Source organism: Dendrobates tinctorius, unplaced genomic scaffold, assembly GCF_039654945.1.
Source record: "Dendrobates tinctorius isolate UK_male_01 unplaced genomic scaffold, ASM3965494v1 ptg000060l, whole genome shotgun sequence".
Classification (NCBI taxonomy): domain Eukaryota; kingdom Metazoa; phylum Chordata; class Amphibia; order Anura; family Dendrobatidae; genus Dendrobates; species Dendrobates tinctorius.
Genome location: NW_027361728.1, coordinates 34,123,664 through 34,195,752, shown reverse-complemented (window position 1 = coordinate 34,195,752; position 72,089 = coordinate 34,123,664).

The window sequence follows — 72,089 nt, the reverse complement described above, 5'->3', positions numbered from 1 at the left end:
TTCTGTTCCAAGCTGGGAATTCAGTTGTCCTTCTCCTCTGCGTTTCACCCTCAGACCAATGGGCAGACGGAGAGAACAAACCAGACTTTAGAGTTGTATTTGAGATGTTTTATTTCTTCTGATCAGGATGATTGGGTTTCAGTTTTGCCCTTGGCCGAATTTGCTTTAAATAATAGAGCTAGTTCTGCCACTTTGATGTCACCTTTTTTTTGTAACTTTGGGTTTCATCCTCGATTCTCTTCAGGGCAGGTGGAGTCTTCTGCCTGTTTTTATCTGTCAAAGCATTTTACTTCTGTTTATAACAGGGATTTATCTGGTTTGAAGATTCATGCAGCGGAGAGGATTAGAAGAGATTTATGAGGTGGAGACATAGAAAAATACATATGTGGAGACATATGTTTGATACATGTGTTCCTCTGAGATTAAATTTAAAAAAAGGAATTTATGCTGTACTATTGAATTTTTATATACACTCACTGGCCACTTTATTAGGTACACCATGCTAGTAAGGGGTTGGACCCCCTTTTGCCTTCAGAACTGCCTCAATTCTTCGTGGCAGAGATTCAACAAGGTGCTGGAAGCATTCCTCAGAGATTTTGGACCATATTGACATGATGGCATCACACAGTTGGCGCAGATTTGTCGGCTGCACATCCCTGATGCGAATCTCCCGTTCCACCACATCCCAAAGATGCTCTATTGGATTGAGATCTGGTGACTGAGGAGGCCATTTGAGTACAGTGAACTCATTGTCATGTTCAAGAAACCAATCTGAGATGATTCGAGCTTTATGACATGGCGCATTATCCTGCTGAAAGTAGCCATCAGATGTTGGGTACATTGTGGTCATAAAGGGATGGACATGGTCAGCAACAATACTCAGGTAGGCTGTGGCGTTGCAACGATGCTCAATTGGTACCAAGGGGCCCAAAGAGTGCCCAGAAAAAATTCCCCACACCATGACACCACCACCACCAGCCTGAACCGTTGATACAAGGCAGGATGGATCCATGCTTTCATGTTGTTTACGCCAAATTCTGACCCTACCATCCGAATGTCGCAGCAGAAATCGAGACTCATCAGACCAGGCAACGTTTTTCCAATCTTCTACTGTCCAATTTCGATGAGCTTGTGCAAATTGTAGCCTCAGTTTCCTGTTCTTAGCTGAGAGGAGTGGTACCCAGTGTGGTCTTCTGCTGCTGTAGCCCATCTGCCTCAAAGTTCGACGCACTGTGCGTTCAGAGATGCTCTTCTGCCTACCTTGGTTGTAACGGGTGGCAATTTGAGTCACTGTTGCCTTTCTATCAGCTCGAACCAGTCTGCCCATTCTCCTCTGACCTCTGGCATCAACATGGCATTTCCGGCCACAGAACTGCCGCTCACTGGATTTTTTTTCTTTTTCGGACCATTCTCTGTAAACCCTAGAGATGGTTGTGCGTGAAAATCCCAGTAGATCAGCAGTTTCTGAAATTCTCAGACCAGCCCTTCTGGCACCAACAATCATGTCACGTTCAAAGGCACTCAAATCACCTTTCTTCCCCATACTGATGCTCGGTTTGAACTGCAGGAGATTGTCTTGACCATGTCTACATGCCTAAATGCACTGAGTTGCCGCCATGTGATTGGCTGATTAGAAATTAAGTCTTAACACACAGTTGGACAGGTGTACCTAATAAAGTGGCCAGTGAGTGTATATTTCTATTATGTTATGTATTAATGTGTTTTTGTGTTTTTTCCTTTTTTTTCCTCCTTTTTTTTTTCTCTTATTTTTCTGATTTTATTATTTTTGTACAAATTGTTCACTTCTGATTAGATCACCTGTGACAGAGTTTTATATGTGGTTCAGCTGATATTCCACAGCTACTCTGAGTCTAAGAGCACTTGTGCTCGAAACGCGTACAGAGACCTGGAGAATATCCCCATGCGGTGAACTTTGTTGCCGTTACTTGATCACAAGCAGCCATGAATGTATTTTAAATATGATACAATAAAAATCCTGGATTTTAAATTTCTGGAGCTGGACCTTTCTTCCTTTTCTTGGAGTCTTCTGCCTGCCCAGGTGTTGACACTGTGGTGGAGAGAATGCACCAGATCTGGGACCAAGTGGTGGATAGGTTGTCTCTCTCCCAGGAAAAGGCCCAGCGGTTTTCCAACCGTCATAGGACCATTGGTCCCCAGTTTAAGGTGGGTGATATGGTTTGGTTGTCATCAAAGAATATCTCTATGAAGGTGGCTTCTCCAAAGTTTAAACCTAGATTTATTAGACCTTACAAGATTTTGGAGATTCTTAATCCTGTCTCTTTTCGATTGGCTCTTCCTGTTACATTTAAGATCCATAATGTGTTTCATAAGTCTCTGTTAAAGAGGTTTGTTGAGCCAGTAGTTCCTGTGGTGGCACCTCCGGACCCTGTATTGGTGGAAGGTAATGTGGAATACGAGGTTGAGAAGATACTGGATTCTCGCCTGGCTAGACGGAGACTCCAGTATTTGGTTAAATGGAAGGGTTATGGCCAGGAGGATAATTCTTGGGTCCCTGCATCCGATATTCATGCCGAAAGATTGGTTCATGCTTTTCATCGGGCCCATCCTGATCATCCTGGTGGCGTGGATGAGGGTTCGGTGACCCCTCCTCAAGGGGAAGGTACTGTTGTGAGTTCATTTCCCCTTCACCGTTGATGTCTGATGAACTCCCTCTGCTGGTGAAGAGAGGTAGTGAAATTGATTGGGTTGGGAAGAACCTGTCATCTGAACAGGTGGAGCCTGATTGGACACCCGGAATCACTGAGTGGATATAAGGCAGCCCATGCCCTACTGGGGTGCTGGTGATCCCTTCTGCTCTGAGCTCTTGCAAACCAGTTCAGTACCTGTCTTCTGAAAGCTAAGTATTTGCTCTCTTATTTTTCCATGAGATATTGTCTGTTTACTTAGTGTTTGTGTTCTGCCTGCCCTTTTTGGTTCAGGCTGAGCTCCATTTTTGTCTCTGGTCAAGTTGATCTTTTGCTCAGTCTTCAGAATATACCTGAGTGCTGATACAGTGTTTTTGAAGTCTAGTGACTTCAGGGCCTTTTTTCTATCAGACGTGTTGGACATTATTTTGGCAGTATTTTTGCGGATTGCAGCCAGCATCTTTTCTGTCCTTTCCTATTTAGTTATTTGGGCCCCATCGTTTGCTCAACCTGTCTTTCTGTCTGTGTTTGTGTTTTCATCTGCTTTTCACCGACAATACATGTTGGGGGCTGTCTATTACTTTGGGGTCTGCTCTGGGGCAGTTTAGATTTCCCCTTTCTTTCTTTAGGCTTATTTAGTTCTCCGGCTGTGAATGAGGGGTCTAGGGCACCGTAGGAACCCCCCATGGCTACTGTTAGTTGTGTGAATAGGATCAGGGGTCTGCAATCCAATAGCTACCAACCTCTCCAGTTTTCTGGACTTAGCTTGTATTTTTGTTTTTTCCTCCTTCGGTGACTCATTCATAACAGGGAGACACGAAAGGTGGGTGGTAACAATTGCCCTGATTGTTTGGACCAGACATAATGTTAAGTGTGTAACAGTACAGACACAGAGGGCTAATGGATGCATAAAGCATGTGGGAACATGATGCGGGGAACCTGGTTATGGTAAAACTTTTGATTGTGCCACCCAGGTATAGATTAGGTTAATGTGTTGAGGTGGTAGGCCAGTCTAAATAAATCAGAACATGCATATGTTCTAATTATGTTGGGGGTTGCTCATTCCCTTCGTGGAATACGTAGGTTTTCTGTTACCCATTATGTCGGCTATATTAAACAGTCTGAATAAATGCATTTTCAGGGCACGCTTAAACTTGTGGGAATAGGGGAATAATCGTATTGACCTGGGAAGTGCATTCCAAAGAATTGGCGCAGCACATGTAAAGTCTTGGAGATGGGAGTGGGAGGTTCTGATTGAGGATGCTAACCTCAGGTCATCAGCAGAACAGAGGGCGTGGGTAGGGTGGTATACTGAAACAAGGAAGGTGATGTAGGGTGGTGCTGAGCCATGGAGAGCTTTGTGGGTGAGGGTAATAAGTTTGTACTGGATTCTGGAGTGGATGGGTAGCCAGTGTAATGACTGGCACAAGGTAGGCATCGGTGTAACGATTGGCGAGGAATATAATCCTGGCTGCAGCATTCAAGACAGATTGGAGAGGAGAGAGTTTGGTAAGAGGGAGACCGATTAGAAGAGAGTTACAATAGTCAAGACGAGAATGAATAAGAGAAGCAGTAAGCGTTTTTGCGGAGTCAAAAGTAAGAAAGGGTCGAATTCTAGAAATGTTTTTGAGGTGCAGACAATCGCCGGTGTTTTCTAGAAAGGCTGGTGTGATGTCAGGAGAAGAAGAGTATAATTGGGTGTCATCAGCATAGAGATGGTACAGGAAACCAAATCTACTGATTGTTTGACCAATAGGGGCAGTGTACAAGTAGAAGAGGAGGGGGCCTACAACCAATCCTTGAGGAACTCCAACAGTAAGGGGAAGGTGAGAGGAGGAGGAACCGGCAAAAGATACAGTAAAGGAGCGGTCAGAGAGATAGGAGGAGAACCAGGAGAGAACGGTGTCCTTGAGGCCAATGGAACGGAGCATAGTGAGGAGGAGCTGATGATCCACAGTGTCGAATGCTGCAGAGAGATCCAAGAGAATTAGCATCCAAGAGAATTAGCTGTTCGTAGATCATTAGAGACTTTAGTGAGGGCAGTTTCAGTAGAGTGTAAAGAGCGGAAACCGGATTGGAGAGGGTGGAGAAGAGAGTTATCAAAGAGATAGCGGATAAGACGGGTTTGGACCAGGCATTCCAGGAGTTTAGAGATGAAGGGAAGATTAGAGACAGGTCTATAGTTAGTGGCACAGTTTTGGTCGAGGGATGTTTTTTTAAGTAGTGGATGTATGATGGCATGCTTAAATGAGGAGGGAAAGATACCAGAAGAGAGAGAGAGGTTAAATATTTTAGTTAGGTGAGGGGTGACAGCAGGGGAAAGGGACTGGAGAAGATGTGACGGAAATGGGTCACGGGTGCAAGTGGTTGGGCGAGAAGATGCAAGGAGCCTGCTTACTTCCTTTGTGACTGGTTCAAAATCAGAGAGTGAACTAGATGCAGTGGGGGAGGGAGGACAGTGCATGGTATGAGGTGATTGGGAGATAATTTCTTGTCGGATCTGGTCAATTTTTTCTTTGAAGTAATTGGCCAGATCGTCAGCTCAGAGCTCCGTGGTTGGGGCCTGTACTCTTGGGTTGTGTAGAGAATGAAACGTGTCAAAGAGACGTTTAGGGTTATTGGACAGTGAGGTGATGAGGGTGTTGAAATAGGTTTGTTTGGAGAGGTGAAGGTCAGTGTTGTATGTTCTAAGCATAAACTTATAATGGATGAAATCTTTGTTTAGATTGGATTTTCTCCACAGACGTTCGGCACACCTGGAGCACCGCTGCAGGAAACGTGTTTGCAGGGTGTGCCAGGGTTGTCGCCGTCTATGTTGTGGTGTTCTATTTATAGGGGGTGCAAATTCATCCATGGCACTTTGAAGTGCTTCATTTTAATGCTTCAATGCAGAATCAGGACATGAGAGGGAGGAGATAGGGGCCAATGAAGACTGCAAGTTCTTCATAAGTTTCTGGGTGTTAATGGCCTGTATGTTTCTATAAGTATGGACAGTGGGGGTGACCTGAGCGGCCTGGCAGTTCTTGATAGAGAATGAAAGAAGATTGTGGTCAGAGAGCAGGAGAGGGGAGTTTGCAAAATCATCCACTGCACAAAGCCGAGAGAAGACCAAGTCGAGGGAGTTTCCGTCTTCATACGTTGGAGAATTAGTAAGGGTGGTTTCACATTAGCGCTTTTCAAGCGCACGCACGGCCGGGGGTAGCTCCGCCCCCGAGCCGGCTCTCTGCTCGGCGTGCCCGCCCCTTGCTTGTAGCGCCGCCTCCTAGAGCACAGCGGCGCCTGCGATCGGCGCACCCTATCTTTAGCATAGGGTGCGCAGATCGTGCGCAGGCCGTGCGCTAGTTGCGCTTTGACCTGCGCTGCGCACTTTTGACGGTGCGCCGTGCGCGCCAAAATCAAAAGTGCGAAGCGCAGGTCAAAGCGCAACTAGCGCACGGCCTGCGCACGATCTGCGCACCCTATGCTAAAGATAGGGTGCGCCGATCGCAGGCGCCGCTGTGCGCTAGGAGGCGGCGCTACAAGCAAGGGGCGGGCACGCCGGGCAGATAGCCAGCTCGGGGGCGGAGCGACCCCTGGCCGTGCGTGCGCTTAAAAAGCGCTAATGTGAAACCACCCTAAGCTGCGAAAGATGGGGTGAGGGGAAGAGCAATGGGGATGTTGAAATCTCCCATGATGAGGGTAGGGATGTCACAGGAGAGAAAATGTGGAAGCCAAGTGGCAAAATGATCCAGGAACTGTTGACAAGGGCCGGGAGGACGATACATCACCGCCACTCGCATGGAGAAGGGGGTGTAGAGTCTGACGGCATGGACCTCAAAAGAAGGGAAGTGTCATGATCATGTGTGTCTGGACGCAGCGAGTACAGCAAGGCGAACCCATATGACGCACGTGACCCTGGATACCCCGCCTCCAGTGGGGCGAATTTAAATAATAAACACGTGTAGCTGGATACACCGCCTCCAACTGGCGAATTTAGACATTACACGTATATACAAGTCTGGAAACCCCTCCTCCAATAAGGCGAATTTAAACAATAAGGGAAACCTGGGAAACATTAACAATGGTGGGCCCTGCGATAGGGAATAAGGAAGTGGAGACCTCCTGAGCTCCCCTGAGCCAGTGTCCCTGCACTCCTAACGTTCCCTATGCTGGTTCCGCACCGGGCACGCAACAGGAACCTAAAAACCCTAGCTCGCCCTGACCTAAACCCTCACTAGGGATTTGGTCGGTGTGGAAACTAATCCCACCACTGCACTAAAACAGAAATGAGGAAACATGACAAAACAGGGAAAACACCACTTAGCTTTGCTCTGTTGCGTACGCTCCTAGCAACAGAGCCCACCACCAGTGTGCATCTTCTCCTCCACCCGAATCCATCACCATAACTGGATCCTTCACCATAGTGAAGCCTTGGAGCAGAGTCCACCACCAGTTGCAGAAGTCCAGTAACAGAGTCCCAAAGATGAGTTCAGCTCCTGCCCAAAAAGTCAAGCATGCTTGAGTCCAGCTCTCAGCAACCAAGTCCCGCATGCTGAGTGCAACTCTCTCCATAGTTGCCACTCCACCAAGCCATGCAAGCACTTCCTGCCGACACCATAAACTGTGACTCCACCACGCCATGCCAGCCCTTCTTGCAGACCACATAGCTGCCAGTCGTCCCCTCTGGCTGAGCTGCGCAGGACTCATGTTCAGCTCCTTCCTCACCCAGGCTTGCTTCCCAAATGACGAACACAATATCACCAACAGTGATTGAACACACCTGGCTCTCTTTTAGAGAGCCTAACACCTGATTTGTAATTAAGTGCACATTAAACCAAAGAACCTAAAGTGCACTACCGCTACCCACCACCGGGCAACTTAGAATAAACGACACCACGTGTAATAATTCTAATGGCCACCGGGGGCAATCACATCACTTTGGCACCTAGCCAAAGGAAAAAAGTTTACTTATCCATTTAAACTGTCAGATCCACGCTGGATCATGACAGGAAGACTAGTGAGGGTAGTTGAGGGATAATCTGAAAGGTACATTTTGGTGATTGGAGCAGACCAACGCCTCCACCTGCTCTGTTGTCTGATCTTGGGGTATGAGAGAAGTGTAGTCCCCCGTATGAAAGAGCAGCAGCAGCAGCAGTAGTGTCTGACTGCTGGATCCAGGTTTCAGTAAGAAGGGGCACAGGATAGATGAAATTATACCAGAATGGGGTGATTACACAAGGAAGGGACCCATGGTGGGGGATATTATACCAGGTAGAGGGACATTAAACCGGGAAGGGGCCCAGTATGGGGAAGATTATTACAGGAAGAAGTCAAGATCATGTGATATTACAAAAGCAAAGGGCACAGAATGGGGTAATTATATCAGGAAAGGACCTAGGATGAGAGACATAATTACAGGAAGGGGTCCATGATGGGAGAGATTATTACAAGTAACAGTAAGGATGGAGGACATTATTATATGGAGGGTGAACATGCATGTCATTATAGGCTCTAGACTGCTATAAGGGCCCATACATCTGACCAGCAGGTGGGGTTCAGCTCAAAATTTTGCACTGGGCTCATCGAACTCTAGTTACGCCTCTGGTGAAAGTTCACCATACTATAAGTTTTGAGTATCAAGTGGCACCATACTATTTAATTAAATACCTCTATCAATTAACCAGATATTTTTTGCTATCAGCATGTAAATGGCAAACATTGTTGATTTTTCATGATTCGTAAAATTATATTGATTTTTAGTGCTGGGAAAACTCCTTTAAATTGAACAGAGGCACATATCTCTCTATGGCTCAGTAGTACATATTATAGCTTTACAGCACTGGAGTCCTGGGCTCAAATACCACCAAGAACAAAATCTGCAAGGAATTTGTATTTTCTTCCTGTATTTGTGTGAGGGTGCTGTGGTTTCTTTCCACACCTCAAATACATACTGATAGGGAATTTAGATTGTGAGTTCTAATGGAGACAGTGATTATGCTGTTTGTAAGTGTATGTTCCTATGGTCAGTAAACGCTGTAGGTTGGACTCTGCGTACATCCGCAGCGTCCAACCCACAGCGGCCAGATGAAACAGCATAATGGATGGGATTTCATGAAATCCCATGTCCACTATGTATGCAGGGACTCCTCTGGCATCCCTACGTACACGCACATGCGGCTCGTCTTTTCAGACTTCAGCATGTCTAATAATCTTGTGGAGACTTGCTTGATTCCACGTGGTTCAATGAACACATGCAAAATCATCCTAGGACCCCTACTATTCTCCATCTACACCTTTGGCTTGGGACAGCTCATAGAATCCTACGGTTTTCAGTATCACCTCTATGCCGATGACACGCAGATCTACCTATCTGGACCCAACCTCGCCTCCTTACTTACTGATATCCCACAATGTCTGTCTGCTATCTCAGCCTTCTTCTCTGCTCGTTTTCTCAAACTGAACATGGACAAAACAGAATTCATCATCTTTCCCCCATCTCACTCTACCCCTCCACCAGACCTATCCATCAATGTCAATGGCTGCTTTCTTTCCCCAGTCCCGCAAGCTCGGTGCCTTGGGGTGATCGTCGACTTTGCGCTCTCTTTCAAACCACATATCCAAGCCCTCGCCTCCTCCTGCCGCCTCAAACTTAAAAATATTTCCTGAATCCGCTCATTCCTCAACCATGAAACCACAAAAACACTAATGCATGGTCTTATCATCTCCCGCCTCGACTACTGCAACCTCCTACTCTTTGGCCTCCCCTCTAGCACTGTGGCTCTGCTCCAGTCCATCCCACACTCTGCTGCCCGACTAATCCACCTGTATCCCCGCTATTCCCCAGCCTCCCCCTATGCCAGGCCCTTCACTGGCTTTCTATTGCCCAGAGGCTCCAATTAAAAACCCTAACCATAACATACAAAGCCATCCACAACCTGTCTCCTCCATACATCTGTGACATGGTCTCTAGGTACCTACCTGCACGCAACCTTCGATAATCTCAAGATCTCCTTCTCTACTCCTCCCTTATCTCTTCTTCCCACAACCACATACAAGACTTCTCCCGTGCTTCCCCCATACTCTGGAACTCTCTGCCGCAACACATCAGACTCTCACCATCAATGGAAACCTTCAAGAAGAACCTGAAGACCCACCTGTTCCGACAAGCCTACAGCCTGCAATGATCCTCAGTCTACTGAACCACCGCATGACCTGCTCTACCCTCTCCTACTGTATCCTCACCCATCCCTGTAGACTGTGAGCCCTCGAGGGCAGGGTCCCCTCTCCTTATGTACTTGTGTGCCCCTTGTCTTACACATGTTTATTATACTTGTCTATATTTCCCCTTTTCTCATGTAAAGCGCCATGGAATAAATGGCGCTATATAAATCCATAATAATAATAATCTGCGTTCTAAAGCCGACAGCGCTCCTGGACGTAGCGGGCATTTGCTGTGTCCAAGGTGCTGCTTAATACTAACCATAGGAACATACCCTAAAGCATTGTGGAAATTATGGTGCAAAATAAATGAGTAAAACCCCTATCTGTGGACGTCGGGCACTCAGACCATCCTCATGGAGTCGGTTTCTAACCATTTGCACATGCACATTTGTGGCCTGCTGGAGGTTGTTTTTCAGGACTCTGGCAGTGCTCCTCCTGTTCCTCCTTGCACAAAGCCTCAGGTAGTGGTCCTGCTGCTGGGTTGTTGCCCTCCTACGGCCCCCTCCATGTCTCCTGGTGTACTGGCCTGTCTCCTGGTAGCACTTCCAGCCTCTGGACACTACGCTGACAGACACAGCAAACGTTCTTGCCACAGCTCGCATTGATGTGCCATCCTGGATGAGCTGCACTACCTGAGGCACTTGTGTGAGTTTTGAGAGTCCATCTCATGCTACCACAAGTGTGAAAGCACAATCAACATTCAAAAGTGACCAAAACATCAGCCAGAAAGCATTGTTACTGAGATTTGGTCTGTGGTCCCCACCTGCAGAGACACTCCTTTATTGAGGGTGTCTTGATAATTGCCAATAATTTCCACCTGTTGTCTATTCCATTTGCACAACAGCATGTGAAATTGATTGTCAATCAGTGTTGCTTCCTAAGTGAATAGTTTGATTTCACAGAAATTTGATTTACTTGGAGTTATATTCTGTTGTTTAAGTATTTCTCTTTATTTTTCTTGAGCAGGATATCTACAGGATATTTATTTACAGTGGGTATGGAAATTACTCAGACTCCTTTAAATGTTTCACTCTTTGTTTCATTGCAACCATTTGGTAAATTCCAAAAAGTTCACTTTTTCTCTCATTAATGTACATTCTGCACCTAATCTTGACTGAACAAAACAGAACTGTAGAAAAAGTTTCCAAATTTATTAAAAAAGAAAAGCTAAAATATCACGTGGTCATAACTCATAAGTATTCAGACCCTTTGCTCAGTATTGAGTAGAAGCTCACTTTTGAGCTAGAACAGCCATGATTCTTCTTGGGAATGATGCAAGTTTTCACGCCTGGATTTGGGTATTCTCTGCCATTCTTCCTTGTAGATCCTCTCCAGTTCCATCAGTTTGGATGGTGAATGTTGGTGGACAGCCATTTTCAGGTCTCTCCACAGATGCTCAATTGGATTTAGGTCAGGGCTCTGGCTGGGCCAGTCAAGAATAGTCACAGAGCTGTTCTGAAGCCACTCCTTTGTTATTTTAGCTGTGTGCTTAGGGTCATTGTCTTGATGGAAGGTGAATCTTCAGCCAAATCTGAGGTCCAGAGCATTCTGAAAGAGTTTTTTGTTATGATTGAGTCACCGTAGGAGGCCAAAACAGAAATGCTAGCTAAGTCCAGAAAACCAGAGAGGTTGGCAGCTATCGGATTGCAGACCCCTGATCCTATCCACAACAACTAACAGTAGCTGTGGGGGGTTCCTACGATGCCCTAGACCCCTCGATCACAGCCGGAGAATTAAATAGGCCTAAAGAAAGAAAGGGGAAATCTAAACTGCCCCAGAGCAGACCCCAAAGCAATAGGCAGCTCCCAACATATAATGACGGTGAAGCAAGATGAAAACACCAACACAGACAGAAAGATAGACTGAGCAAAGACGGGGCCCAAGCTAACTAGATAGGAAAGGACAGGAAGGCTGCTGTCTGCAATCCGTGAAAAACTCTATGAAAATAAGAGCCAACAGACTGACAGTGAAAAAGACCCTGAAGACGCTAGGCTTCAAAAAAGCTATGTCAGTACTCAGGAATATTCTGAAGACAGAGCAACCGGCAAAAGGCGATTCAGCTCACCCCAGCAGGGAATGGCAGAATCCAGAAAAGCAAGGAAAACAAAAACAAAACACAAATGCGAACAGGCAAAGCAGAAAACTTAGCTTTAGAGGAGCAGGAATCAGACTGGTGTCCTAGAAGTCCACAGAGAAATCACCCACAGGGCAGAAGGGCGTCGGCAGCCTTATATCCAGTCCGTGACTCCACTCAGCCAGTCATCCTCATTAGGCTCAGGTGCCTGATAATCAGGCTCATTACCTTCCTTTACCAGAATAGGGAGTTCACCAGACCTCAGTGACGAAGGGGAAAATGAACTCACAACAGGTTTTCATCCAGGATTTCTCTGTACTTGGCCGCATTCATATTTCCTTCAATTGCAACCAGTCATCCTGTCCCTGCAGCTGAAAAATGATGCTGCCACCACCATGTTTCACTAATGGGATTGTATTGGGTAGGTGACGGGCAGTGCCTGGTTTTCTCCACACATACCGCTTAGAAATATCAACAAAAAGTTCTATCTTCGTCTCATCAGACCAGAGAATCTTATTTCTTATAGTTTGCGAGTCCTTCATGTGTTTTTGAGCAAACTCTATGCGGGCTTTCATATGATTTGCACTGAGGAGAGGCTTCCATTGGGCCAGTCTTCCATAAAGGCCTGACTAGTGGAGGGCTGCAGTGATAGTTGACTTTGTGGAACTTTCTCCCATCTCCCTACTGCATCTGTGGAGCTCAGCCACAATGATCTTGGGGTTCTTCTTTACCTCTCTCACCAAGGCTCTTCTTCCAAGATTTCTAAGTTTGGCAGGACAGACAGGTCTAGAAAGACTTTTGGTGGTCCCAAACTTCTTCCATTTAAGGATTATGGAGGCTACTGTGCTCTTAGGAACCTTGAGTACTGCAGAAATTCTTCTGTAACCTTGGCCAGATGTGTGCCTTGCCACAGTTTTGCCGATGAGCTCCTTAGCCAGTTCCTTTGACCTCACGATTCTCATTTGGTCTGACATGCACTGTGTGCTGTGAGGCCTTATATAGACAGGTGTGTGCCTTTACAAATCAAGTCCTATCAGTTAAATTCAACACAGCTGGACTACAATGAAGGAGTAGAACCATCTTAAGGAGGATCACAAGGAAATGTACAGCATGTGACTTAAATATGAGTGTCTGAGCAAAGGGTCTGAATGCTTATGACTGTGAGATATTTCAGTTTTTCTTTTTTAATGAATTTGCAAAAAGTTCTACATTTCTGTTTTTTTCAGTCAAGATGGGGTGCAGAGTGTACGTTAATGAGAAAAAAAATGAACTTTTTTTTACGTTACCAAATGGATGAAATTAAACAAAGAGTGAAAATTTTAAAGGGTTCTAAATACTTTCTGTACCCACTGTATTCTTTATATCTATCTATTCTATCTATCTCTCTATTCTGAGGGGTCTGGCTGTGAATTTACTGTACTTGGCTTATGAAATTTTGTGGTTCCTTTGACATATGTGCAGGGAAAATAATATGCCGTCCATTTTTTTCTCACACCCATTGACTTGCATTGTTGAGTCTTGTCCAATATACGCAGCCACTCGCAGTATGCTGCAAATTTTTACTTTGCCCAATTGCAGCAGAGGAAAAACTAGCAGATAAACACTGCCTCATTGAATAACATTGGTGCTAGTGCAATGCAATTTTTTTATCGCCAATTATATACGCAGATGTGAGTGAACTCTAAGGGTCCCGTTATATTTAGCGATGCACCAGCGATCCCGACAATGACAAGACTTGGTCAGGATCGTTGGTGCATCGCTAAATGGTCCCTAGTGAGCTTCCAAACAGGCAGATCTCATCAGCGACGCAGCAGCGATAAGCAATCCATTGGCAGTCGCTCTTACCTGTCACACGGCAGCGATGATGATGACCAGTGGGATGCCAAAGAGGGAAAAATGGCCCAGGACATTTGAGCAGCAATATCCAATGGGGGGGCCGGTCACAGGTACATGTCACATGTAGCGAGATCACTAGCGATTTCGCTATTGCGTCACAAAATCGGTGATGCTTTAGCGATATTGCTAGTGACCTCGCTATGTGAGAAGGGGACTTTAATGTGTGAACTGCACTGTCATGTTTTACTGCCTCCCATGTATTTGTGTGAATATTCTGAAATTGGAGACAACATGAGATACACATTTAAATGATATTGAAATGTTCCTGACCTATGTCATGCAAGATCTTTCAACATCAATGTTTTAATTAGTCTTGTTTCCAAACTAGTCCTCACAGATTGTGGTTTTAGCCCATGAAGTCATATGGTTTACAATGGTTCCCATGTGTGCTGCGTTTTACAGAATGTTGCTTGGATTTATTAAGGGCAAGATGAAAACAAACACAGAAAACCGTATGTTGCATTTACCCCTGCTAGGATGTTCTGTTTTGATTTTAGCTGTGATATTAAATATTATACCTCATATCTGGCTTTAGAACGTCCTACTGCCATGACAATTTTCTTTTGTCTATAAAAGCTACTGGCTCCTATTAAAGTTTCCCAAAGCCATTTGTCAGATTCATGAGGAAAGCTGGAATTATGAGCAGTCAGAAAAACCTTCTTTTTCTAAGGAACGTCATGTTGTTTGTGACCCAGAACATAAAAGACTCAATTACCTCACATGCAATGTAGTATTTAACAAAGGCTAACCAGCGATATAATTCCTAGATGCATATACTGCATGTAAAGGTAGAAGCTCTGCTTCTACACACTTATGTTGTCCAATTGCATGAACATTCACAATAGGTTTTCTATCTTTCTGCTGAAGGGTACAATATTTAATAACCTATTATGTAATACTAATCACCATTCTTGTTTTTTTTACCAGAAGTCTTAATATACTGTATTCTAGAGAGAAGTTAATCAGTGCAATGCAATGTGTCATATTGTATAAAATTTTCAAGTTGTGACAAATACAAACAATTTTCAATTTGATTGTGTGAATCACAAAAAAAAAGGCAACTGCTGATTCAAACATTGTAGAAAATTGCATCAGCCTTACAAAGCTAACATGATTTCAGGCGAGACCACGCTGGCTTCCAAATAATGCCCTGCAGGTATTACATCACATAGCATAGTGCAGTCAATCAGGATGGCCTATCATAGCCTGCATAAAAACCAAGGCAGGAAATGCAGCAACTATTTTAGGCTATGTGCACACGCTGCGGATTCTGCTGCGGATTTTTCCGTTCGGATACGCAGGTAAAACCGCAGGTAAAGTGACCTGCGGGTTTCCTGCAGATTGGCCAGCGGTTTTCCCCTGCGATTTGACACCTGGACAATGGAATAGGTGTCAAACCGCAGTGGAATCCGCAGAAAGAATCGGCATGCTGCGGATTTCAAACCACAGCTTTTCCGCAGGGAAAAAAACTGCAGCATGTGCACTGCAGATTTGATATATCATTGACTAACATGGTACTGTACACTGCGGAACTGCTGCAGATCCGCACAGGCCAATCCACAGCGAATCCGCAGCAGAATCAGCAGCATGTGCACATGCCCTTAAGGTGATTTAGGATAGTGAGAGGACTTCAGAGCTCAGATTTGCAACAGAAATAGTAGTAGAAAGTGTAGAAAAATATTCATTTTATAGGGGAGAGACATAACAGAGGTGCCAGCAGAGGTGTGAGTCTAAGTAATACTGTGTAGTGGGCATTTGTCCTGCTACATTTGATTTACAATTACACATTTGTTTTCTTTATGTTGTACACTAAAAAGCAGCAGCTAGATATCGGAAAGAAAAAAATCTGAAACAAGATGGTGTGCTTGCTAATCACATGCGACTTAAAAGGGTGTTTTGATCCTATAATGTCCTTTATAGATATCTATTTTTGCACCGTATCCACTTTGGTTATTAGCTTGTTTATAAAAACACCCTACACTTTGCCCCATACAGCTTATCCATAAATGTGTTTTTTTACTTCGCTTCCTGTAACATTCATTTGTAAGTGTTCTCAAACGAGCCAGTGATGGAGCTGCACCAACTTTCCAGTATTTCTATGACTCGGTCTGGAACAGCATATCATCATGCCTTTTGAAGATGTCATAAATCCATGGCACTGATAGAAGCTGGGTAAGTGACACGAGCACTGCTCCTAATCAGGATTCATTTCAGGGCAGTGCTAGACATTATCGGGCAATGCTGAGGTCACTTACCCTGCTTTTATAACCACCCCAGGATGAAAGTTTGTTTCTGACTGGTGATAGAAGCTGTGGGGCAGAATTGTTGTCACTCGCCCTGCTCTCATCACTGACACTGATGCCATCTCCTTTCACAGTAAGAAGCTCTGGGGCAGGGACAGTAGCAGCAGAGTATTGGCACATTGGTCAATTCCCACTTCTTCTGTCTTCTTCATGGTTTTAAGACATCTTTAGAGGCAGCAATGAAAGAGACTGTGGTACGTGACTTCAGTGTCAGCCTTTGTTGTCGTTTTTAGCAAGGATTGGATAATTGTAGTCAAAAAGATTGCCAAAATCATAGCGTTATGCAAAATGTACAGAAAAAGAAAAACTGGCAATGGCAATTGATGAACTGACATGGTTTTATAAAGAATTAAAAAGACATGGCTAGGAATCAGGGAGCTGCTAGTAGCAGCAAAGGCATGACCACTAGTGATGAGTAAATTTACTTGGTAAACGATTGCCAAACATAAATTCAGCACGAATATGGAACATTCGGATTCGTGATTGGAAACCCGAGCAAAATTTTATAAAATAGGTCAAAATTGGTAACATTCAGTAAAAATGTGGAAAAATATTTGCATTTCCACAAAAATATTTTCAGCACTTTAGCAATGATAATGGTGGTGTATCATGAGTGTTTGGCACGTGTTTAATGAGGGGAGGGGGTTCACAGAGCTCAGAGGCATGGCGTTCTTGTAAGCAGTCATTTTTTTCCCTATCTTTATGTGTGCACATTATGGCTAGCCAATCAAGGCACAGGAAACAATCACAATGTCCTGACACAACAGCTTGTGTCATTGGCTGCTCAAATCACATGTCCCTCTCCATATAAATAGCGGACATCTTGGTTTAGCGCCATAATGACACTGTAACTAACAGCACAGAGAGGCTGCTCCTGACGCTGGCATTGTTAGCAGCAAGATTTTAGCTAGTTAGTTAGGTGGTTGTATATCAGTTAGATAGTGTAACGTAGCTACTGTCCAGTGTGGCTGTAAAATTTACCTTGGCCACAGACAGAGCCAGCAAGGCACAAGTCTTTCAAATGTGTTGTGCACTGCTTCTATTGTGCTCCGTGCACGAGTATAGCATTATAATTAACATTTTTTCACTAGGTAAATGTGAAAATGTCTGCTGTATCCCACATTTTAGCTAGTTAGGTGGTTGTATATCAGTCAGATAGTGCAGTGAGCTACTGTCCAGTGTAGCTGTAATATTTACCTTCCAGCATTTTATTTTCTTTTTTTGGACATCACTGAGGTCCACAAAGAAAGCCAGCAGAGCACGTCTGAGAGGAGACTTAACAGCTGTCTACAAATATCTCAAGTGCTGTCACATTGTAGAAGGATCATCTTTATTTTCATTTGCACAAGGAGAGACTAGAAGCAATGGGATGAAACTGAATGGGAGGAGACACAGATTAGATATTAGAAAAAACTTTTTGACAGTTAGGGTGATGAATAAGTGGAGCAGGCTGCCACGGGAGGTGGTGAGTTCTCCTTCCATGGAAGTCCTCAAACAGAGGCTGGACAGACATTTGAGCAGGGGGTTGGACCAGATGACCCAGGAGGTCCCTTCCAACTCTACCATTCTATGATTCTAAGATTCTATTGTGCCCCATGCACAAATATAGTATTCTAATTAACATGTAGCTAGTGAAAAAAGATTAAACAGCCTGCTGTATCCCACCTTGGCATTTAGTGCTGTGGTGATATAAAACTGTCTGCAGACCTAAGGCACATTATAAAAAATTATAAATTTTGATGTTGCTAAATGTGAAACAGCCTGCAGTATCCCACATTGTCATTTTGTGGTGGTGATATGAACCTGTCTGCAGACCTAAGGCACATTAAAAAAAATCTAATTTTTCAGTTGCAACCCGCCATATCACACTTTGTCATTTGGTTGGGTTGAAATTAAGCTGTTGAGGCCTGATCCTTAGGCCACAAAAAAATCTTCTGTTATTAACGTCAAACAGTAAGGAACCTGACTTTAAAATAGTTTGTAGCATCTAGTGTACTATAAAGGGCTGATCCATAGGCCACCAAAAATTCTTTTTTTAACGGCATACTGTAGGGGACCTGACTTTAACCCCTTTCCGATGTCAGAAGTAATAGTACACCGACCCTGGACTCCCTCTCCGTCGCTGAGCCACATCTTTCCCTGGACATGTCTACTGTTTTGAACAGCTGACATGTGCCCGTAATAGCCGCGGGTGGAATCGCGATCCACTCGCGGCTATTAACCCATTAAATGCTGCCTTCAAATGCAGTATTTAACTCGCGTTTCTGGCCATTGTGCCGGAAATCTACCCTCCGGTGACCCCGTCACATGATCGCGGGTGACTGGTTCATTGGCATGACAGCCAGAGGTCTCCTGTAGACCTCTAAGGTTGTCAGTGCCGGCTTGCTGTGAGCACCACCCGATGGTCGGCGATGAAAGCAAGTGAGTAATTCTACTACATACAGGCGATCTGATCATAGCCTCTATGTAGCAGAGCCGATCGGGTTGTGGCTAGTGTTGAGCATTCCAATACTGCAAATATCGGGTATCGGCCGATATTCGCTGTATCGGAGTTCCGATACCGAGTACCGATATTTTTACAATATCGAATACCAGAATCGGAAGTTCCCATAATGCAATGAGCCAGTTGTGTTAGCCATGTTAACTAATGGCATGGCTGTGATTGGCTGCTGAAATGATGTCATAATGATGCGAGGTCTGTGCAGGCCTGCCAGGGATCTGTGCAGGCGGTAGACGGCATTCTTTTGGCATTAGTGTGTGAGAAAGTTCCCACACAGCTTTTACCATAAAGTGAGACTAGGGACTATTTTTTTACAGTGGCAGAGGAATACAGTGCGGAAGGATACCTACCTCCCGTCATTGGATTATTGAAGCCCCTAGAGAGCGGTCGCATCAGCTGATGCTGCTGTTCTCCACGGGAAATCGGTGTGGGACCCTCGTGGATTTCTGCAGATCAGGGAGCATATCACTTGTTTGTTATTTTCTAATTTTATATAGATGACACTGGCTTCGGGGATCAAAGTGACAAGTGATGGTGAGTATGTACTCTATATTATAAGTACTGTATGTGTTAGGCGTCGGATTCCTGGCACTGCACAGCGGGAATCCAGAGCCAGACATCCTGCAGTCTCCCATTCTCCTCCGACCGCTCGGACTCCTGCTCAGCAATCACGGCGAGCCAGGCATTCTCCTCAGACTCGTTCTGTGAGCCTGGATGTTGCTGCCACCTCCGGTGCAGCAATGGTAGCGCAACCTGCTTTGCAGGGAACCGCTCCAAAGGCTAAGTCCTCGTGCCGTGCTACTGGGCATGCCCGCAACGTGCCCTCTCAGTGGAGAGCAGGGGTCACATGGGCAGGTCCTGTGTCGGATCTGATTGGTCCTTCCCAAAGTATTGGAAGGTCCTGGAAGCGCATGGCTATAAAAGCCCCGCATGGCGGCTCGGCCATGCGCTAGTGTAGCATATTATTATTCTGTGTGTGTATGGTGATGGATGCATGGACTGGTGTCTGACTCATTATGAAACCCCTACCCTCTGATATTACGAGTGGTGACCGAGTGTGTATAGTCAGCTCCAGGGTTGTGGCAAGCTACACGCCACTTGCTCCACGCCTACACTAGCGTCCATTGGCGCCCGGTCCTCGGCGCCGACGCTTGCGGCTTTCTCTGCCGCTGCGCTGTAGTAACAGCAGCTATTGGTGTTCGCGGCTGCGACGCCACACGCAGGCCTCTGTGATGCTAACAGGCCCGCGCCTTTGCTTTAGTGTTCGCCAAGCGACTCTGTGTTTGTACGGAGCCGCCCTTAGCGTTCGGGTGACGTTAACTCGAGTGCAGTACCGCACCTACTAGGTGCATCTGCCATTGTTCAGCAGCGGTATTGTCACCTACCGCACGGTGGACCCCGGGCGGCGAACGCACCTACTATTATTTATATTTGGTGCGTTCCGCCGACCCTAACATTACACTAGCGCCAGGGTCTGGCTGGCAATGGCAGACGTGCAGCAGCTGCAGCGCTACATTCGGCAGCTGGAGAGCAGGTTGGCGGCTATTGAGAGCACCAACTCAGCTGCGAATGCTGCGCTAGCTGCTGCTCAGACAGTCGCCGAGGCTGTCTCACGTGCTCCCACACTTTTGCCCTCACCAACAATTTCTCGCCTCCCGCTCCCTGATAAGTTTTCGGGTGACAGCGCCACCTGTAGGGGATTCGTTAGCCAGTGCTCCATTCAGCTGGAGTTGCTGGCTGCACGGTTTACTACAGAGCGGGCTAGGGTGGGGTTTATTGTCTCCTTGTTGTCTGGCCGGGCATTACAGTGGGTCACACCATTGTGGGAACGTGATGATCCCGTGGTTCAGGGACCTGCTCAGTTCCTCGCGGCTCTGAAGCAAGTCTTCTTGGGACCACGGGTCACACACGATACGGCTCTCCAATTGTTATCCCTAACACAAGGCTCACACTCGGTTAGCCATTATGCTGTCCGGTTTCGGACACTGGCTTCCGAATTAGAGTGGCCGGACAAAGTCTTAGTCCCGGTGTTTTGGAGAGGCCTGGCTGAGCACGTCAAGGATGCTTTAGCCACTAGGGAGATTCCCACAAGTCTGGAGGAATTGATCGCCATTTCCACCCGCATCGATCTCCGCTACACGGATCGCGGGTTGGAACGAGCGCAATCCAGACGTAGGGTTAATTTGGCCCCCACCAATACCGTGCCGCTGGAGGACCCCGCACAAGAGCTCTCTTCCTATGAGCCTATGGATATGTCTCGCACCGGTACTAAGCCGCGTTATCAGTGTAAACAGTTTGGCCATTCGGCTGGCACATGTCCTCAGCGACCGAAAAGACGACCACGTCCAGTGGTCGTAGGTGGTGGTCAATCCAAAATGGGACCCTTTTCACCCAAACCGGTGTTCCGGGGTACTTTAGATAGTGGGTCCTCCACCTGGGAGGCAGAGGTCACACTGGATTCCGGGGCCGAGGGGAACTTTATGTCCTCGACTTTTGACCAGAGTCACACTATCCCTCTGGTGCTACTCTCGCAACCTCTGTCCATTAGGGTGGTAAATGGGGCACCGTTATCGTCTCAGGTGACCCATCAGACAGTCCCACTCGGACTCTCTATTTCACCCTCACATCAGGAGACTCTGTCCCTGCTTATCATGCCCAATGGCATCGATCAGGTGCTCCTCGGAGTTCCCTGGCTTCGTTGCCACTCCCCTCACGTTGACTGGGTTTCGGGGAGGATACTGGGCTGGGGCAAGGACTGTGAGGGAAGGTGTCTGAGGGGCAGTGTTCAGGTGGCTTCCACTGAAGTGCCTGCGGACCTCTCCGCGCTCCCCAGGTCCTACCACCAGTACGCGTACGTCTTCTCTAAGAAGTCTGCGGAGACGCTCCCACCACACCGTTCCTATGATTGCCCGATCGATCTCCTGCCAGGTACAGAGCCTCCCCGAGGCTGTGTTTATCCGTTATCACTCCCTGAGATGGAGGCTATGTCTCAATATATCCGGGAGAACCTGGCTAGGAGTTTTATCAGGAAATCTGTATCACCGGCTGGTGCAGGGTTCTTCTTCGTACAGAAGAAGAATGGAGAGTTACGTCCCTGCATTGACTACAGGGGTCTCAATGCTATCACGGTTATAAACAAATACCCCCTACCGTTGATCGCGGAGTTATTTGACAGGTTGCGGGGGGCCCGGATCTTTACTAAATTAGATCTGCGGGGGGCATACAACCTGATCCGCATTCGCGAAGGAGACGAATGGAAGACAGCTTTTAATACCAGGGATGGCCATTACGAATACCTGGTTATGCCCTTTGGCCTATGTAATGCGCCAGCTGTCTTCCAAGATTTTGTCAACGACGTCTTCTGCGACATGCTCTCTACCTCGGTGGTGGTCTATCTGGATGACATACTCATCTTTTCGCCAGATTTGACCACCCACCGGAGAGACATCTGCAGGGTCTTCGACCGTGCGGGCGAACTCGCTATTCGCCAAGCTGGAGAAGTGCCAGTTTGAGCAGGAGTCCTTGCCGTTCCTGGGCTATATCATCTCGGCCCAGGGGCTGGCCATGGATCCTGCCAAACTACAAGCGGTAATGGACTGGCAAGAAACCCATTCCCTCAAAGCGGTGCAGCGCTTTTTGGGGTTCGTGAATTACTACCGCCAGTTCATACCACACTTTTCCACACTGGTGGCTCCTTTGGTTGCTCTCACCAAGAAAGGAGCTAACCCCAATGCTTGGTCGGAACAGGTCTCCAAAGCCTTCTCGGCTATAAAATCGCATTTTATCCTTGAGGTAGACGCATCTTCTGTCGGTGCAGGAGCAGTCCTTTATCAAAAGGATGCTCAAGGTCGAAAGCATCCCTGCTTCTTCTATTCCAAGACCTTCTCACCGGCGGAGAAAAATCACTCCATCGGCGACAGGGAGCTGCTAGCCATGAAGTTGGCTTTTTCCGAGTGGAGACATCTCCTGGAAGGAGCCCGGTTCCCCTTTCAGGTATATACAGACCATAAAAACCTGGTCTACCTACAGACGGCCCAATGCCTGAATTCCCATCAGGCCAGTTGGTCGCTCTTCTTTTCCAGATTCCGCTTCACCCTGCACTACCTCTCTGGAGAGAGGAACGTCCGTGCGGATGATCTCTCACGCTCGGTGGTCTCAGCGGAAGAGGGAGAAGCTGAGCCTCGGTTAATTCTCCCACCGGACAGTTTTACGACCGTGGCTCCAGTCGCTCTCGAGTCAGTACCACCGGGCAAGACCTTGGTGCCTCCTCAGCTACGGCCAGAGGTCCTCGCCTGGGCACATGCCTCCAAGGTGGGTGGCCATTTTGGCAATAAACGGACCACCGAACTCCTGGCAAGGTCATATTGGTGGCCACATATGGCTCGAGATGTCAAGGAATACGTGCAAGCATGCGTTTCGTGTGCTCGGAACAGACCCTCTAGACAGAGGCCGGCGGGGTTGTTGTTTCCCCTGCCAGTGGCGGATAGACCATGGGAGATGGTTGGCATGGATTTCATAGTTGGCCTGCCCAAGTCTGGTGGCAGTACGGTCATCTGGGTGGTCACCGACCATTTTTCCAAAATGGTGCATCTGGTGCCACTCGCACGCCTGCCTTCCGCTCGAGGTCTGGCCACCTTGTTCATTAAGCACGTATTCCGTTTACATGGCATGCCAGACAAAATCGTGAGTGACCGAGGTCCTCAGTTTGCGTCTCGGTTTTGGAGGGAGCTCTGCAGTTTACTTAGCATCGAGCTAAATCTATCCTCCGCCTATCTTCCCGAGACGAATGGCTTGGTCGAGAGAGCCAATCAGACCTTGGTCACCTATTTACAGCATTTTGTCTCTGCCAGGCAGGATGACTGGGTATCCTTGCTACCTTGGGCTGAATTTGCCCTAAATAATGCGGTGGCTGATTCCACTGGTCAGACGCCCTTTCTCCTAAACTATGGTCAACATCCACGCGTCCCTGTCCCGATGCCAGTGTCCTCCACTGACTCCAGGGTGGCAGACTGGGCAGTGGAGGTCCGGGACATTTGGGATCGCACTCAGGATGCTATCCGGGCATCTAAAGAAAGGATGAGGGCGTCCGCCGACACGCATCGGCGGCCCGTGCCAAACTTCTCCCCTGGCGACATGGTATGGCTCTCTACCCGAAATATTAAACTGTGGCTCGAGTCTCCCAAGTTCGCACCGCGATACATTGGACCATTCAAGGTCCTCGAGCGACTTAGCTTGGTGGTCTACCGCCTGGCTCTTCCTCCACATTTGGCCATTTCGGACGTGTTCCATGTGTCCCTCCTCAAACCAGTTCACATGATCCGGTCTTCTGAGTCATCTGCCGGGTCATCAGACTTAACATCTGACGAGTTTGAGGTTAACGCCATCGTGGGGCGCAGGTTTGTCCGTGTCAAAAAAATTTATTTGGTGGACTGGAAGGGTCATGGTCCCGAGGCTCGGACCTGGGAGCCGGTGGAAAACATTCATGCACCGCTCCTGATCGCGGCCTTTGAGCGCAGTGAGGCTCAGAGGCGGGGGGCCCTAGGAGGGGGGGTAATGTTAGGCGTCGGATTCCTGGCACTGCACAGCAGGAATCCAGAGCCAGACATCCTGCGGTCTCCCATTCTCCTCCGACTCCTGCTCAGCAATCACGGCAAGCCATGCATTCTCCTCAGACTCGTTCTGTGAGCCTGGATGTTGCTGCCACCTCCGGTGCAGCAATGGTAGCGCAACCTGCTTTGCAGGGAACCGCTCCAGAGGCTAAGTCCTCGTGCCGTGCTACTGGGCATGCCCGCAACGTGCCCTCTCAGTAGAGAGCAGGGGTCACATGTGCAGGTCCTGTGTCGGATCTGATTGGTCCTTCCCAAAGTATTGGAAGGTCCTGGAAGCGCATGGCTATAAAAGCCCCACATGGTGGCTCGGCCATGCACTAGTGTAGCATATTATTATTCTGTGTGTGTATGGTGATGGATGCATGGACTGGTGTCTGACTCATTATGAAACCCCTACCCTCTGATATTACGAGTGGTGACCAAGTGTGTATAGTCAGCTCCAGGGTTGTGGCAAACTACACGCCACTTGCTCCACGCCTACACTAGCGTCCATCGGCGCCCGGTCCTCGGCGCCGACGCTTGCGGCTTTCCCTGCCGCTGCGCTGTAGTAAAAGCAGCTATTGGTGTTCGCGGCTGCGACGCCACACGCAGGCCTCTGTGACGCTAACAGGGCCCGCGCCTTTGCTTTAGTGTTCGCCAAGCGACTCTGTGTTTGTACGGAGCCGCCCTTAGCGTTCGGGTGACGTTAACCCGAGCACAGTACCGCACCTACTAGGTGCATCTGCCATTGTTCAACAGCGGTCTTGTCACCTACCGCCCGGTGGACCCCGGGCGGCGAACGCACCTACTATTATTTATATTTGGTGCATTCCGCCGACCCTAACAGTATGTCTATGTATGTATTGTATGAATGTTTGAATGTATTTTATGCAGTATGTATGTAGTATGTATGTAGTATGTATGTTGTATGTCTGTAGCATGTTGTATGTATGTAGTATGTATGTGGTATGTTCTATGTATGTATGTTGTATGAATGTAGTATATATGAAGCATGTATGTAGTATATATGTATGTTGTATGAATGTAGTAAATATTTAGTATGTATGTGTCGTATGAATGTAGTATACATGTAGCATGTATGTAGTATGTAGTATGTATGTATGTTGTATGAATGTAGTATATATGAAGTATGTATGTATGTTGTATGAATGTAGTATATATGAAGTATGTATGTAGTATGTATATTGTTGTATAAATGTAGTATATATGTAGTATGTATGTATGTTGTATGAATGTAGTATATATGTTGTATGAATGTAGTATATATGTAGTATGTATGTAGTATATATGTATGTTGTATGAATGTAGTATATATGTAGCATGTATGTAGTATGTATGTATGTTGTATGAATGTAGTACAACACAGGCCCGGCCGGCACAGGCCCCCGGCAGCCGGCACAGACCACCGACTGCCGGCACAGGCCCCCGAGAGGCCCGTACATACCACCGGCAGCCGGCACAGGCCCCCGACAGGCCTGTACAGATCCCCAAGAGGCCCGTACAGACCACCGGCAGTTGGCACAGGCCCCCGAAAGGCCCGTACAGACCACCGGCAGCCGGCACAGGCCCCCAACAGGCCTGTAGAGACCCCCGAGAGGCCCGTACAGACCACCGGCAGCCGGCACAGACCACCGGCAGCCGGCACAGACCCCCGACAGTTGGCAAAGACCGCTCATCATGATGCGCACAGACCGCGTATCATGATGACATCATTTCAGCAGCCAATCACAGCCACAACAGTGGCTCATTGCACTATGGGGACTTCCAATTCCGGCATCCGATATTGAAAAAAAATCGGCACTCGGTATCGGAATTCCGATACAGCGAATATCGGCCGATACCCGATATTTGCAGTATCGGAATGCTCAACAATAGTCATTAGCCATTCAAATTGATCAATATTTACGTGAACATAAAACTACGCGAAAGGTGGTGCTGCCTGTCGAACAAACTTCTGAGCACAGGCAATGTGATAGGGTTTTGTCTAGGGCGCAACGTCAAGAGTTTCGAAGGTGTAATAAGTTGTGCTTCTTTTGTGGGGACACCTCTCATACTATTTCTGTCTGCCCTAAGAGCGAAAAACGTTTTGCTCACTCAGTTGCTGTGGGCAGTGTACAGCCTAAATACCTTTTGGCGGTTTCCTTGATCTGCTCCTTATCTTCATTTTCTGCTAAGGCTTTTGTTGATTCAGGAGCAGCCCTGAACCTGATGGATTTTGACTAGTGTTGAGCATTCCGATACCGCAAGTATCGGGTATCGGCCGATACTTGCTGTATCGGAATTCCGATACCGACTTCCGATATTTTTTCAATATCGGAATTCGGCATCGGAATCGGAAGTTCAGTTGATTGACGGCCTGACGTCATCATGATGCGCGGTGTGTGCGCATCATGATGCGCCGTCATTTCGGGCCTTCCGGGGGTCTCTGCCGGCCTGCCGGGGGGCTGTGCCGGCCTGCCGGGGGGCTGTGTGGACTGCCCGGGGTCTGTACCGGCCTGCCGGGGGGCTGTGCCGGCCTGCCGGTGGTCTGTGCACCCTGTGGGGGTCTGTACCGGCCTGCCGGGGGGCTGTGCCGGCCTGCCGGGGGGCTGTGCTGATGTCCGGGGGTCTGTGCAAGCATCGTCCGATGGGACTACAAGTCCCATCGGGCGATGCCTGCTACCATGACAGTGATTGACACATTAGCCAATGATGGGACAGTAGTAGTCCCATCATCCGGCTAATGTGTTAAATGTTAAAAAAAAAAAAAAAAAAAAAAAAAATACTACATACATACTACATGCATGCTACATATATACTACATACATACTACATACATGCTACATACATAATACATACATACTACATGCATGCTACATACATACTACATATATACTACATGCATGCTACATACATACTGCATGCTACATACATACCACATATATACTACATATATACTACATGCATGCTACATGCATGCTACATGCTACATACATAACACATATATACTACATACATACTACATGCATGCTACATACATACTACATACATACTGCATGCTACATACATACTACATACATACTACATACATACTACATGCATGCTACATACATACTACATATATACTACATGCATGCTACATACATACTACATGCTACATACATACTACATATATACTACATACATACTACATACATGCTACATACATGCTACATGCATGCTACATACATACTACATGCATGCTACATACATACTACATATATACTACATGCATGCTACATACATACTACATGCTACATACATACTACATATATACTACATACATACTACATACATGCTACATACATACTGCATGCTACATACATACTACATATATACTACATACTACATACATGCTACATACATACTGCATGCTACATACATACTACATACATACTACATACATACTACATACATACTACATGCATGCTACATGCATGCTACATACATACTACATGCATGCTACATGCATGCTACATACATACTACATGCTACATACATACCACATATATACTACATACATACAATACATTCATACAATACATACATAGACATACAGTACATATAACATAGAGTAACATACTTACCAATACTTGTCACATTGTTCCCCGAAGCCATTGTCTTTTCCGGGATAAATATTAACATAACAAACCACAAAAATACTCACCCACGATCCGAAGCAGTCCACGAGTGTGTCCCACGACGATCTTGGGTAGAGAACGGCAGCATCAGATGATGCTGCCGTTCTCTACGGGCTGCAGGAATCCAATGACGGAAGGTAGGTATCCTTCCGCACTGTATTCCTCCGCCACTTAAAAAAAAAAAGTCCCTAGTCTCACTTTATGCCATTGCTGTGTGGGAAATTCCCACACAGCAATGGCATAAAGTGAGACTAGGGACTTTTTTTTTTTTAAGTGGCGGAGGAATACAGTGCGGAAGGATACCTACCTTCCGTCATTGGATTCCTGCAGCCCGTAGAGAAAGGCAGCATCATCTGATGCTGCAGTTCTCTACCCAAGATCGTCGTGGGACACACTCGTGGACTGCTTCGGATCGTGGGTGAGTATTTTTGTGGTTTGTTATGTTAATATTTATCCCGGAAAAGACAATGGCTTCGGGGAACAATGTGACAAGTATTGGTAAGTATGTTACTCTATGTTATATGTACTGTATGTCTATGTATGTATTGTATGAATGTATTGTATGTATGTAGTATATATGTGGTATGTATGTAGCATGTAGTATGTATGTAGCATGCATGTAGCATGCATGTAGTATGTATGTAGCATGCATGTAGCATGCATGTAGCATGCATGTAGCATGCATGTAGTATGTATGTAGTATGTATGTAGTATGTATGTAGCATGTATGTAGTATATATGTAGTATGTATGTAGCATGCAGTATGTATGTAGCATGTATGTAGTATGTATGTAGTATATATGTAGTATGTATGTAGCATGTAGTATGTATGTAGTATGTATGTAGCATGCAGTATGTATGTAGCATGTATGTAGTATGTATGTAGTATATATGTAGTATGTATGTAGCATGCAGTATGTATGTAGCATGTATGTAGTATGTATGTAGTATATATGTAGTATGTATGTAGCATGTAGTATGTATGTAGCATGCATGTAGTATATATGTAGTATGTATGTAGCATGCATGTAGTATGTATGTATCATGCATGTAGTATGTATGTAGCATGCATGTAGCATGTATGTAGTATGTATGTAGTATATATGTAGTATGTATGTAGCATGTAGTATGTATGTAGCATGCATGTAGTATATATGTAGTATGTATGTAGCATGCATGTAGTATGTATGTAGTATGTATGTAGCATGCATGTAGTATGTATGTAGTATGTATGTAGTATGTATGTAGCATGCAGTATGTATGTAGAATGTATGTAGCATGCATGTAGTATGTATGTAGTATATATGTGTTATGTATGTAGCATGTAGCATGCATGTAGCATGCATGTAGTATATATGTAGTATATATGTGGTATGTATGTAGCATGCAGTATGTATGTAGCATGCATGTAGTATATATGTAGTATGTATGTTGCATGTAGTATTTATGTAGTATGAATGTAGCATGTATGTAGTATGTAGTATGAATGTAGCATGTATGTAGTATGCATGTTGTATGTATGTAGCATGTAATTTTTTTTTTTTTTTTTTTTACATTCAACACATTAGCCGGATGATGGGACTACTACTGTCCCATCATTGGCTAATGTGTCAATCACTGTCATGGTAGCAGGCATCGCCCGATGGGACTTGTAGTCCCATCGGACGATGCCTGCACAGACCCCTGGAGCCTGCACAGCCCCCCGGCAGGCCGGCACAGCCCCCCGGCAGGCCGGCACAGCCCCCCGGAGCCTGCACAGCCCCCCGGCAGGCCGGCACAGCCCCCCGGCAGGCCGGCACAGCCCCCCGGAGCCTGCACAGCCCCCCGGCAGGCCGGCACAGCCCCCCGGAGCCTGCACAGACCACCGGCAGGCCGGCACAGACCACCGGAGCCTGCACAGACCCCCTGGCAGGCCGGCACAGCCCCCCGAAAGGCCCGTACAGACCCCAGAGAGGCTGTACAAGGGCAGGAAAGGGTTTTTCTTATTCCGATACCGGAAGTCCCATAGACTTGAATGGGACTTCCGGTATCGGAATCGGCGATACCGATACTTTTTTTAAAGATCGGCCGATACCATCCGATACGATACTTTGAAGTATCGGACGGTATCGCTCAACTCTAATTTTGACTTTGCCAAACGTTATTGTTTTCCCATGGTACCCCTGCGGACTCCTATTCCGTTGATGCTACCCCTTTGGCGGAGAATAAACCCCAGTTTTGGACCCATGTGATAATGCGGGTAGCCCCGGACCACCAAGAGAATTGTAAATTTTTGGTGTTGCATAATTTACATAACATTATTGTACTGGGTTTTCCTTGGTTACAGACCCATAATCCTGTTCTGGATTGGAAATCTGTGTCTGTGGTTAGTTGGGGTTGTCAATGTGTTCTTAGTGACACTCCTGTTTTCTCCACCTCTCCCCAGTATCATGATGTTCCTGACTATTTGGCAAATTTTTCTGATGTATTTAGTGAGAGTAAGTCCACGTCTTTGCCTCCTCATAGGAGTTATGATTGCGCGATCGAGTTAGTGCCCGGTTGTAAATTTCCCAAGGGTCGGCTTTTCAACTTATCTGTACCTGAACATGATGCTATGCGATCTTATATCAAGGAGTCATTGGAGAAGGGTCATATCAGACCGTCCTCTTCACCTTTAGGTGCTGGCTTTTTTTTGTGGCCTAGAAAGATGGATCATTAAGGCCATGTATTGACTATCATCTCCTTAATAAAATCACTGTTAAATATCAGTATCCATTACCCCAGATTTCTGATTTATTTTCCAGAGTGAAAGGTGCTAGTTGGTTTACTGAGCTTGACTTTAGGGGGGCGTATAATCTTATTCGCATAAAGCATGGTGATGAATGGAAGACGGCGTTTAATACTCCTGAGGAGCATTTTGAGTACCTAGTGATGCCTTTTGGGCTCACTAATGCCCCTTCCATCTTCCAATCTTTCATGAACGATATTTTCCGGGACTTTGTGGATAAGTTTTTGATCGTTTACTTGGACGATATTTAGAGTTTTTCCAGTGATTGGGATTCTCATGTGGAACATGTTCAGACTGTGTTCCGGATTTTGAGAGAAAATGCTCTGCATGTTAAGGGATCGAAATGTCTCTTTGGCGTACAAAAGATTTAGTTTTTGTGATTCATTTTGTCCCCGTCTGCTATTGAAATGGACCCAGTCAAGGTCCAGGCCATTTATGATTGGGTTCAGCCCACTTCCTTGAAGGCTCTCCAGAAGTTTTTGGATTTTGCTAATTTGTACCATAAATTCATAAGTAATTTTTCTGGTATTGTTAAACCATGGACGGATTTGACTAAAAAGGGCACTGATGTGGTCTCCACAGGCAGTCTCGGCGTTTCAGGAGCTTAAGCGGAGATTCACTGCTGCTCCTGTCTTACGGCAACCTGATGTTTCACTCCCATTTCAGGTGGAGATAGATGCTTCTGAGATTGGTGCAGGAGCCATTTTGTCTCAAAGAGAACCAGTAACCTCTAGGATCAATCCCTGTGCCTTCTTTTCTTGAAAATTTTCCCGATTTGAACGTAACTATGATGTGGGGAAACGGGAATTGTTGGCTATGAACTGAGCATTTGAAGAGTGGAGACATTGGTTGGAGGGAGCCAGACATCAAGTTGTGGTCCTCACCGACCACAAGAACTTGATCTATCTCGAATCAGCCAGGCGATTGAATCCTAGACAGGCTAGATGGGCCTTGTTTTTCATGCGTTTTAATTTTGTGGTCTCCTTTCTTCCAGGCACTAAGAATATTAAGGCGGATGCCCTCTCTAGGAGTTTCTTTGCGGATTCTCTTGATGTGACCGAGCCTACTACCATTCTAAATGAGGGTGTGGTTCTTTCCTCCATTTCACCTGATTTTAGACTTGCACTGGAGGAATTTTAGGAGGACAAACCTGAGCGATGCCCTATGGGGAAATTGTATATCCCTGACCAGTGGAGGAGAAGAGTAATGTCTGAAATTCACTGCTCTGCGTTAGCTGGTCATCCTTGTATTTTTGGTACCAGAGATTTGGTGAATTGGTCTTTTTGGTGGCCTGCTTTATCTCGTGATGTCAGAAATTTTGTGCAGTTCTGTGGACTTGTTCTCAGTCAAAACCCTGTTCTTGTTCTAGTGGTTTGTTAGTGCCCCTGCTGGTGCCCAGGAGGCCATGGACCCATATCTCAATGGATTTTATTTCTGACCTCCCTGTCTCTCAGAGAATGATGGTTATCTGGGTGATCTGTGATAGATTTTCTAAGATGGTCTATCTTGTACCACTACGGAAGTTGCCATCTTCTTCTGAGTTGGTGCCCTTGTTTTTACAACAGGTGGTTCGTTTGCACGGTATTCCTGAGAACATTGTGTCTGACAGAGGAGTCCAGTTTGTTTCCAGATTTTGGAGAGCTTTTTGTTCTAAACTGGAAATTCAGTTATCTTTCTCCTCTGCGTTTCACCCTCAGACCAATGGGCAGACTGAGAGAACAAACCAGATCTTGGAAACCTATTTGAGATGTTTTATATCTGTTGATCAAGATGACTGGGTCTCATTTTTGCCCTTGGCTGAATTTGCTCTAAATAATAGGGCTAGTTCTGCCACTTTGATGTCTAAAGTGGGTGACATGGTTTGGTTGTCCTCAAAAAATATTCCTATGAAAGTTGCGTCTCCAAAATTCAAGAAAAGTTTCATTGGACCTTATAAGATTTTGGAAATCCTTAATCCTGTTTCTTTCCATTTGGCTTTTCCAGGAACGCTTAATATCCACAACGTTTTTCATAAATCTTTGTTGAAAAGGTTTGTGGAGCCAGTAGTTCCCATGGCTGCGCCCCCTGATCCTGTATTGGTTAAGGGTAATCTGGAGTATGAGGTAGAGAAGGTATTGGATTCTCGTCTGGATAGACAGAGACTCCAGTACTTGGTCAAGTGGAAAGGTTATGGTCAGATGGATAATTCTTGGGTGTTTGCTTCTGACATTCATGCCGAGAGATGGGTTCGCGCCTTCCATCGGGCCCATCCTGATCCACCTGGTGGCTTGGATGAGGGTTTGGTGACCTCCAAGGGGGAGGTACTGTTGTGAACACTTGTGACATGACTTCTGAGTTTGGGATCCCTCTGGTGGTTGCTGCGGGTATTGGAGCTGGTCAAGTTGACCTATGTCAATCACCTGAAGAGGATGATTGGAGGTCAGGTGTTACAGAATGGGAAGATTTAAGTAAGCAGGCTTCCCTCAGTTGTTGCTGGTGATTTTGGTTTTCTTCCTGTGCATTTTGAAGTCCGCTTGTCCCCTGCTTGGTCCCGCATCGTTCAGATAAGTTATTTGTTTGCTGGAATCTTTTTGAATTTGATCCAGTTTTTGCCTTTCTCTGCTTTCTGCTTTGCTGTGTGGGTTCAGTATTGTTCCCTGCTGGAAACAGTGCTGGACCCTGTTCCATATGCGACAGCTTATGTCAGTTTGTTCAGTATTGCTAGTCCCCTGTTATATCAGTATCTTTTGTTTTGCTTACAGTTCACACCAGAATTCTGATCTAGTGGGGGAGAGGTCATGTGGCCTCAGTATTTTTGCATATCAAGCATGTTGGATTTTTCTTAGAGTTTTTTGCATGATTGCAGACAGTATCTTTCCTGTCCTTTTCTATCTAGACAGTTTGGGCCCCATCATTTGCTTACTCTATTTTCTGCCTGTGTTTGTGCCTCATCTTGTCTCACTGGCAATATATGTTTGGTGGCTATCTATTCCTTTGGGGTTCTACTCCAGGGCAGTTTAGCTCTCCCCTTTCTTGCTTTAGGCTTAGTTAACTCTATGGCTGTGCCGAGGCGTCTTGGGCATTGTAGGTACGTCCCACGGCTAATTCTAGTTGTGTTGTTAGTTTTAGGGGTCTGCAATCCGCACAGTTACCAACCTTTCTGGTTTTCTGGTTGCCTAGCTTATTCCCCGGCTATCTTCCGCGGCGACCTAATCATTACAGTAAAACCAATGGTGTCATTTAAAAGTACAACTTGTCCTGCAAAAACAAGCCCCCACACGGCCATATTGACAGAAAGATAAAAAAGTTATGACTCTGAGAAAAAGGGGAGCAAAAACGCCAGCGCAAAACCGAAAATACCGACGGTCATGAACGGGCTAAAATAGTTTGTAGCATCTAGTGTGCTATAGTGGCCTGATCCATTGGCCACAAAAATTCTTCTGCTTCTAGTGTCATACAGTAGGGGACCTGAATTTAAAATTCTTTGTAGCATAACTTCTTTGTCATACAGACCTCAACTACACTCAAGCAATCCTTTTTTCGGTGACTAACACGATACAGCACGTTATATTTCAACCTTGAATTTGCTGTACCTGAAATTCAGTTATTTGCAGATGTGGTGCAGAATTTAAAATCTAATTTTTGGTTGCTAATACTGTGCTCCTACCTCAGATAGGAGCAACATGACTAGGAAAAAATGAGGCTCTGGAAGAAAGGGAATTAGGCTTGGTGTTTAAGGTGTATGTGGAGTAGGTGGTAATGTTTGTGAAAGTACTAGTTAAGCAATGTCACGTCCTATGCAAAGACAACTGGCAACTTATGCATCTGGACAGGCTACACCACTACTTTTCTTTGGCAGATGCACAGTGGTACGCTTTATTGATGATGCCCAGAAAGAGCATTTACTCGAGTGGATGGCAAGTGCAGCTTCAAGTGACCACTCCTCCTCTTCCTCCACCTCAACATCACACCCAGTACAGTCCACAGAGGTGACACCAAAATTTCCCTTGCTTCCCCCGCATCTCAACTATCCAACCTTTTAACTGACTGTACGGGAACCACAGATGGGTGAGTCTGAAGAGCTGTTCACACATTCTATGCCATGTTCATCAGAAGTGTACTCAAAAGCTTCACAATGTCAAGAGGAGGAAATCTGCACCGATGTCCAAAAATTTTTAACTTGGATTCGGGGCAGGAAGAAGTATGGTCCAAACAGCATCCTGACTCTCGTCATCAGACGTTAACCCCTGGGGGGAGGTGATTCTGATGAAACTCAGATATGTAAGGCTCACGTGGACTGTACTGTGCTTGTCAGGGCAAGAAGTGGAGGGTGACTCCAAGGGCGAGGAATTTAATAACACAGAGGATGATGATGATGAGGTGTTAGATCCCATTTGGCGTGAACAAAGAGACACACAGGTGAGTAGGTCATCTGAGGAGGAAGATGAGGAGGTTTTGTTGCAACACACGTCGCAGACACGTACCAATGCAGCCACAATGAGCGATGCATCCTCAGCCACATCTGTGCCTCTGACCAGCAGTGTCCGCAGGTCTGTAGCTCCCAGGGGTGGCATGGGTTACCTAGCCTGGGACTTTGCAAAAAAAAATGAGTTGAGGTAAAAAGTGCAATAATTTGACTACTAAATGTATGAACCTTCACATGCGCAATCAACATGCTTTACTGTGGAAATCCCACTGCACAAAAATGTGGACCAGCGGACCTCAACAACCGTCAGCCGCCCCATCAATTGTATCTGCTGCTTCTTCCTCCTCCTCCTCTGTTACCATGCTAAGTATTGAGACCAAGGTCTTCGATCGCAGAACCTCGGGTTCTTTACCGGCTCCAGTCACTTCAGCTGTAATGGAAGCGGACATGCCTGTTGTTTTTGACCGATGTCAGAGAACAAGCACAATTCAAGCTTCTCAATCCACAGTAACATCTCAGATCTCCGCCTGCACCTTTCTCACGGTCCAGCAGTTTGTCCGGTTCACCGTACTCCACTTGTTCTCAGCACTGCAGCTAGCCGACGGTTCAGCAGTTGTGGTCATGTAAAAGATTGTTACCTCCTACCATGGCAAAGCTAAAATGTTGAACTCCACAATCTCCAATTTGTTGGCCATGGAAATGCTGGTGATAGATACAGACAGTTTCAGTCCAAAGGGGTCATGGATTATTATTATGTGTACCACCCTTAGGTAGATCAGAATTAGTGGATTGAGAAACTTGAAGTGCCCTAAAGAGAAATGTATTAAAACCCCTTTTAAACTTGCTGTCAACATCACTTACAGAATGATTAAATCTTTGCACAAGTGATTCTGCAATCTAATGTTTCATTAGTTATGTTTCCAACAGGACGATGCCAATAAAATAGCTCTTAGGACTATTGATTTCTATTGAACGTTTTAATAGTGGACAACTGATGACGAACTTGAAGGCAACTGTAGTATAGAAAATACGTACAGACCTTATAAATAATTTTTCATGCTTTTTTCATTTTTAAAGAATAGCTAACATTTTGATTGGTACCTCCTAAGGTGTGTGTGTGTGGGGGGGCCCCAGTGATTGCTCAATCAGAAGTCTCTTCAGAGAATTTGTCAGCAGGTTGAAATGCTGAGCTTCAGACATAGTGCATACAGAGTTGTGTGTTGGCTCAATAGAAAATCAATGAGCTAATACTAAACCCTGTGTACAGTTTAATAGACTTTATATTGACCCCATACACCGCTCTGTGTACACACTCAGGCAAACGCTGAGCACTTCAGCCTGCTGATTATTGCCATGTAGAGTGCATTTTTGAGTACAAACCACATCCTCACCAATCTATTACACAATTTAGTGTTACCTTTCATTTGAAAAAATTTTTTAGTCTTTAGTCATGAGTACAAAAATCAGAAAGACAGTGTAAAATATCTATACTACAGTGTAAAATAATTCCTGTCAATCAATAGAAATATATATCCTAATTTTTATGACAAGTTATACACTAGTAGATTTTTGCCTTACTTTAATTATGCATTAATTTATTAATTATGCATTTATTACATACTTTTTATCATATTATATGTAGAGATGAGTGAATTTGTTCGGAATTTGTTTGGAAAATATTCATAAATCTCACATTCTGGAAGAATGTAGCAGATTTGGATTTGTGCTCTGTTTCACAAACATTTTTACCCAAAGTCAGCAAAAATCAGTCACAGACAAATCATTGCATTTCTACTAATGCTTTTGTTATTACTTTGGCTAGGATAGTGGTGCAGTATGAAGAGCAGGAGGGAGGGGGATGTGTTTGATGAGGGGTGGGGGTGTGGAAAGGTTAGAAGAGCGCATGGAGAGGTTACAGGAGCAGCACGCTCTTTTTTTTCTCCTTATCTTTATGTGTGTTGATTCCGGCAGCCAATCAGGGCACAGAAACCATTCACAATATCATGACACGAGGTCTATTGTGATTGTCTGCCGAAGTCACATGTCCCTGGCCATATGAAAAGCAGACATTTTTTTTGCTGGCCCCATTTTCTCAGTGTCACAGTGCAGAGAAGCCACTCATGATACCTAGATAGGATTCTGTCCTGTGTGAAATTAATTTTCTAGCATCTAATCAGATTGTTCAAAAACTGTGTGTCAGTCTCAGGAAGCCTCATTTGCTACTTCAAATTGCTTGTGATAAAACTGTTTCAGTGAAAAATCCAAATGCCAAATTTCCACTTAAAAATAATTAGGCCTAATATTGGGTTCAGCAAGCAGGCCCAATTATCTAATTCAAATAGTTTGTGATAAAACTGTGTTTCAGTGGCAAATCATAAGGCCAGATTTACCCTTAAAAATCATTAGGCCTAATATTAGAGTACAGGAAGGAGGCCCAATTAGATAATCCAATTTGTATGTGACAAAACTGTGTATAGTGAGAAATCAAAAGGTCAGATTTCCACATGAAACTCATTAGGTCAAATATTGGGGTGCAGCCAGGAGGCCCTAAGGTTGTGTAACAACAGGTTACAATAAGGGAAGGCTACTTTCATCATGAATGGGAAAAAAGCGAGGCCATGGTGGAAAAGGCTTCGCGTTCGACGTGTACGTGGGTTAGATGTTAATGTCAAAGAAAGCTCAACTGAACAAATACCGTGTCATCCTATCCAAAGACCACTGACATCATCTGTTACTGGATGGGCTACGCGACTCCCTTTCTTTGGCAGTCACACAGCGGTATGTCTTGTAGATGAGCCTCAGAAAGAGTAAGTGATCCAGTGGATGGCAAGCGCTGCATCAAGTGACCTTTCCTCCTCTTCGCCACCTTCACATCATACGCAGTACAATCCTCAGATGTGAAACCCCAATCACCCTTGTCACACATTTCCAAACTGCCAACTTACGATGGGGAACCTCAAATGGACCATTCTGCAGAGCTGTTCACACATTTTATTCCTTGTGTATCAGAGGTCTTTTCCAAAGAATCACAGAATCCAGAGGAGTAAAGTATCTGCACCAATGCCCATATTTTTTTCCTGTTGGATCTGGGGCTGGAAGAAGTAGGGTCTCAGCAGAATCTAGACCCTCATTACCAGACGTTAATCGCCGGGGGTGGAGGTGATCCTGATGAGACTCAGATACTAGAGGTGCATGCGGACAGTACAGTGGTGTCAGGGTAGGAAGAGGAGGAGGGTGACTCTGGGTGAGAACAGAGAGGATGATGATGAGGTTATAGATCCCACTTGGTGTGAACCCAAAGTTATGCAGTTGAGTAGCTCAGCAGATGAGATGGAGGAGGAGGGAGACGAGGAGATTACATTGTGGCTTTCCACACAGACATGAAGTGATGCAACCACAACAAGCACTGCATCATCATCCCCAACTATGGCTGTGGCCAGCACTCGTCGCGAGTGTGCAGTTCGCAGGGGCTGCAAGGATTGCCTAACCTGGGACTTTTTTGAGACCGCAAAGGATGACCTAACTCACGTTATCTGACAAAGTTGCAAAAAAAAATCTGTAAATGCAAAAATTGCAATAATTTGACAACTACATGCATGAACCTACACATGCACGATAAACATGCCTTCGTATGGGAATTTCACTGCTCTGAAATGCGTATTAGTCAGCCTCGCCAAACACCAGCCATCTCATCAAGCACATCTGTGGCTTCTTTCTCCTCCTTCACCGTGCTAAGTCTTCTCACACAGGCCTCCAGCCCCAGAAACTCCACTTGTTTACCTCCTACAGTCAGGGTGCTGTTATGGAAGTGGGCATGACTGTTGTGTTTGTGTCACTTATTACCACACAACTTTCTCAATTCACCATAACATCTTTGCATGCATCTCATACACAGGTACTCCACTCTCAGAACAGCAGCCAGCTCTTGGTCCCTTAGTTATGGTCACGTAAAAGAATATTTCCTGCATCACATGCCAAAGAGCTTGAACTCTACTGACTCCAATCTATTGGCCAAGGAAATGCTGCTTTTCCACCTGGTATATACAGATGGTTTCCAAAAGTTGATGGTGGTCGCAGTCCCCCAGTACCAGTTGCCCAGTCACCATTACTTCTCTAAGAAAGCTAAAAAAAATACAGGCCAGATATTTAAAAGTGGACTATCTCCGTCAGATGCCTCATCTATCTGTGGGCTACAAAATGTGGCATTTCAGGCCTCCATTCAACTGTTTTTCAGTGTCTTACCCTAGTTCTATACACTATTGTGCAGGAAAAAACAAAAAATACAGGCGAGATATTTGAAAGTGGGTTATCTCTAACAGAAGCCTCATCTATCTGTGGACTACAAAATGTGGCATTTCATGCCTCCATTCAACTATTTTTACTGTGTCTTACCCTAGTTCTATACACTATTGTGCCGGAAAAAATGAAATCAGATCAAAATCTGTTTTTTCTGGCAGCTTTATTCAGCTGTGCAACAACTATGTCAAATTGATTGCTAGACCTCAGTGGGTCTTGTCCAAGTGCCATGTTGACTACAGTCCACAGATGAAATCTAGATCCCTATGGTCACTTCTCCTTTACCAGCATGATGAATTAATAGGAAAGGCAGGTTGTTTTGATGCAGCTGTTCTTTTCTTTCCAAAGAAACTATATAAGATCAATGAGGTGGCTAGCTGCATACGCAATGGAGAAATAGTAAAGATTACAATTACTTTCACAAATTTTTCCACCAATTTCACCAGCTTGCTTTCACTCTTACAACATTATAATCCGAAGGCTTACGAAGAATATGAGGCAAATATGTATGAATTATTATCACCCAAATGATGTTACAGAAGTTAGAACACACTACCTATCTTTGTGGCAAAGATTTACCATCGAAATTTTGAAGTATGAAACTAGTATGTTGTGCATTGATGTGAGCCACAAAGTCCTTCAAAGTGAAACTGTTCTGAATGTAATGTACAATTTGCTTTTGAAAATTGGACCACATACCTTCCATGATGCTTGCATTAAAGAACTGATTGGACAGATATGTAAGGAGGAGGAATACTGGGCTGTGGGTACCTGTGCTGCACTGGGTCCATAACTGTCTAGGCTGCGTCCCCTGTTTCCCGGGGGAAGAAATAGGTGACTGGACAGGCTCCATGACTCAGGAAAAGGGGGCGTGCTTTCACAGGGAACCCTGCCGGAAGCTGAGAGAAAAATCACGCAAAGCAGGAGTAAGTCCCCCGCTAGCAGCCTGCGATCAGCAAGGGGAGCAGCGCGCTACGCACCCGAAGCGCTGGTGACAGACCCTGTGACCTAGAGGCAGGAGACGAGGCTAAGAGAAAGTGCGAACGACAGCAGAGAGTTTTGGCAGGGACAAGCAGCGCGTAATAGGCTGAGCAGTGTGCTCCGTCCTTAGAGCACTGGCGACGTGAAGGACTGTTCCCGTAGGCTCCCACCGCTAACAGCATAACTATCAGAGAGCAATGTGCTGTGTGCCAGAGAGCAAGGCGCCGTGCGCTCCAATACCTTGAGTATAGCACACGTGCGCTGGAGAGAGAGCCAGTTCATGCCACTTGTCTAGCTTTGATATCCAATAATTATAAGGCACAGAGGAATCACGGAGGACGTTGGCACAGTCAGCAAGGTACTCCCTCTGCATCTTCCAAAACTTTGCACACCTTGTGAGAGTACCCCGCACCTCATGGCCAGGGCAATCGGAGGGTCAGGGAAAACTCTCCCAGACCTTTGCCAGTGTTCCACTGCCTCCGCTCGATTGGAGTTGTGTCTCTCTCACCTGTACTGCTTGGTTGTCCAACGATCTGTGACCTCTGCCACCAGCGTTTTCAGATGGGAATGTTTTTAATACTTCTGCAAGAAGGGTCCTCTGGTACTGCAACATGTTAGTATACCTGTCTGCCTCTGGAATAAGAGATATAAAATTTTCCTTGTAGTGTGGGTCTAGAAGTGTCTCCAAACAGTATTGCATGTCACCCAAAATTTTGAGAATGTGAAGGTCACGGGAAAGGCAGTGTAACATAAACTCAGCCATGCGTGCCATACTGCCAACAAGCAAGACTTCTGTGTCCTCACCAAGAGGACGACTGATCATGCTCTCCTCTTCTTCCCTGTCCTTAGGCCATCCACGCTTAACAGACGTTATGATAGTTGTGCTTGTAGTACCATGTATAGTGCTTGAAACTAGCTCCTGTTCTTCCTCCTCTTCCTCATTGTCACCCAATACACATTTTAATGAGATGAGGCTGGCAGTGTGTAATCTCCCTGTATGGTTCCTTGCTCCATCTCATCATGCTCCACCAGCAATGCATCCTTTTTGATTGTGAGCAGAGAGCATTTAATGCTCTATTAATTGGCCTTCCAGTCACTTGACTTTCCCATTTCCAGTCCATCCTTAATGTAGCAGTCACGGTCGTCCATCCGGCTAATCGGTACTCAGACATGTCCGCTCTTCGCCAGTCATTACACTGGCTGCCCATTCATTATAGGATCTAATTAAAGTACTTGTTCTCACCCAAAAAGCTCTCCACAGTGCAGCACCCCCTCACATCTCCTTCCTCATTTCTGTCTATCGGCCTAGCCAATCGCTGCACTCTGCAAACGACTTTCGACTAACATCTGCCTTAATCCATACCTCCTGTTCCTGACTTAAAGACTTCACCAACATTGCGTCAATCCTCTGGAATGCTCTACCCCAAGAAATTAGGACCAGCCACAACTTGCAAAGTTTTATCCGCTCCCTCAAAACACATTTGTTCAGAGCACTCTATCATGTTCCCTAATCAAAGTCATTTTATGTGTAAGTGTGTGTAGTCCATTCACTATGTCTATCTATCCCCCACTCCCTCAAGATGGCTGGACCATCATTGTAAATGCATCATTGTAAATACACACCTGTACTTTGTATCTCCCCCACCTCATTGTATATTGTAAGCTCTCATGAGCAGTGTTGTTTTATTTAATTTTAATTATTGCTAGCGTTGTTAATTATGTTGTGCTTGAAACTGTTAAGCTGTAAAGCGCTGCGCTGCACTGCGGACTATGTTGGCGCTATATAAATAATGATTATTATTATTATTATTAGAACACAGAGAAGAGGAATGGTGATGCTAATTTTGGCGTCATCGCCGCTCACCATATTGGTGGAGTCCTCAAAGTTTTGGAGGATGGTACATATATCTGACATCCATGTCCACTCCTGAGGTCTTATGGGTAGAGTCTGAACTGAATATCGATGGCCTTGTTGATGCTGGTTGTCAACAATTGCCCTCTCCAGCTCAAAAATCCTTTCCAACATTACTGAGAGGGGCTGGTGAGGACCCAGCGGTCATGGTGCACATTGGCACAAATGGCAAAGTTAGAGGTAGGTGGAAATTCCTTAAAGATTATTTCAGGGAATTAGGCTGAAAGCTTAAAGCAAGGTCCTCCAACGTGGCATTTTCTGAAATACTGCCTGTACCACGCCAGAGCGGCAATGGGAGTTTAGGGAGGTTAATAAGTGGCTCAAGAATTGGTGTAGGAAGGAGGGGTTTGGGTTCCTGGAGAACTAGGCCGACTTCTCAGTTGGTCACAGGTTCTACGCTAGGGACAGGCTGCACCTCAATGGGGAAGGTGCAGCTTTACTGGGGGAGAAAATGGCTAGAAGGTTGGAGGAGTGTTTAAACTAGGGATATGAGGGAGGGTATTCATTTTATAGGAGGGGAAGGTAGTGCAGATAGAGACCTGGGCACAAATAATGAAATGGGGGTAGGGTTAGAACAGTTAATAAATTAAGAAAGAATAGAGGTAAAGAGAGATACATAAAGTGCATGTATACTAATGCCAGAAGCCTTGCCAACAAAATGGAGGATTTAGAATCTTTTGTTGGAGCATAATTATGACATGGTAGGGATATCTGAGACATGGCTGGATGAGAGCCATGACTGGACTGTTAATTTACAGGACTATAGTCTGTTCAGAAATGACCATACAAATAAGAGAGGGAGAGTGTGTGTCTATATGTAAAATCATCTTTAAAATCCATCCTGCGTGATAACATATGTGAATCCAATTAAAATGTAGAGTCTCTGTGGGTTAAGATAAGGGGAGGGGGAAAAATAATAAATTACTGATAGGGGTTTGTTGTAAGTCTCCAAAAATAGTGGAAGAAAAGGAGAATATCCTCGTAAAGCAAATAGATGAAGCTGCGACTCAATGAGAAGTCATTATTCTGGGGGACTTCAACTACCCTGAAATACATTGGGGAGCAGAAACCTGCAGTTCCAGCAAAGGTAATAGGTTTTTGACAACTATGAGAGACAATTACCTTTCACAACTGGTTCAGGACCCAACAAGAGAGGGGGCACTGCTAGACTTAATATTAACCAACAGGCCAGACCGCATATCAAATATAAGGATTGAGGGTCACTTGGGTAATAGTGATCACAAAATTATAAGTTTTCATGTGTCCTTTAATAAGATGTGTAGTAGAGGGGTTACAAGGACACTAAACTTCAGGAAGGCAAATTTCCAACAGATGAGAGATGATCTTAGGGCAATTAACTGGGACGATATCCTGAGACATAAAAATGCACAAAGAAAGTGGGAGACGTTTATTAGCATCTTGAATATGACCTGTGCACAATATATGCCATATGGGAATAAACATGCTAGAAATAGGAGGAAACCACTATGCTAAATAGAGCTGTAAAGGGAGCATAAGTGACAAAAATAAAGCATTTTGAGAATTAAAGCAAGTAGGTAGTGATGATGCATTAAATAAATACTGAAAGATAAATAAATTATGTAAAAAGCAAATAAAGGCAGCAAAGATTGAGACAAAGAGACTCATTGCCAGAGAAAGTAAGAATAATCCCAAAATATTCAACTACATAAATAGTAAAAAGCTTAAAAATTATAATGTTGGCCCCCTTAAAAATAGTCTGGGTGAAATGGTGGATGAGGATGAGGAAAACGTCAATATTCTAAATGACTTTTTTTCAACAGTATTTACATAAGATAATCCCATGGCAGACAATATGATCAGATATAAAAAAAAATTCTCCATTAAGTGTCATCTGCTTAACCCAGCAGAAAGTACGCCGGCATCTAAAAATCACTAAAATTGACAAATCCCCGAGTACTGCAGGAATTAAGTACAGTCATAGAGCATTATTTTTAATCTTTAAAGATTCCATAATAACAGGGTCTGTAGCACAGGACTGCGCATAGCAAATGTGGTGCCAATATTCAAAAAGTGGACAAAAACTAAACTTGGAAATTATAGGCCAGTAAGCTTAACTTCTACTGTGGGTAAAATCCTGGAAGGTTTTTTAAGAGATACTATACTGGAGTATCTGATGAAGAATAACCTCATGACCCAATATGAACATGGGTTTACGAGGGACTGTTCCTGTTAGACTAATCTGATCAGTCGGTATGAAGAGATAAGTTCTGGACTGGACAAAGGGAATGCAGTGGGCGTAGCGTATATGGACTTTTCCAAAGCTTTTGATACAGTGCCACACAAAAGGTTAATACATAAAATGAGAACAATGGGGATAGGGGAACATTTGTGTAAGTGGGTTAAGCGCTGGCTCAAGGATAGGAAACAAAGGGTGGTCATTAATGGAGCACACTCGGACTGGGTCACAGTTAGCAGTGGGGTACCACAGGGTTCAGTATTGAGCCTACTTCTTTTTGTTGATGACCTTGTAGGGGGCATGCAGAGTAGAATTTCAATGTTTGCAGATGACACTAAACTCTTCAGGGTAATCAATACAGAGGAGCACAATTTTATTTTACAGGAGGATTTATGAAAACTAGAAGCTTGGGCTGATGAATGGCAAATGAATGATCTTTAATGGGGATAAATGTAAGGTCATGCACTTTGGTAGAGCAAGTAAGATGTATAATTATGTGCTTAATTGTAAAACACTGGGCAAAACCATCAATGAAAAAGACCTGGGTGTGTGAGTGGATGACAAACTCAAATTTAGTGACCAGTGTCAGGCAGCTGCTACAAAGACAAATAAAATAATGGGATGCATTAAAAGAGGCATAGATGCTCATGAGGAGAATCTAATTTTACCTCTATACAAGTCACTAGAGCGACCACACTTAGATTACTGTGTACAGTTATGGTCTCCGATGTATAAGAAAGACATAGCTGAACTAGAGGGGGTCCAGAGAAGAGCGACCAAGGTTATTAGGGAACTGGGGGTCTGCAATACTAAGACAAGTTATTACACTTGGGTTTATTTAGTTTGGAAAAACGAAGGGTAAGGGGTAGAGATGAGCGACTTTGCCTTTTTTCGGGTCGAGTCTGGATTTATGAAACCCAACTTTCGCAAAAGTCGGGTCGAACAAAATCGGCCGACTATAGGGAAAAGTCGGAGGCTGACTGAAACACGAAACCCAATGCAAGTCAATGGGGGAGCAAAGTCGGCAGGGAGTGGAGGACAGTAAACACACCTACAGTGCCCATTTCAATGCCAAAAACATCAATTCTTATTACTGAAGCTTGTCAACCTTAATTTACTTCCTAATAATAGTTACGCATTGAAAACTGGGGGTTATTTGGCTAAAGTTGTGGGGGGGTTGGGCTGGCTCCAGGTTTTCGTGTGCCCTGGGCCAAAGAGTGTCAGTGCGCCCCTTTAACACATACCACAACTCATGATGCTCCAATTTGCCACATAAATATAGGTATAGTACAATGACACATACTTCACTGCTTACATGACATGACTGATCTATTTTAAATTGTACAATAGCTCAAAAACAGGACAGTATATTACTCCATACAGTGTTATGACCACCACATTGTGCGCCATACTGAATAATGAGCCCCATATATTTCTCCATACCAAATAATTTGTCACATATAATGTTCCATACAGTATCTGATGAGCTTCACATAATGCTCCATATATAATGGGCCCCATTTGTAATGCTCCAGTGTATAATGTGCCCCATAGATGCTGCTCCAGTGTCTGATCTGCCCCATTTACAATGCTCCAGTAAATGGTGGGCCTCATGGATGATGCTCCAGTGTATCATGGGCCCTAATAATGCTCCATATATAATGGGCCCCATTTGTAATGCTCCAGTGTATAATGTGCCCCTTAGATGCTGCTCCAGTGTCTGATCTGCCCCATTTACATTGCTCCAGTACATGATGGGCCTCATGGATTCATGGATGATGGTCCAGTGCCTGATGGGCTCCAATAATGCTCCATATATAATGGGCCCCATTTGTAATGCTCCAGTGTATAATGTGCCACTTAAATGCTGTTCCAGTGTCTGATCTGCCCCATTTACATTGCTCTAGTACATGATGGGCCTCATGGATTCATGGATGATGGTCCAGTGCCTGATGGGCTCCAATAATGCTCCATATATAATGGGCCCCATTTGTAATGCTCCAGTGTATAATGTGCCACTTAAATGCTGTTCCAGTGTCTGATCTGCCCCATTTACATTGCTCTAGTACATGATGGGCCTCATGGATTCATGGATGATGCTCCAGTGTCTGATGGGCTCCAATAATGCTCCATATATAATGGGCCCCATTTGTAATGCTCCAGTGTTTAATGTGCCCATTAGATGCTGCTCCAGTGTCTGATCTGCCCCATTTACATTGCTCCAGTACATGATGGGCCTCATGGATTCATGGATAATGCTCCAGCGTCTGAAAGGCTCCAATAATGCTTCACATATAATGTGCCCCATTTGTAAGGCTCCAGTGTATAATGTGCCCCTTAGATGCTGCTCCAGTGTCTGATCTGCCCCATTTACATTGCTCCAGTACATCATGGGACTCATGGATGATGCTCCGGTGTATCATGGGCTCTAATAATGCTTCATATATAATGGGCCCCATTTGTAATGCTCCAGTGTATAATGTGCCCCTTAGATGTTGCTCCAGTGTCTGATCTGCCCCATTTACATTGCTCCAGTACATGATGGGCCTCATGGATTCATGGATAATGCTCCAGGGTCTGATGGGCTCCAATAATGCTCCATATATAATGGGCCCCATTTGTAATGCTCCAGTGTATAATGTGCCCCTTAGATGCTGCTTCAGTGTCTGATCTGCCCCATTTACATTGCTCCAGTACATGATGGGCCTCATGAATGATGCTCCAGTGTATGATTGGCTCTAATAATGCTCCATATATAATTTTTAATTAACCCAGGCATGGTACGTGAAAAGAGCTCCATGGAGTAATATGAGGTGTGTGCTTCCACATCCTTCACTTTTGGTGTGGGTGAAGGACACAAGGAAAGGGGTTGCTCCTGACCAGAAGCCTGCAGTTACGACTCATTGCTTGCATTTTTTACAACTTCAGAATAGGAGGCGATAGAGCTGGAGGCTGTTTGAGCAATGTATGCCACAAACAGTTCCTGATACTCCGGCTTTAAAAGCAGTCTACCTACTCCCAGAAAAGGGAGCCTTACAGGCCTTCCAGAGCTACACCATGGCGCTGGCTCAACACCTCCTGCCTTAGCTGCTATTGTGTTTTTGGCACTACCAGCAGATGCACCACCACCAGTACCAGGTGGCCCTCCACGCCCACATTCGCATCCTCTTCCACCATACTTCCTCATGTTTTTGAAAATGGACCCAAAATGCCAGCAGATATATGGTACTGTATCAGAAGCGTACAGCTCTATACAGTCTATGGATAACAGTAAATCTCCGTATATATTTCATGAGGCATACACAGACGCTCACAGGCACAGTATGGATTACCCAATAAAATAACAAGTTGAAAAAGGGTACAGTATCACCAGATAAAAAGTATATATAGTATAGTGTAAACATTCTGATTCTCCGTATACATTTCAAGGAGGCAGACACAAGCGCTCTCAGGCCCAGTATGGATTGCACAAGAATATGAAAAGCTGTAAATGGGTTATGTAACACAAGCATACAGCTGTATACAGTGTTGGGGTAATCTTAAAGTTCCAAATATATTGCCGGAGTAACAGACAGACGTTTACAGGCTCATGGATTACACCAGAATCTAAATAGCTAAAAAGGTTACTGTATCAGAAGCATTCTGCTGTATACAGTGTTGGCCAAATTGAAAATATCGGTAGATATTTCCGTAGTCACCCTCAGACGCTCACTCAGTTTGGTTTTGACCATAATAAGAAATGTTGTAAAAAAGTTCCTGGATAACAAGATAGCATGTATATATTTTTTAGGGGACAATTTAAATCTCCATATAAATAGTCCCGTAGTCACTCTCAGATGCTTACACAGTATGGATTGGACCGTAATGCTAAATGTAGAGCAAAGGTACTGTATAGCAAGATACAAACTGTATCGAGTATAGTATAAAAATTTGTTTCTCCGATTCACCGTATATATAGAAGGCGTAACCCACACACGCTCACTCACTAGGAATGATGTAGGGAAGGTGGACTGACAGACAAACCAGCCTGTAGTGAGAAGCAGAGGTGTAGCACAGTGTAGGTGTGAAACCGCTAAGATAAAGAGAAAGGGTGCAGTGTTTTAGCTTGCCCATTGGAGGGCAGTGGAGAGTGTAGGAGTGGGACTGAATAACTGCCATTGGTCAGAGAAACTGTTAGGTGATGGTGGGCGGAGTTACCAGAACTGGAAGTATAAAACGCTGAGGAAAGGTTCTGGAAGAGTCAGTCAGCGAAGGGAGCACAGTAAAGAGGAAGTTCTGCTGAGGAAATAGAGACAGTGGAAAGGCTCCAGAGAGGACTGACAGTTGAGGTGGTCATGGGGGGTGGGCCAGAGGACGGTAGCCGCAGACGAAGACGGCCTGAGGCTATCATACGGACGGTGTGCTAAGACTGTTGCAGCGCTGTGGTGGTTGGGCCTAGGCCAGCCACAGTGGAAGAGCAGCAGAAGACGCCACGATTATAGTTACAAAGGAAGTGAAGGTACGGGGCCTGTGTACAGAGAAATGTGAAACGGCTGTGGTGAATTGCTGTTGTTGACAGAAGGATGAGCACTAAAAACGGACCTGTTCAATACAAACTCTGTCTCAGTCTCATGTTTGTCTGCGGCAAGAAGAGGGTCCCCCCCACAGTTGGTTATCCTACAGATGATACCTTAATACAAATTTTTGAAACAAGGTACTGTATCAGCACATACCAGGTGTGTCCAGTCTAAGGTTAAATTTCCGTCTATACTTCCGGAGTCAGACACAGACACTCACAGGCTCACTATGTATTACACCAGAATTAAAAAAGTAGAAAAAGGGAAAGGTATTCATAGCGAACATCAGTATACAGTGTTGTGGTACTTTTAAATCTTCGTATACATTTCAATCTCAGTAAGCCAGTCAAGAATCTCAGCTACTGGAAACTACATGGATACAAGTATAGACGCAAAGTCAAGTGTTAGCTTAAATTTTGGAATTACTCATCGCGGGGAAACCTCCCATTATATGTTGCAGAGGCGATGCAGACCCTCAATTACTGTGTCTGTGGAGAAAGCGAAAAATGTTCTTTGTGAAGAAACGATTGCTTTATCGCAGTAGCGTGGATCACATCACCATTACTCGTCTCCATCAAATTGTGATCACAGGGAGAGATGTAGACATGGTCCTCACTGCCTATCATGATGTGTCTCGTCATTTTGGAGTGCAAAAGACAGAAGCCATAGGTCGTAGGTGATTCTATTGGATTGGCATGAGAAGAGACATTGAAAAATGGTGGCAGTAATGTCACACGTCTGTGACTATCACAACTGTGAAAGGTGATCATAAACCACCGCTGCATCCGCTTGTAAGTTGACGTCCATTTCTAATGGTAGCCATTGATCATCTGAAGTTAGAGGCCAGCAGGACAGGCCATAGCTACATCTTAACCATCATTGATCAATACACCAAATTTTGAGAGGCTGTCCCTGTGAAGGATTTAACTGCCCAGACTACACAGCGGTGGAGCAGGGAGAGGTAAGTACTGCAACTTGTAAGTGCTGTGGCCATGACCAAGCAGGGGGGCACAATCGTGGTCGACGGTGCTGGCACAGGGCCCCTCTTAGTACGCTGGTGTGTCTGACGGCAAGGGGGCCCTCCCACCATCTGAGACGCTGTATTGTACTATGAGGGGCCCTGTGCCATTGCCGGTGGCCATCAGTGGGCCCATCCACCTGTTCAGAGCAACGGCACTTGCCGGGGTGCGCCAGGTCTTGACACCAGCCATTGGGGGAGGGGTGGGCAGCCCAGTTAGGGAGGTTTAAAAATTGGCATATGAAGATGTGTTGGCTGGACATTCAGCTGCTGCAAAGGGCGTAATTGGGCAAGTCCGAGGAAGGGGAGGAAGAGGAAGAGGAGGTGTACTTAATGGTGGCGGAGGTCTTACAGTGGGGGTAGCGATGGAGCGTTGTTGGCTACCTTCAGTCGGAGCAGTGGCACATGTGCTACCTGAGGTTTTGTAGTGTGTCCACGCCTGCAAGTGCAAGTTAATTAAATGTATAAGCATGCAACTGGTATTCAAATTTCTGAGTTGTCTACCTCGGCTAAAGGTCCTTCCACACTTCTTACAGGTAACCTTTGCCTCATCAGTAGGATTTTGGACAAAGAAGTGCCACACTGCACTCTTCCTACTACGGTAAACATTTTCTGGCCTTGCACGCTGTGCTAAGTTGACTGTCTGGTCAAGCTGTCCTGCAACTCTTTTAGTTTTTGTTCCACGTTTTAGGACAGCTACGGGCCTGCTAGATAACCGCTGCTGCGATGTCAATGCCTGCTGCGGATCCTTCTCTTTATCTGAACTATTGCCAGCACCACCCTCCTCCCCCAATGGATGCCAATCCGGGTCCAGAAATGGGTCATCCATCACCTCCTCTTCAAAGTCATCTGCACCTTCCTCTTTACCTTCCTCTGTGTCACCGTGTAAGGTGATATGGTATGCGGGAAGGGGCACCTGGGTTTCATCAGGGTCAGATTCTGGCTCAATAGACTGCGAGGGCAATGTAGTGCTGTGGGTCAATGTACCAGCAGAATCATCTAGCAGTGGCTGTGCATCAGTGAAGTCCATGTAAGATTCATCTTGGACTGGGGAATTCAGGATTTGACTGGATAACCCAGGCATGGTGTCATGGTTTGAACAGGGTTCTTACCCTTTTCCTCACTTACTAAAATTCTGCTTCCGGTGGAACTGGAACTTACAGGCGGTCCAGTTGGGACTACCGCCTTCGTTGACTGTGGTTCTTCTATTAATCTGATCGATGCCAAAGTTGTGACTTTTCATAAGATAGGGACAGTCAGGTTAAAAGATCCTGTTAAAATCGTAGCAATTGATTCTTCTCCTATCACCCAGGAGGGAATTTGTTTCATGACTGATACCTTTTCTCTGAAAGTAGTTCCACTCACGTGGAAAAATTAAGGTGTTTTGTTATAAATAATCTGCCGGCTGGACTGGTATTGGGTATGCCTTGGCTTCAACATCACAATCCCACTATTGACTGGGTCACGGGGGAGATCATTCAGTGGGGTTGTATGGCTAGCGATGTCGGCAATAGAGAGTTGTTGGCGGTAAAGTTGGCTTTTGAAGAATGGAGGCACTTCCTGGAGGGGGCTGTTCATCCCATTACAGTCATCACTGATCACAAAAATTTGGCCTATATCGAGTCTGCCAAGAGACTGACCCCCAGACAGGCTCGGTGGGCCCTTTTTTTTTCTCGATTTCAGTTTACCATCACATTCTGCCCGGGATCTAAAAACATCAAGGCTGATGCCTTATCCCGAAGCTTTGATTCGGTGTCCCCTCCAGAACCTCCCTTCTTCAGCCAGGAGTAATGGTGGCCGAAATCTCATCTGAGTTACAGAGAGGGATTTTGGAGGCCCAGGCTCGGGCTCCTGGTGGTAAACCCGCGTGGTAAATAGTTTGTACCGGAACGTTTCCATCTCTGACTTATGCAGGAATTTCACGATTCTGTGTTGAGTGCTCATCCTGGGATTGCAGCTACCCAGGGGGCAATTGCGAGGGATTTCTGGTGGCCCTCTATGGTAACAGATATTAAAAAGTTTGTGACTGCATGTTGGGTGTGCACTCGTTCTAAAAGTTCTCAGGTCCGGCCGGCCGGGGAATTGGTGCCTTTGCCAATTCCGGATAGACCATGGACACATTTGTCCATGGATTTTGTCACAAATCTTCCTCCTTCCAGGGGCAACTCGGTGATATGGGTGGTGGTGGATAGGTTTTCAAAACAAGCTCACTTTGTACCTCTCCCCGCATTACCATCTGCTGAAACCCTGGCCAGCTTATTTATGCAGCATATAATTAGGTTGCATGGAGTGCCTATAAATGTGGTGTCAGACAGAGGGGTACAGTTTGTAGCCAGGTTCTGGAGGGCTTTTTGCAAAAAGCTGGGGATTTCGTTGTCCTTCTCCTCTGCCTACCACCCAGAGTCTAATTGACAGACGGAGCGCATGAAGCAATCGTTGGAGCAGATTCTGAGATGCTTGGCCTCTTCCAGGCAGGAGGACTGGTGTGAGGTATTGCCCATGGCAGAGTTTGCATTCAACGGTCGTGTGAGTCAATCTACTGGGAAGTCTCCCTTTCAGGTCAGCTATGGGTTTAACCCACATTTTGGAAAGTTTTCCTGCATGGGTTCAGGTTGTCCTGGTGCTGAGGATGTGACACAATGTCTTAGAATTCTTTGGAGGGAGGTTCAGAGGAATATTTCCAAGGCCCAGGAAAACTATAAGCGGTTTGCTGACAGGAGGAGGGGGTCAGGTCCAGCATTTGCAGTAGGGGAGAAGGTGTGGCTATCCACCCGCAATATCAAGCTTAAGATACCATCTATAAAGCTGGGTCCCAAGTTTATTGGCCCATACAAAGCTGTGGAGTTTGCTAACCCAGTAGCCTACCGACTGCAGCTGCCCACCTCCTTTAAAATTTATGATGTCTTCCACAGGTCCCTGTTAAAGCCTGTGGGGATGGTGAGAGAGGATCCCTCATCAAATGCTCTGCCAGTGCTGGTAGAGGGGCAGCTGGAGTATGAGGTATAGCACATTGTTGACTCCCGATGGGTGCGCCAGAGACTCCAGTATCTGATAAACTGGAAGGGGTACTCTATGGAGGATTGGTCATGGGCTCCGGCCAGTTCGGTGCATGCCGATCGTCTGGTGCGGGCTTTCCACATCAGATACCCTGACAAGCCTGGGGGTCCAGTGGCCCCCCGTTAAGAGGGGGGTACTGTCATGGCTTGAACAGGGTTCATGCCCTGCACTCACAGGGTTAAGTGTTCATGGCCTCTTTCTGGATCTGGGAGGGGTATTTATACTCACTCTTTACCAGGGTTCTCTGTCAGCTATACTGTTGTTCTGGTGTGTCTGACCCCTGGTGTGCGTGTATTCTGCGTTGCTTGTTTGCTTCCCGTGTATGACTCGGCCTGTTCCCTCACTCTGTACTCCGTCTCTCGCTTTGGTACTATTGTCTTCTCCGGTTCTGACCTCCTGACTTGGCTATCGTTACTCCTTACAGTTTGTCCCTATTGTACCGTCTATTGCCCGTTCTGGTTTTCTGACTTATTGCTACGTCCTGACTATCCATTCTGTCTAACCCATTGGTACTGTATTGCTATCTTGTGCTTTTTCCCTGGCTTCATCTGTTTTCTGTCTCTGTCTATGCCCCTTGGTAACATTGTCCTGTAGTTAACTTTCTAGGAGTTTCCCTGCAGCTCCTAGATCTGTGGAGCTTAGGCCACGCTCCCAGCAGTCATGTGCTTCAGGTCCTGATACTCTGAAGCACGCATCGTCACCGCTGCTGCCCTGCTCCACAGCTATCTTTGAGCACTGTCTTTGTACTCAGGAAACCGGCACTGGCTCAGTGAGCAAGTGCAGTGCGGGGCTCCTGACACATGGTATGTGAAAAGAGCTCCATAGAGTAATCTGCAGTGTGGGCTGCTGCATTCTTAACTTTTGGTGTGAGTGAAGGACACAAGGAAAGGGGTTTTTTTATGACCAGATCCCTGCACTGACGACTCCGTGCTTGCAGGTTTCGACCATTCAGAAGAGGAGGCAATAGAGCTGGTGGCTGATTCGGCAATGTACGCTAAAACCTGTTCCTGATGCTCCGGCTTTAAAAGCGGTTTTCCTATTCCAAGAAAAGACAACCTTACAGGCCTTCTTGGGCCAGAGGATGACGCAGGCTCAACACCTACTGCCTTAGCTGCTATTGTGCTTTTGCCAGAACCAGCCGATGCACCACCACCATCAGTACCAGCCGCGCCCCCCTGCCCACGTCTGCGGCCTGTTCCACCATACTTCCTCATGTTTGGGAAAATGTAACCAAAATACCAGCAGAGAGCTGGTACTGTATGAGGAGCGTCCAGCTGTGTAAGGTGTATTAAACAAATTAAATCAACGTATATATTATGTTAGTCATAGACGCTCTCACAGTATGTATTGGACCGTAATCAAACAAGCAGATATACGGAACTGTTTGAAAAACGGACACGGCTCTAAGGTGTAGGTGTGGAAAAACAGACAAACTCCTCAGCTTTTTTTTCCAGAGTCACACACAGGTAGCTTCTATTTGTCCGTGCTAGAAGGCATTACACGGTAGTGTGTGAGGAGCGCACACCGCTGTATGGTGTGTGTATGTAAAATTGTCAAGCTCCGTGTATGTGTATACGGACTGACACACACTGTCTCTGTCTATTTTTGACCGTAATAAAACAGCAGATATACGAAACTGTTTGAAAAACGGACACGACTCTAAGGTGTAGGTGTGGAAAAACGGACAAACTCCTCGTTTTTTTTTCCAGAGTCACACACAGGTAGTTTCTATTTGTCCGTGCTAGAAGGCGGTACACGGTAGTGTGTGAGGAGCGTACACCGCTGTACGGTGTGTATGTAAAATTGTCAAGCTCCGTGTATTTGTATACGGACTGACACACACTGTCTCTGTCTAGTTTTGACTGTAATCAAACAGCAGATATACGAAACTGAAAAACAGACACAACTCTAAGGTGTAGGTCTGGAAAAATGGACAAACTCCTCGGCTTTTTCTTCCAGAGTCACACCCAGATAGCTTCTATTTGTCCGTGATACCAGCCGGAATACACGGTAGTGTGTGAGGAGTGTACACCGCTAGACGATGTGTGAAAAAATGAACGCTCAGTAACTCACCAGGACAAAATAATAAAATTTGGAGTGCTTTCAAAAAAGCAGTTTGAACAGCAGTGTGCACACAGCAATGCAGCTAGCAGGTAGCCTTAAAAGGCAGCTTAATCACCACCAGCGCTGCTGCACACAACAAAAATCCTCCCCTTTCACTGCACACTAACTGTACAGTGAAAATCGCTTGCAGCAGAAGCATTTTTTTTTCCTTCTTCCCTGTCTAACGCTCTCCCTGTTCAGAATCAGCAGCAGCACCTCTCCCTTTTGTAAGATCAGCAGAAGTACGATGGCGGTCGGCGTTCACAGCCTTTTATACTCCCTGTGACGCCATACAAAGCCAGCCAATCACTTCAATGCCCTTCTTTAAGATGGTGCTGGCCGCTGCCTATGTCATCGCGTTGCCCACAGTGTGCGTCCTCCATCGTTGGCTGGAAGCATCATTTGAAACGCAACTTTGGTGCTCGGGTCGCCGACATCATGGCCGACCTCACGCTATGGTCGGGTTTCGTTTCATGAAACCCGACTTTGGCGAAAGTCGGCGATAGTAAGGGGTGATCTTATTTTAATATATAGTAAAGATTTTATGAGGAGACAGTACAAAGACCTTTCTAATTACCTTTTTACTCATAGACCAGAGACAGGGACAAGGAGGCATCCTCTACGTCTGGAGGAAAGAAGGTTTAAGCATAATCACAGATGCTGATTCTTTACTGTAAGAGCTGTGAGACTATGGAACTCTCTGCCATATGATTTTGTAATGAGTGATTCCCTACTAAAATGTAAGAGGGGACTGGATGTCTTTCTTGAAAAGTATAATGTTACACTAGTTTTCTTGATATTGCATTGATCTTGGGAACTAGTCTGATTGCCGTATGTGGATTCGGGAAGGAATTTTTTTCCCCAATGTCGAGCTTACTGTTTGCCCTATGGGTTTTTTTTGCCTTCCTCTGGATCAGCATGTTAGGGCATGTAGGTTAGGATATTGGTTGAACTACACTGTGTTCCAAATTATTATGCAAAACATATTTCCTCATATTTTCTCTACATTACCTATATGAATTGGTCATTGTTATTTTCCAGTCATCTACTATTCTAGTATAATTGCAATGTTTTTGAATAAACTGCCTATGAAAACAGTATATTTTTAAAAATAAGAAACACTCAAAATGCATGTTCCAAATTATTATGCACAGCAGAGTTTTCAACCTTTTTATTTTTATTTTGAACAAAAAAATGGTCAATTGTGAAATTATAAGCATTATCAGCTTATTACAAAATGAAATCAAACAGTTTTCAAGTCAAAACTTTATTCTAGGTGATGTTACATTTGCACATAGGACCCCTTATTCGAAAGAAGCTTCTGAACGCTCTCGTCCATTGAATTTGTCAGTTTTTGGATGGTTTGTGCTTCAATTGTTTTGCATGTGGACAGAATACCCTCCCAGCGCTGTTGCTTAGATGTGAACTGCCTCCCGCCATCATAGACACTCCTTTTGATGATACTCCAGAGGTTCTCAATGGGGTTGAAGTCAGGGGAAGATGGTGGCCACACCATAAGTTTGTCCTCTTTTATGCCCATAGCAGCCAGAGATACAGATGTGTTATTTGCAGCATGATACGGTGCATTATCGTGCATGAAAATGATCTTGCTGCGGAAAGCACGGTTCTTCCTCTTGAACCATGGCAGGAAGTGCTGTTTTAGAAACTCCACATAGATTATGGAGTTCATCTTTACCCCTTCAGGGATCCTAAAGGGGCAGACAATCTCTCTCCCCATGATTCCAGCCCAAAACATTACTCCACCTCCTCCTTGTTGGCGCCTTAGCTGTGTTTTCATGGGGTGTCCATCAACCAGCCATCCTCCACTCCATCCATCTGGACCATCGAGCGTTGCACGGCACTCATCGGTGAACAAAACAGTTTGGAAGTCAGTCTTCATGTATCGTTTGGCCCACTGGAGCCATTTCTGCTTGTGTGCAGTGGATAGAGGTGGTCGACAGGATGGCTTACGCACAGCTGCAAACCTCTGAAGGACCCTGCATCTTGTTGTTCGGGGGACGTTGGAGGCACCAGCAGCTTCAAAAACTTGTCTGCTGCTATGACAAGGTATTTTTGCAGCTGCTCTTTTTACCTGGCGCAATTGCCTGTTGGAAAGAGTCCTCAATTTTTCCTTATCAGCACGCACACGTGTGTGCTGGGAATCAGCTACATACTTCTTGATTGTGCGATGATCACGATGAAGTGTCTTGGCAATGTTGATTGTAGTCATGCCTTGACCTAAATACTCCACAATTTGTTGCTTCTCAGCAGCTGACACATCCTTTTTCTTTCCCATTTTGGCAAAAAATGTAGGCTGCTTAATAATGTGGAACAGCCTTCTTAAGTAGTCTTGCCTTTATTTGGACACACCTGCCAAACTAATTTGCACAGGTATCTGCAATTGCTTTCAGTGATATAAAGAGCCCTGACACACATCACCATAAATGAGTTTAAATGACAAACAAAAAAAATTCTAACCTTATCACTCCTAAACTCTTTTTGCATAATAATTTAGAACACAGTGTAGATGGACTTAAAGTCTTCCTTCATCCTTAATAACTATGTTACTATGTTACAATACCAGAGCAAGAGGAAAACGGAAATCCTTGATGCAATAATGCAACTGCCCCACAATGAAGGTGAACTGAACTACAATGCTGGGAACAGGATAAATTGTCCAATGTTTGATGCCAGACTCCTTCAAGCTGCTGGTGATCATCAGCAATAAACAAAAACCAATAAGAAAAATGAATGTTTTTTTAAAGGAGTCTCTGGGCCCATATGTGATGTTGTGTCAGTGTCATCATAACTTAATCTTTAATGGAGGTGCTTGGATGACTGCTGATGACTCTGAGGATTTAAACAGTGCTTTTAAGATAGTATCAGGATCAACTTCAGGTGAAGGATTTTAAGCAACACTGGAGGAGGAGGAGGTTGTGTTTCTTCTAGATTCACCTTCCTTCTTTGATAGGGTGTCACTTAATCTTAGAAGTATGGTCTGGTCTGATGTTATCACACTATCATTCAAAGAAAGATTGCATTTCATTGGTTGTCCATCTAGGTATCTGTTGTTGTATTTTTTGTAGGCACCAACTGCATCTAACTGTCTTACAAACTCAACCTCGGCAACTCCATTTCTCAACAAGTAGGTGCACTTCAAGGCACCGCATACACAGAAAAGTTCCACGATATCTTCCTCTGTGACTCTTGGATGCAAATTATTAATGGTCATTTTTTGGCCTTCTAAATGGCTAAAGACCGACTCTTCTGGAATTGGCACTACTGATGAATTGGCCTCCTTTGTGACAAGTGTCTGTGATACATTGGTTAGAGCCTTTGTGTGCAATAAAGGTGTCAAAGTCTCATGCTGAGTAGACATAGGAGCTGTGTATGCCTCATTCTGTACTACTTTAGTAAGAGGTAAAGTTTGAGCAATCGAAAATGAATTTCCAGACATTCATGGCCTTTTTTGCACATTGTGGTAGCTGTGATCTTCATCTTCTTGGTGGGGATGTGGGAAAGTTCCAAGTCGTCATCAATACCATCATCATCCATATCTTGTAAAGAGGAAATCTGTTATTTCCCAGGGTTGTGATTAACTTAGTTTATTGGCATTCCTTTAGCAATGTTCGTTACACCGGAGCAAATATTTTTCGGATATCACAATACTATATATTGCCTAATAGAAACGGCATTTCCAATTAATTCATAAATCATACAAAAAAAAAGAAAGGGGAGTGGAAACCATATGCCATAAAATCAATAGAGTTTTATTATAAATCAATTAAAAAGCATTGAATTGCAATGCAGTACATGTGGGAGCAGTTAATGCAAAAAGACAAAGGCCTATAAACCAGGTACAATGAATTTCATAAAGAGAATATATACATGAATCCAAATCTAATAGTCCATATATGGAGCTTTAAGAAAAAGGCTTCCAGGGAATATGATTCCCAAATAAATGTACAAATGACAAAGACTATATCCAAAAAGCTTTACATAAAAGGCCCTCAGAAGCCATAATCATAGAGTGGCAATAATAAATATACACTATTCAAAATATATATAATACAGAGTACAAATAGAGTGTATCGAAAAATAAGATTATATTTAAATTGCCTACAAGAATAATGGCATACAGCAACAAAACAGATCCTCAATCCCTAATAAGCAAGAACATTAAATCATGGGCATAATGCAGTAAACAAGCAGGCTAAAAGATAAGGCATAGTGCAGTCATAGAAACCCAGAAGCTGCTTACAAACGGTATAGTATAAGGTAAACCAAAGAGGGAGAGGGAGAGGGAAGAGTTAAGAGTTGCTGCTGCTGGGCAGATACCGTACCTGGATGGCCGAGGCACCCCTGACACGCATTTTGCGGTGAGGCTTTATCTCAAGGGATTGTGCGTGTATGAATGCTCTTCAGAAGATCTATTTATAGGACACCTGTTGTGCTGGTCACAGCAGTAGGTTAATGGCACTTCCGCTAACGAGACCTGTGTGACGTCAGCATAGTTCAGCGTCAGATGACGCCCAGCCCACCTCCGGCCCGACGCGTTAGAGTAGGGAGGCGGAGTAGGCGTCAGGAAAGATGTGTCGCCATGGCAGCACCAGAAACAGGAAGCCAGGAGGAGTGCTCATCGCAGTGATCAACAAAAAAGGTATCTGCCTGCAACAGCATTATAGGGGTGAGCAGAACATAGAGCATTCAGGGAGAAAAACGAGAAGAAAGATTTATAAATATATAAAGTACATAAATGCGTGACATATTCAATTATGCATAAGTATAAGTATATAAAGTGCATAAATAGGTGGCATATTCAGCTATATAAGATGAAAGTGCATAATAAGTATATAAAGATGAAAGTGCATAATAAGTACATGATTCATAAATGTCATCAGCCAAAAACATTAAAATAGTGAAAACATCACTGCTGCAGAAATGGAAAATTTGAATAAGGACATTGAATCCCAATCACTTATCTGGGAGAAATAAAAGAGACTATATCCAAGACATTTCAGAGACATCTGTTAGATTTTAAAAATGGCACTGTACTGTATATAAATGGCAATCATCAACTAAAAGTGAACACAATATTTCCAGATCGGTCTCCTTATCCTCTTTATCATCTAAAGAAGATGATGACAATCATAAAAGGGGTTATAACTTAAAGAGAAATTAAGGGAGAAGAAATGATACTCCTAGAAGACGAGAAAGATATTTTGATGGTCCTTCCACCTCTAAGCTGCAGGTGATTAACCTCTCTGAAATAGAGCTCACTCCATCACAGATAGAGGTGTTAAGTCTGGGCTTATCTTTTTCACCTGCTTCCTCTTTTACTTCTTTTTTAGCGGTAAAGGATCTGCAATTATTCACCCAAAAGTTAGTTCTGAAAAAGTTGCATGACAAATCCAACACAGATGAATGCTGGACTGAACAGGAATTGCAAGCTATTGCTACTCTGGAGGATCTTCAAGAGGAGCATAGAGAAGATACCAGGGTAGGTAAATTCACTCCACCCATTCCCAAGAAGTTTCCCCCTTTACAACTATATCCTAACATTGATATATTTGTTAAACTAGTGACGCAGGCTTTTGAAAACATTCTTCGTAGAATAACTAATGGCAACCTCACTATGGAGCAAAGAACAGCCCTTAGGGAATTAAAAAACCTTAAGGAGATTGTTATCAAGCTTGCTGATAAAGGGGGCAATGTGGTGATCTGGCCAAGCAAAATGTATGAGAAGGAGGCATTTTGCCAATAAAGGGACACCAAATGTTATCAGAAACTTACCTTCAATCCCACATTTAAATTTTAAGGGGAATTACAAGCTATTTTGGATGAGGCTTTTGATAAGGGTATTATTACTAAAGATCTGCAGAAACATCTAATTCCTGAAAACCCTAAAATGGCATGTATTTATTTTACTCCAAAAATACATAAAGATCCGTTGAACCCCCCCAGGCCGCCCTATTGTCTCGGGCAATGGCAATTTATGTGAGACAATCAGTAAGTACTTGGATTTTTATTTAAAAATTCTGGTGGGTAATCTTCCATCTTATGTTAAAGACAGTTGAGATGTGTTGAAAAAAATAGAAGGAATTCCAATAGATGATGATATGTGGTTGGTCACCATGGACATTGAGTCCTTTTACACATCTATCCAACACGAAGATGGCATTTTGGCAGTAAAAACTTTCTTAAATGTTCTGATTATGACATGGAATTCATTGAATTATTGTTAACACTCCTCAGATATGCCTTGGAGCATAACTATTTTACTTTCAAAGGGGGTATTTATTTACAAAAGCAGGGGACTGCAATGGGGGTGGCATACGCATCATCGTATGCAAATTTATTTTTGGCTAAATGGGAACAATCAATCTTTTTTTCCAACCCCATAGCATACATTGAAGGAGCCCTACTATGGGTGCGTTATATAGATGATGTTCTGGTAATCTGGCAGGGTTCTGAACGAGATCTTGCGTTTGTTGATACTCTGAATGACAACACTTTAAATATCAAATCAACCTGTAAATACAGTAAGATGAGTATTGATTTTTTGGACATACTGATTTCAAAAGGCGATAATAGCATTCTGGAAACAAATGTTTTCCGAAAAGAAACCGCAGTGAATGCCATACTGCATGCCTCCTCATCTCATCCTCAGTCGTTAAAAAATGGAATACCCACCGGACAATTTTTGAGGGCCAGAAGGATCTGCTCTACGTAGCAGACTTTTATTGAACAGGCTAATCTTTTATCTGACAGATTTAAGGAGCGCGGCTATTCTAAGAGGAGCATAAAGAAGGGTTATACGAGAGCAAGAATGGCCAATAGAAATGATTTACTACAACCCCATGCTAAATTAATAGTGGACCATATCCATAGGCTGCCAAAACCATATAATATCCCAAGAGAATTACCAAGAGACGTTATAATGAGGATTCACTTTTACCATATCAAGGAAAGGATCCAGAACTATGTCAAAGTAAAAAAGGGTTTCCCAGAACCTTATGGTCATCTTAAGTTATTCTCTGACATCTCCAAAGAGACCATTGAGTAATATGACTATTAAGTTGTGTTCTTATAATGTAAGGGGTCTTAATAGTCTTAATAAACGCTTTACCATCCAGAGAGAAATTTTCAAATCTTTAGCAAACATAGTTTGTTTACAAGAGTCAAAGTTTAAACTAAATAATCACCCAGAATTTTCTGCACGAAATTACCCTATTAGTTTTGAGTCGTCAAGTTCCTCAAAGAAGGCAGGAGTCATCACTATGAATTCTTTATCTTTTGAATTGTTAGAAGAGGTTTCTGATATTAATGGAAACTACCATATCTTGGTTTGTAATCTAAACTCTCAAATGTACACAATAGTTAATTTATACGTCCCAAATAAGGGCACCGTTACACTTAGTGATGCACCAGCGATCCTGACCACGATATGACCCAGTCAGGATCGCTGGTGCATCACTAAGTGGTCGCTAGTGAGATGCCAAACAGGCAGATCTCACCAGTGACATAAAAGCAGTCGGGGGTCGCTACTTACCTGTCAGACGAGGCAATGAAGGCATCCTCCCGCCCACTTTCACGCATCGCTCGTCGCCACAGCAGGAAACCCAGCAGGAAGTGGCCGACGAGAAATGGCCGTTCTCACACGATCAGCGATAGCCAGCGGGGGAGCCGGTCGAAGGTAAGTATCACACATAGCGATATCGCTAGCAATATCGCTGCTGCGTCACAAAACCAGTGACATTATAGCGATAGTGCTAGCGATATCGCTTAGTTTAACGGGCCCTTAAGGGTCAAATTAAATTTTTAAATAAAATAATTAAAATAGTTGATCAAATTAAAAGAGGTATTTTATTGATGTTAGGAGACTATAATATTGTACCACATAACGTTCTTGATTTATCCTCTACTAATAGATGCAAATCTCCCTCACTAAATTGTTGGATTTTTAAGAATGAATTATTTGACTGATTTAGATGTCTTAATTCCACATCGAATGAATATTCCTATTTCTCTGACACTCATTTCTCTGCTTCAAGGATAGATCTTATCCTGACAGATATGTTTTCCCTCCCTAGATTCAAATCCACTTCTATAGGTAGTAAGACTGTTTCTGACCATGCTCCATTGTTTGCTGAATTTGAAGAAGGCCATACAATTAACAATCAATTTTTATGGAAGTATAATTCCTCAATATTTCAAAATTCCAAATATCATAAAGAAATTCCACTGGCCCTAACTAATTATTTTAGAGAAAACCCTTTTGATTCTACAAAGCCCTTTTTACAGTGGAATGCTCATAAGGCGGTCATTAGAGGTACCTTAATTCAAATCTCATCTAAAATAAAAAAAATTCAACAGAAATAAAATCAAGGAATTACAGTCCATGATTAAAGATAAGGAATTGTCTCTGACTAATACTTCTTCCCCTTGTCCCAAAATAAAATCAGATCTATTAAAATTATGAATTGAATTGAAAGCCACTATATTCTCTTTTTACGACTCAGCAGTCAAAAACTCCAAATTTAAATATTACATGTCTTTAAACAAGCCCACTAAATTTATGTTCAATAGAATCAAAAAGCAAAGAATTCAAAACGGAATTGATACGATTACTACCCCCAAAAGAGTTACACTTGTACACCCACAAAAAATTGTTAATTCATTTGCAGAGTTCTATAAAAAATTATATAATTTAAATGAGAATCCCTCCCATCCTACTCCCAATGAGAAAACGATTAAAGATTTTTTATCCTCAATAAATCTTCCTAAGATTACTATGGATGATTTGGAGTTTCTATCCTCTCCTTTTAATGACGAAGAAACATGTAATATTATAAAAAACTTTACTCGCATAAAGCGCCTGGTCCTGATGGATATAGTAATAACTATTATAAATCTTTCAGCAAGATTCTGGCACCCCATTTAACACAGCTTTTTAATTCTGCTGCACCTACAGGTGCATTCCCGAAAGAAAATCTTGAAGCAAATATAATTCTTATTCCTAAACCATACTTAAACCCAGACCAAATAATAAATTATAGGCCAATTTCCCTCATTAATACTGATTTAAAAATTTATTCCAAGATCATTGCTAAAAGACTAAATTGTATTCTGCCCAGTTTAATTTCAAATGATCAAATTGGTTTTATAAAACACAGACAGTGTGTTGAAGGTACCAGACGATTTATAAACATAATTAAATTAATAATTTCCCAAAAACTTTGTTCTGCTGTGATTTCATTAGATGCTGAAAAGGCATTTGATCGCTTGAATTTCAATAATTTAAATTTACCAAAAGGGCAATACATGAGGATTAGGCGTAACTGTTCTAAAATGGATGATTTTAATAGTGAAGCTGATCATTTAACTCAACAATTTTTGGATAAGGGGTACCCTAGTGCCCTACTTGAACAGGCTCGGCAAGACATTGCCTCTATTTCTAGAGAAAACTTGATCAGCAACACACAATTAAATGACCTTCCAGGCTCTAGTATACAGGAACAGATTTCAAAACTCCCAATCATTACTCAGTTTAACATGGGTTACAATAAGTTTGCCAACATTATACACAACCATTGGCCAATCCTTCAGAAGGATAAAGTGATTGGGGAATTTCTCCCTAGCAACCCTAGATTTGTATATAGGAAGTCACAAACGTTAGGGAACCTTGTGGCCCCAACTACAAAGATGGCTTTCAGAGGCCCTTCAGGTCCCTGGAAGGCCCTCAATCAAGGCAATACAGGCTTTTTACCATGTGGAGGGTGTTTTGGGTGTATGAACACCTCTTTTAAAAAGATACGCCAATTGACCTTTTCTAACTCCAGTGGCACAATGGAGTTTAATATCACAGAGAACATATCCTGTTTTTCCAGGGGGGTTATATATTGCATTAGGTGCCCATGTAACAAATTGTATGTGGGCCGCACCAATCGTCGTTTGATGGATCGCATCAAAGAACACTTTTCTAACATTCGTAAAGGCTTTATAGGACACCCTCTCTCATGCCATTTTAAAGACAAACATAGCCAATCTTTGAAAGGCATTCACTTTTGCGGCATTCAGGTGGTCCATTATAACCAGAGAGGGGGTGATTTCCTCAAGGCAATGTCTAGAGCAGAGTCCTATTGGATATTCTCCTTGGACAGTTTGGCCCCAAAAGGCCTGAATCACGAACTGGAATTATATGCCTTCTAATAGGATTGTAGACAAATGAATACATATGGATGCTTGCATTAGAGGTTTCATGTACCTATTAATTATTTTTAACCAGTTCTTCCACACTTATTCTATTTTTATTACTATTCAAACTGGATTTTTACTATATCTCTAAGGGGTATTTATATACAAGTAATTTTAATCATTATCCTCACTAGTTATACTAAGATTTGGTATGCAATAGAACAGCGTTTATAACCAATATTAGTAGTGTGAAATGCATACATAGAGGTTGTTTATGACTGTTTTTATCAGCCATATATACATTATGTGGTTTTATATTTTTTTTTTTTTTTTTTAAGATAGATGCATTTGCCTTCCCCTACCATATTCTCTATATTCATATTTTCAATGTCTGCTTTTTGTATGAGTATTCGCGGTAGGGTGGAGCATATTTTATTTTTACGCGCATAGTTTTTCTTTATATTTATATTTGTATTCGATTTTATTCATATTAAAATGTTAAAAAATTTATCAGCATAATAAAGTTATAGTTTTTAACATTCCTTATTATTCTCAATATTACTACCCATTTTTGTGAGGTATACGCTATGGCTATTCTTTTCTCTTTCTTTTTAAATGTATGATATTATCTTAACCATTAATTAGCCTTCTACTGGGAGGGTGGGGGTGAGTGTTCAATCCAAAGTTAAACAGGTGTTTGAACATATACACACTATATATGACAGCTATACTGGGTGAGCAGTAACCCTGATGAAGAAGCACGTTTTGCTTTGAAACGCGTAGGTTTTTGGCCCCAGCTAGGCTCCGTAGCCTCAGCCTGTGACGTCACACGCTGTCAGTGCAGGACAGTGTCGGCCCCCCTCAGCTGTGCATCCAGGACGCTACCGGCCGGAGCTATCCTGGCTCTGCCCAGCTCTCTTCATTACTTGCACCCCAGTCAGCTAGTTCATTTACTTCATCCTCCCAGCTTCTCACCTGGTTTTCCAGCATTTCTGTGGATCATTCACTGTGATCAGCACAGCACCTTCATTCAGCAGAGCTAGGGTAAGTTTGTACAAGTCCTTTACCATTCATCAGTGTATCTTGCTTTGGCAGATTTTCATCTCCTGCAAGCTTTGACTATCGGCTTATGTGTGAAAGGCAGGACTTTCACTTTCACTTTTACGTTATCATCTGTGAATCCTCCTGTGAGCAAGGTGCCTTCCTCTATTTACTTATTTAACCCTTTTTTGGCAGAACAAGCACAGCTTCTGTCTAGGCACCAGCAGCCCTCCTTTTCTATTGGTAGCGCCGGTGTATATCTGTATACTAGTTTTATTTATTCTGTGCTCATACACCTAGGCAGCTCCAGCATGGCCCTAGATGCATCACAACATGATAGGGTTCACCGTTTTGCTTTTATTAAAGAACGATTCACTTTTAATTACTCTAATTCTATTAATCTCAATAAAGCAAGAAATTTATTAAAAACCCTGGAAAAATTATTATTCCTTGAACTGAGAGACATGTGGGAAGTAGCCTCATTAGAAAAATACATACAGGCTCACTTAGTTCCCAAGGGTTTACAAATATACAAAAATTTAGCAGGTGATTTTGGCGATCCAATTATCCAAGCTGAATGGGATAGTATGTTTAAGAATTTCTCTTCTAAAGCTTTACAATTTATTATTGACAAACGGATCCTTAATTTGGATAATACTGGATGTCAAATCAGGCATATTTTTCACCAACTCAACTCATGTCATCTTACAAGCGACGATTTGGACCTAGTGGATAGCATTTTATTAAGACTAAAGGAAAAGGAAAAGGACATTATTGATAGAAAGATTAAAAAATTTCAGAGGGATAATATACCTCGTGAATTATATGCAGGCCCTCCTAGTCCTAATTGTACACTGGATACACTAAGTACTGGTGTGCCTTCCCCTATTAAGGATTTTATCACCTTGGATGAATACAATTTAACGCCTAAAGATACTAGCCAGAATCATTCGATGGAATTTTCCATATATGCAACCTCTAACTCCACTCAGTATACACCGGTTACCATCCGCACGAGGGATAATACCACCCTAATGGATCCCATAATCCAAACATCTATTGATGTTGGAGAAACATCCACTCATCCACACATCAAACAGGTTGGTAACTCCCATAATCAGGTTGATGCTTCACCGGTTACCCCAATTTATTCCAGCTATAGATATTCGCCTCTGTTATCCCTCGCTGAGGAATCCATTATCACTAGTTCAGGGCTAACACCCAATCAGAGTGAACCACAGGTCTCTGCCCACAATCACGAATTGGTCAGAAACCAAATCCCTATTGTTAACCAAAAGGCATCTTCAAAACCATATTCTAAACCTTCTCAGTCCCTCTCCAGTAGGGCACCTAGTACTATTCCAGTTTCTATTAATAAGAGTACCAATCAAAAAAATTCTAATACGCTATCTATGTCTAGTAGAGGAACAGGAAACCGTTCATTAATTAATAGGGATTTTTTTTGGGTCAGAACCCAAAAACAAAAAGAGGTAAACGGGGGGGGAAACTTACCAAAAAGGTAGTAAGAGAAACACAAAAGGTTCCACAGAAAATATATAATCTCAGTTGTCACCAATTGTCTGAGAATGAGATTTCTCTCTTACAAAAAGGCTTAAAGTTTGCACCAACCAATGAGGCCAAACCATTTAATTTGTATATTGGTATGAAAAAATATCTTCGGAATTTAGCATTAAAAAAGTACTTTCTCAAAAAAGAACGTACTACTATGCACACACAGCAGATTACATCAGGCTTTATACATTCTAACTTAGCCAATCCTTCCACCTTTAATCCTATCCAGGAATATTCTAGTGCATTTCACACATTTGATATGTTGGTAACAGGGGATATCAGACGCCTTACGAAGCGGAATTCTAGGTATCCACCACGTAATTTAAATCCTCAAGAAATTAAAGCTATTAAAGACTTGCAAAATAATCATGATATCGTGGTCCGCCCTGCCGATAAGGGTGGGGGTATAGTTATCCTTAGTCAGAATATGTACCAGGAGGAATCCCACCGACTTCTTGGGGACAGTATCACTTATAAAAAACTAGATAGTAATCCCACGGAACAATATATTAGGAAATTAAACTGCCTGGCTTCTAAAGGCAAGTCTTCTGGTATTCTCAATAAAAAAGAGTTTCAATACATTATGAACAAAAACCCAAACCTGGCGGTGTTTTACCATATCCCTAAAATTCACAAAAGTGTAACATGTCTGCCAGGGAGACCCATCATCTCAGGGATTAATAGCTTAACAGCTAATTTGTCACATTATGTGGATGTGCATTTGCATAAGTTCATGTCCCTAGTACCAGCATATCTTAAAGATACGGGTCATACTATACAAGTCCTCGAATCAATTAAATGGGATAAAAATTATATACTTGGCACTCTAGACATTAAGTCATTATATACTGTTATCAACCATGAGAAAGGGTGCCAAGCAGATGAGCATTTTCTCCAATCATTGGGCATACATGATGAACCACAAATTCAGTTCATTGTGGAGTGCATTAAATTCATCCTGCAGCACAATTATTTTGTTTATGAGGGTAATTTTTATCTCCAGACTTGGGGTACAGCTATGGGGACGCGATTTGCCCCAAGCTATGCCAACTTATATGTTGCCAAGTGGGAGGAGTCGCATATTCAGCCTTTTGGACAATTACATCCAGGCTTAATTATGTGGCGTCGCTTTATTGACGACATTTTGTTTATATGGGAAGGCTCTGAAATTGAGTTAAACACTTTTATTGTTAGCCTTAATGACAACTCTTATGGCCTTGAGTTTACCCCAAACATTAGTACAAGTAGTGTGACTTTCTTAGATTTGAATATTTATGTGGAAAACAACCGACTGAATACCAGATGCCACCGGAAGGAGGTTGACTCAAATAGTTTTATCCATATCACCAGTTGCCACCTTCCGGTCTGGCTCACAAATATACCAAAAGGGCAATACATGAGGATTAGGCGTAACTGTTCTAAAATGGATGATTTTAATAGTGAAGCTGATCATTTAACTCAACAATTTTTGGATAAGGGGTACCCTAGTGCCCTACTTGAACAGGCTCGGCAAGACATTGCCTCTATTTCTAGAGAAAACTTGATCAGCAACACACAATTAAATGACCTTCCAGGCTCTAGTATACAGGAACAGATTTCAAAACTCCCAATCATTACTCAGTTTAACATGGGTTACAATAAGTTTGCCAACATTATACGCAAACATTGGCCAATCCTTCAGAAGGATAAAGTGATTGGGGAATATCTCCCTAGCAACCCTAGATTTGTATATAGGAAGTCACAAATGTTAGGGAACCTTGTGGCCCCAACTACAAAGATGGCTTTCAGGGGCCCTTCAGGTCCCTGGAAGGCCCTCAATCAAGGCAATACAGGCTTTTTTCCATGTGGAGGGTGTTTTGGGTGTATGAACACCTCTTTTAAAAAGATACGCCAATTGACCTTTTCTAACTCCAGTGGCACGATGGAGTTTAATATCACAGAGAACATATCCTGTTTTTCCAGGGGGTGTTGTGAGTTCATTTTCCCCTTCATTACTGAGGCCCGAGGAACTCCCTCTTCTGGTAAAGAAAGGTAGTGAGCCTGATTATCAAACACCTGAGGCTGATGATGATGACTGGCTGAGTGGAGTTACTGACTGGATATAAGGCTGCCGACGCCCTTCTGCCCTGCGGGTGATTTCTCTGTGGGATCCTTGGAGACCAGTCTGAATTCCTGCTCCTCTAAAGCTAAGTTTGCTGCTCGGCCTTTTGCATTTGTGCTTTGACTTTGTTTTGCTTTGTTTTTCTGGATTTTTGCCATTCCCTGCTGGGGTGTGCTGAATTCCTTTAGCTCTGTCTTCTGAAAATACCTGAGTGCTGATTTAGTTTTTGAAGCCTAGCTGATTCAGGGCCTTTTTCATATCAGCTTGCTGGCTTATGTCTTTGATAGGGTTTTGGCAGATTGCAGACAGCAGCCTTCCTGTCCTTTCCTATCTAGGTAGTTTTGGGCCCCGTCTTTGCTCAGTCTATCTTTCTGTCTGTGTTAGTGTTTTCATCTTGCTTCACCGTCATTATATGTTGGGGGCTGCCTATTGCTTTGGGGTCTGCTCTGGGGCAGTTTGGATTTCCCCTTTCTTTAGGCCTAGTTAATTCTCCGGCTGTGATCGAGGGGTCTAGGGCATCGTAGGAACCCCCCACGACTACTGCTAGTTGTGTTGATAGGTTCAGGGGTCTGCAATCTGATAGTTGCCAACTTCTCTGGTTTTCTGGACTTAGCTTGTATTTCTGCTTTTGCCTCCTACGGTGACTCATTCATAACAGAATCACCCGCCATACCGCAGATCCTAGGGTACTCAATAGCAGGAAAGAATTGTAACAAAAAAAAAAAAAGTATGTATATTTTTTCCCCTATATCTCTGAGGCCGTAGGGGGAATTTTTTTTTTCTCTCAATGGAGATAAAGCAATTGTCTGATCGTGTGGAGCAGCTTGCTGTGGAAGTGCGGGGAATTTCTGCCTACCTTGCTCATTCACATGCTGCTGAACCAAAGATTCCTACACCTGATGTATTTTTTGGGGATCGGTCTAAATTTTTAAATTTCAAAAATAATTGTAAATTATTTTTTGCCTTGAAGCCTAACTCGTCAGGGAGCTCCGCGCAGCAGGTTAAAATTGTCATCTCTTTGCTGCGTGGCGATCCCCAGGATTGGGCGTTTTCTTTGAAACCAGATGATCCTATTCTGACTAATGTGAACGCATTTTTCCAGGCCTTGGGGTTGTTGTATGACGAACCTAATGCCATTGATCAGGCTGAAAAGACCCTGCTGGCATTGAACCAGGGTCGTGATTCTGCAGAATTGTACTGTCAAAAATTCCGAAAGTGGGCAGTACTTACTACCTGGAATGATAATGCCTTGGCTGCTCTCTTTCGGAAGGAGTTGTCAGAAGCCGTAAAAGATACTATGGTGGGATTTCCTGTTCCCTCTGGTCTTGACGATTCTATGTCATTAGCCATTCAGGTTGATCGACGTTTGCGCGAACGCAAAGCTGCACGAGAGGTGTTGCCACCTGTTGATCAAATGTCTGAACCTATGCAATGTGATAGAGTTTTTTCCAGAGAGCAGCGTCAGCAGTTCAGAAGGCGTAATAAGTTGTGTTTTTTCTGTGGAGATGCCTCGCATATTATTTCTGTCTGTCCTAAACGAGAGAAACGCTTTGCACACATGTTTTCTGTTGGGGGTGTTCAACCTAAGTTTCTTCTGGCTATTACTCTGATCTGCTCCCTGTCCACATTTTCCGCCAAGGCTTTTGTGGATTCGGGAGCAGCCCTAAACCTAATGGACTTGGATTTTGCTAAACGTTGTGGATTTCTGATGACACCTCTGCAGACGCCTATCCCTTTGAGGGGGATTGATGCTACTCCTTTGGCTAAAAATAAACCTCAGTTTTGGACCCAGGTGGTAATGCGGGTCGCCCCAGACCATCAAGAAAATTGCAGATTTTTGGTGTTGCATAATCTGCATGATACTATTGTTCTGGGGTTTCCCTGGTTATAAATTCATAATCCAGTTTTGGATTGGAAATCTGTGTCTGTGGTGAGTTGGGGTTGTCGGTGTGCCTTTA